This window comes from Cornus florida, unplaced genomic scaffold (genome assembly GCF_030987335.1).
Source record: "Cornus florida cultivar Cherokee Brave unplaced genomic scaffold, ASM3098733v1 CherokeeBrave_3.0.0_Hap2_Chr09, whole genome shotgun sequence".
Classification (NCBI taxonomy): Eukaryota; Viridiplantae; Streptophyta; class Magnoliopsida; order Cornales; family Cornaceae; genus Cornus; species Cornus florida.
Window position 1 is genome coordinate 84,787,608 of NW_026775579.1, and position 72,089 is coordinate 84,859,696.

The 72,089-nt window shown below is 33.4% G+C and overlaps 5 protein-coding genes and 1 pseudogene across 14 annotated transcripts in view; 3 read left to right on the forward strand and 3 right to left on the reverse strand.

The window, feature by feature from the left end:
• Positions 1–9,538: 9,538 nt before the first annotated feature.
• On the forward strand, positions 9,539–11,402 carry LOC132274809 (UDP-glucuronate 4-epimerase 6). The gene has a single exon (XM_059776143.1). It carries the CDS (start codon positions 9,670–9,672, stop codon positions 11,029–11,031), a length of 1,362 nt encoding a protein of 453 aa, XP_059632126.1. The 5' UTR covers positions 9,539–9,669; the 3' UTR covers positions 11,032–11,402.
• A 10,353-nt stretch (positions 11,403–21,755) lies between these two features.
• LOC132274811 (glycine-rich RNA-binding protein 4, mitochondrial-like) lies at positions 21,756–25,708 on the reverse strand. Of its 2 annotated transcripts, none has more exons than XM_059776145.1 (5): positions 25,559–25,708; positions 23,937–24,079; positions 23,766–23,834; positions 22,227–22,333; positions 21,756–22,146 (listed from the first exon to the last, which is right to left on the reverse strand). In XM_059776145.1, exons 2-5 carry the CDS (start codon positions 24,070–24,072, stop codon positions 22,006–22,008), a joined length of 453 nt encoding a protein of 150 aa, XP_059632128.1. In that variant the 5' UTR covers positions 24,073–24,079; positions 25,559–25,708; the 3' UTR covers positions 21,756–22,005. The 2 variants fall into 2 exon arrangements, with proteins under 2 accessions (XP_059632128.1, XP_059632127.1); XM_059776144.1 differs by having other exon boundaries at positions 23,937–24,082; positions 25,559–25,672.
• A 2,504-nt stretch (positions 25,709–28,212) lies between these two features.
• LOC132274810 (PTI1-like tyrosine-protein kinase 3) lies at positions 28,213–33,073 on the forward strand (annotated as a pseudogene).
• Positions 33,074–42,588: 9,515 nt separating this feature from the next.
• Positions 42,589–51,737, forward strand: LOC132274812 (uncharacterized). 3 transcript variants are annotated; one of them, XM_059776149.1, is made up of 4 exons: positions 42,589–43,013; positions 43,159–44,084; positions 49,315–50,404; positions 50,657–51,737. In XM_059776149.1, the coding sequence occupies exons 2-4, from the start codon at positions 44,007–44,009 to the stop codon at positions 51,151–51,153; spliced, it is 1,665 nt and encodes a 554-aa protein (XP_059632132.1). In that variant the 5' UTR covers positions 42,589–43,013; positions 43,159–44,006; the 3' UTR covers positions 51,154–51,737. The 3 variants fall into 3 exon arrangements, with proteins under 3 accessions (XP_059632132.1, XP_059632131.1, XP_059632130.1); XM_059776148.1 differs by having other exon boundaries at positions 42,589–42,869; XM_059776147.1 differs by having other exon boundaries at positions 42,589–44,084.
• Positions 51,738–54,157: 2,420 nt separating this feature from the next.
• Positions 54,158–56,961, reverse strand: LOC132274813 (chaperone protein dnaJ 20, chloroplastic-like). Its single transcript, XM_059776150.1, has 2 exons — positions 56,297–56,961; positions 54,158–54,540 (listed from the first exon to the last, which is right to left on the reverse strand). Exons 1-2 carry the CDS (start codon positions 56,768–56,770, stop codon positions 54,391–54,393), a joined length of 624 nt encoding a protein of 207 aa, XP_059632133.1. The 5' UTR covers positions 56,771–56,961; the 3' UTR covers positions 54,158–54,390.
• A 7,033-nt stretch (positions 56,962–63,994) lies between these two features.
• The window catches only part of LOC132274814 (uncharacterized), a 9,929-nt gene continuing 1,834 nt past the window's right edge, over positions 63,995–72,089 (reverse strand). For 3 of the 7 annotated variants that reach the window (XR_009470516.1, XR_009470521.1, XR_009470519.1), the window contains exons 3-7: positions 71,124–71,561; positions 69,783–70,302; positions 66,209–67,809; positions 65,918–66,004; positions 63,995–65,713 (exon numbers count right to left, since the gene is read on the reverse strand). Coding sequence is in view for 1 of the 7 variants with exons in the window: in XM_059776151.1 (XP_059632134.1) it covers positions 66,615–67,809; positions 69,783–70,302; positions 71,124–71,561 (2,153 nt within the window). In the remaining 6 variants the exon portion in view is untranslated. Of the gene's footprint in view, positions 65,714–65,917; positions 66,005–66,042; positions 67,810–69,782; positions 70,303–71,123; positions 71,562–72,089 lie in introns of those variants that run through there. The other 4 variants (XR_009470517.1, XR_009470518.1, XR_009470520.1 and 1 more) reach the window with 4 other exon arrangements.

Genomic DNA, 72,089 nt, shown 5'->3' on the forward strand with positions numbered 1-72,089 from the left:
TGAACGCGCTTCGACTCTCATGCTTTTCGCACGTTCTCGCTTCTGTTCTCATTCCGTATGACTTAAATTCTATCGTTTTCGTATGAATTCACTTTTGCTCTTACTCCCGTTTTATATAATTTTGCTCGTAACAAGAATGTGAGACATTCGAGTTTTGTAACGAGTTGTGTGTGAGTAATCATTTGTTTTTTTAATTTAAAAAAAAATAAATAAAAAAACTTATCATCATCGTTGTTGCATAGTCTTTGAAGGAGTTCACACCATGAAAACATGTGCCTTTTGTTTGCCTAAAACCCCATGCCTTTTATCCTAGGTTCATGCTCCTTCACCATCTGAATGTTATGGAATGATGCAGCTGATGAGCCACTCCATGTGCGTGGGCCAACCCTAACTCTAAGAAGTCTAATTCAATACTCTCACTCTCTCTCACACAGTCACACACACACACAAGAAGTGGAATTGAGTGGCTCATTTCAAGAAATATCTAGAGTAAAATAATCCATATGCTGTGTATTCTAGTGGAATAATACCACCCATTGACAAACCTGTGGTGGTTGATTGATTAAACACATTGAAATGAGCCATCGGACCAAACTAAATATTGAAATTAAACGCAACCCAAAGATTAAACACATTGACTGAAGTTGGTTTTAATTCATCTTGATAGTGAGTGATTAGTGACCTAAGTCAACGAAAAATTCCAAACTATGCTGACAAGACATGCATAGAAAAAAATTTGTTATTTAAAGTCGGTCAAGTGATTTTGAATAAACACTCGTACATGATATTTTTCTGACCAATCACAAGAGAGAGTGTCTATTTGCAATAGATAACAAACCCACAACGAAAAAAAAAAATAATTAGAGATTTGATTATTATAGTTTGACTCGAAGAAAAGCAAAACAATCAAGCAATGATTGAGCTTACATTTGAAAATATGATATTAATATATGAAAGTATAATAGTACAATATAGTACATAGGCTTAGACCATATGTACAACTTTATTGAACCTTGACTTCAGGTTGAGCTCAGTGTAGCCCTAGCTAGGCCCAGAATCCAGATAAGACTGAGATATTTAACCAAGCTAAGTTCAATTACACTTCCTGGGCTATTGCCTACCGGGCTTACTTAAGCTCATTTTTTAGGCCTCAATGTGATATTAGCCCACTAGGTTGTGAGAATTTTGCAGCCTGTTTAATGATGGGCTTAAAGACAAAGCCCGTTTAGGAGAAGATGGGCCAAACCAAATTGAAAGTTTGGACTTCATGAAGAAGGGTTTTTATTTTATTTTTATTTTATTTTATGAGTAACGATATATTAATGGGATGATTTTTGCTTGTGATTCCAATAAATAGTGTCTAACAAAGATTCTTTTCGGTATTAGATAAAAGTAGAATTTTCTCTTTTTATATTCATTAGACACATCAATGGATAGTAACAACTGACATTTTTATTATTTTTCTTATTTTCATTCATTACATACTTTTTGCAATAATTTTTGTTTGTGATTCCAATAAATAGTGTCTAACAAAGATTCTCATCCGTATTAGATAAAAGTAGAATTTTCTCTTTTTATATCGACTAGACATCAATGGATAATAACAACTGACACTTTTATTATATTTCTTATTTTCATTCATTACATATTTTTTGCGACTATTTTTCGTACCACATTTGATAGAAACAGATCATTTGTATTAAATAAAGTTCCAATTGAAAATGTTTCTTGGGATGGGTTAATTTTTGTTTGTGATTCCAATAAATAGTGTCTAACAAAGATTCTCGTCCGTAGTAAATAAAAGTATATCAATGGATAATAATAACGGACACTTTATTATTTTTCTTATTTTCATTCATTACATATTTTTTGCGATTATTTTTCGTACCACAGTTGATAGAAACAGATCATTTGTATTAAATAAAGTTCCAATTGAAAATGTTTCTTGCTTCCATTTCTTGATATTGATATTGAGATAATACCACTAGCCTAATCCAAACATAATTGGTGGTCTCTTATTCTTCGATAAAATAATTGTTGACCTCTTATTTTCTACAAAGTCTCGGTTGAGTTCACACAATAGGAAACACACACAAAGAGAGAGAGAGAGAGACAACAAGCCAACAAGGCACATGGTGAGCCCATATATTAAAGTTTGATTTGATTGAACATAATATGGATTATTAATTTAATATTAAATTGAAATGAAATCTTATGCATAAAGACGATTTTAATTTTTAAAGAAAAAAATGATTGGAGAGCCCGGTTCCTCTTCAACCCTTCGTGACATTATAGGTTTCCTCTCCAACCTTAAAATGTGGATTTGATTGAACATAATATGGATTCTCAATTTAATATTAAATTGAAATGGAATCTTATGCATAAAGATGATTTTAACTTTTAAAAAATATATATATGATTGGAGAACCTGGTTCCTCTCCAGCCCTTCGTGACATTATAGGGTTGGAGAGATCGAACCCGTCACTCCAATTAATTAATGTAATTTTTTTTTTCCTTGTAAAGCGACCATTCTCAAAATTTGAAAAGTAATTTTCAAATTAATTTTAATTAAGCAATAGCAACTCTTAGTAAAAAAAAATGCATTTCTAGACATGATTATCAATATCTTAATTAGATAGATATAACATTGATATATAATTTATATATAACCTTGATACGACAAAAAATTCCATAAAAAGATATGAAGAGACAAACTGTATAGGGTTAGATTAGATAAGCACAAAAGTTTAATTAGTTGATGGGGCATTAGTTAAATCAAGTGTTAAGATCATATATATATATATATATATATATATATCCTGTGTGTGTATATATGTGCGTGTGTGTGTGACCTATGAAATTAAATGGATATTGTCATTCCCATCTATGAAGTAACCGTATATATATATATATATCCTGTGTGCGTATATATGTGCGTGTGTGTGTGTGACCTATGAAATTAAATGGATATTGTCATTCCCATCTATTAAGTAACCGTGGGACTTACAAGTTGCAACTTGCAACCATCATTGTCTTATTTCTAATAAATCAGCCTCTCTTTAGTTTATAGTCAATGACAATAATACCCTCAATGTCTCTTAAAATTACATAAAATGCAGTCTGCCGACAATGTCTCCAGAGAAAGGGAGATGATTACAACTGACACCTGTCCTTTTCAACCTTTCACCGTCGGGAATCAACTTTTTACAGCGCGATGACGGCGTTCTAAAAAACCGTGCTTTGTTGTATGGCTTGTTTAATAAGATGATTAATCAAAACTAATGGGTTATTAATTAATTTTTTTGGTAATTTGGAAGAAATAAAAAATCATGATATTCAACTATTGCAATTATTTTACAAAAAGTATATGTAAATATTAAAATTTAAATCAATTCCGTAATAGAATTTTCTCAAATCCATAGCAAGTATTGTGATCTCATTGTTCACAAGCCAATTAAAGTAACACTATAGTTTTGTTCATAAATTTAAATGACTCCATCCATTTCTTTTATTCTCTTTCAGGAATTAGTATTTTTTTTTTTTCTCTTTTACGAATTAAAACCTCTAATTATAAGTACCTCTTTCTCTCTCTCTTCTTTAGAATTTCTTAATATGACAGTAAATTTTAATTTTAAAATTTTAGGCAAGTTTTTAATTGTTATTTACTTCTTTCTTATTATTTTCTATATATATCATGGTTCGTCGTATCGGTTGATACACAACTTATTGATGGGTTCGTAACATTTTTATAAGGATTCGATAACGTTACATATCTGTATAAATCGGTTAGTTCAATCGGTTTACACCGATATTTATCTGAGTCCATTACATGACTATCGCGACCGTAAACACTAATACAAATCGTGATATATAAAGACTTATATATATATATCTATATGTGTGCGTGCACGTATGATCCACAACAATGTTATCGATTGCGATGACCCGGGCAAGTTTCGGTGCCGACTTCCATCAGTAACATACCATGTTTAATCAACTAGCTAGTAAAGAAAAAAAAAGGTTAAAGATGTGACCACCACCAGCGACTTTGAGAACCATGCACAGCGACCAATTAACTACATTTATCCTATACGGGTGTTGCATGAAATTTATGCAAATTAAAGCAGTGTGTGACTGTGTGACACATTTGCCTAAATTAGTTAAAAACTAACCTTATGCTCCAATTAAGTCAAATCATATGAAATTAATTAACCATTCACACTACATTTGTACAATTTTTATTATTTTTATTATTTAAATTATGCATTTACTTTTCAAATGATACTTTTTCTTTTACCTTCGGTCAACAATTTAATAAAAAAGCAAAGTAATGTTGTGTTTGATAGGACGGAAAATAAAGATTATGCGTGATACATGTGTTTAAATTTAATTAATTAATTAATCCTGTGCTCAATCTAAAAAAGTAACACCACGTGTGTTTAAAATAAAGGTTATGCGTGATACTTTTTCTTTTATCTTCGGTCAACAATTTAATTACATGATTGAGGTTCGTTGTTTACACAATATTAGAACAATTTTTGTTTGTTTTATTTATCATTTATTATATTTTAAATGATTATTTTCATTTTGAGTTGTGCTATAGCCTATATAAAGCCTACAAAACTAGCCTATTCGGTCAGTCTTGTAGGCTTTTAAAATATTTTTCTTCCATTTTATCTTTCGTCAATAATTTGGTTACATTGACAGCAACGGTGAGAACATCTCCAATAATTTAGTAATGTTAGGGGACAAAAAATAACAAAGAAAAGAAAACCAAGACGAAAAGAGGATGTCATTATTAATTGGTGAAAATGAAGGGAAAGAGAAAGGAAAAGAAAAAGAAAGGGAACGGAAAGGAGTAGGAAGGAGATTTCTCTTCACCCATCAATTAATTTAATTATATCCAAATGTAAGTATAAAAAATAATAATAATAATAATATTTTTTAAAAAAAATAATAATAATAATAAATAAATAAAATATTGAGAAAATGTAAAGATGTACCTTCTTAGTACCATCCTTTAGTTCCGTAAGGAGCACTCCAAAAGTACAACAATGAAAGAGAGGAAAGTTAATTCTTTCAATTCAGTGTAGAGAGACAAACACGAGCCCACAAGCTTACCCAATTTGACAATTCTAATTTCCCAAACACTACCCTCAATCAATTCCTCCAAGTCACTTCTAATTTCATATCTGAATTCAATTTCACATGCATCAAAATCAAGGTGACATTAAAAATAAAAAAAAATAAATAGACATTCATTAATAACCCATTTTTGGGTCACATGAACAGGAGTATAATATATAATTGATATAGCAGTGGTTGCATTGTTCAATCTCAAATTAATTAAGCTTTCACATTACCATAAATTCTGATTCTCAATCACATATTATAAATACACATGGTTTTAATAGCTAGGACGAATTATCCCTTTCTCGGGCCCTCACATTTAAAGAATCTCTCTCTACTTTCTCTCTCTAACCTCCTCCCCCATCCCCCATGTGATAAAGAGAGAAGAGTCCCTAATTGGTAGGGTGCCCCAGGAACCTTCCTCTACTTTTTCCTACCCGCCATCTTTCCGTCAACAAAACCGACGGAAGACGACACAATCTTGGTCCCACCTTGGACCCTACCTAGATCAATCGTATCATGTGATTTTATTTTCTGTAAAATATATATATATATATCAATATACAACAACCCCTCGATCTATAGTCCCTTCACACAAATATACTTCATCTCATCTGTTTTAAAAAGGGTGTTTTTTTAAGAACCGTGACTCTATCCATTTTCCAATAAAAACACTTTTTTTTTTTTGTTTTGAAACTGAGAGAATATACACACACACATGTGTGTGTGTGTGTGTGAAGTGTGAACACAAATGATCGTAACGTTAAATTTTACTTTTATTTTCTGTGTCTACTAGAACTTACTCCCTCCGTCCCTTATTAGTAGTCCATTTTTTTCTTTTTACATGTTCCAAATTAAAGTCAAAGCATCTTTTCTTTATATTTTCATCATTATCTTTTATCTTTTTAAAATATATATTTAAATTAAAAAGAATAATTTAGTAATTTTAAAATGGGACAATGCATTAATTACATGTTTCCTTAAAAAGTTATAAAACCAAATATAGACAATTAATAAGGAACGGAGGTAATATACTCTTAAATAAGAGTTAAGAGAAACTACAATATTTTTTTTTTAAGTAGTAAAATAATAGAAAATGATATTTCAACCGAAGTATTTGACGCTTGTCCAGCTAGGCAATTTCTCTCACTAATCTCTCTTTGAAAATTTTTTATAGACTGTAAAGAACAATATAATCAAACAAATAAATACACATATTTTCCTTTCAAAAAAAAATTTACATATATGATACAATATATATAAATATATATGAATATGATATATGATATGAAGTTTAAAAATCAAAAGTTCTTTCTCTTTTTTTTTTGGGTAATTAAAAATTCTTTCTCCCTTCAAGTTAATAAATATTGTTTGAAGTGACGAAATGAAGAGGGAGAGATTTGATAACTATCAGAAGAGAATAACTTAGCTTAAAACTTAACAGTCTGGGAAAGATAAATTTGCGAACGTGTATATTGTTTCTTTTTTTATTTTTTTTCATTTTTTTAAGTGTTAAAGTTCATATGTATTTTGCCAAGCTAATCTGCAAAAATCATCGGCCCATCTATTACTACCCTAAAATAATATATATATATATATTTGAAAAACAAAAAATCCTTCTAAATAAACTTCAAATATGTGAAATTATCGACAAACACTCTTTATTTATTACGCAACCGTATAAGTTAAATAATTAAAAATATAATTCTATGAATTGTCAAAATTTTTGCTAGTACCATATATATATATATATATATATATATATAATATCAAGGGAACATGTTCATGAGGATGAGAATGAAAGTACCAAGTGTCTATTAATTGCACTACAAATTGTCAAATATTCAAACCTTACCCATATTTTTGTTCACACATACCCTGGAAAGACCGGAAATATATCTATAATTTGTACTATAATCTTGTAAAAAAATGACTACTAATATTCCAACTTACATTTTTGCTTTTTATAAAGCTATCTTCATCTTTTGATTTTGTCTACGTTAAATACTGCAAAAGTAAATTGACTATTCTGTGAAACTTTTGTCATCCCAAAATAGAACTTGCAATACATTGAACCTCTTTGTATATATTGTACTTTAGCATCCTCCAAATTGATAGATAAATTTGAGTCAATAAATCTCATTTTTATATCGCGTGAAATTGTTGGTAGAATCTGACATAAACCTAACTTAATTTAATTATTATTTGTACAAAGACACTAATTTATCTCATTAAGAAGATTCTATATGATTTTTATATTCGAAATGTAGCAAATACATGTTAAATACATTTTGCAAGTTTTTAATTTCTTTATAATGATGAATGATACATGAGTTATGGAGACGATTTATGATTTACGTGCTCTAAGAAAGATAAAATAATAATAATAAAATCATTTGAGCATTTGGTTATAGTAGTTGTCATTTGTTTGATTAGTTTTGTATCTTTAATTTATTCGCATATAAATAATACTTATTAAAAATAACTTGTTCATCTGTTATTGGTTCACATTAGCAAGTATGATAAAGTACATATTTATCAGTAAAAATCTAAGTATTATTCTTTTTATATATGTTCAAGGTTCTGATACCTTTACACATTTTTATAAACGGATTAATTTACACCGATATTCATCTGAATCCATTAACTATAAACCAAGATCATACATTATTTAATTATTTTGAACCCTTCAAAAGTAAAGAACAGTACAAAAGTTGAAAACATATATCATCATTGGATGTTTTTAGGTGAGACCCGTGTTAAGCCGAGTTAAAAGCATGCAACGGTACTGATACATTCGAATACAAATTTCTTCATTCGAATACAAATTCCGTAATTTCTATGTAGTCTGTACATTCTTGTACCGTTAATGATCGGTGTATTAAAAAATAGACCTAAATTAAACACTAATAAACGCCGTAAAACTAGCATACAGTTTCCATAGTATGTGAGGAACCTTAAATACCATGTCGGTGGCAAACGGTCACATACTGCTCACCTAGGACAAAAAGAAAACAGGCACCCCAATACTGAATAACAAACCTAAGACCACTTTGACCATAAATAAGAACAAAAAATAAATAAAATAAAAATCAGTGTATAAATTATACCCATGTGAATTTTTATCCATATTTTCCATATTTTGAACCTGAACTTCACGTTACAACCTTAAACAATTTGCAACATTAATTACTGTTCATTATCCACTATACAAGATTGGCTGACTCTTTACATACTTGCCAGGATGAGCATCTCGATATACTGCGTGTCTATATATATATATATATATTTATATGTACCTTAACATTAAACTTTGATAACTTGAGGTTTCAAATTGTTCAACTTTCACATTAAACTTTGATTGACTTGTGAAGCATAAAAACTATCATTATTAATATATAAATTGACTTGTCTAATAAATGATTTCATAGTTGAAGAATCAAGACAAAATCGTTTAGGTATCAGGATGCATGGGAACTATTAACCAATAATTTCGGTTCAGTGAAACCATATATTTAAGTGAATTGTCTAGTCGAGTAATATTTAATTGGCTACTTATAGTAAATAAAACTAAGTGAAGGGTTCGTTCAATTATTCATTAAAGATAAAAAAAAATAGGCTATGAACCATATAAGCTTCAAAAGTAAAAACAACATTATTTAAGTTAAAACCCTCTAAGAATTAACATGTTTAATTTATTCAAATTTTATATCATACATTGTTTTTCTACATTAACATATTGTATGTGGTAAATTAAAGTAAAATTACAGATTTCAATACTAGATGGTATAAAGGTTTTAAACTTCGACAGGATTGAAGTACTTCTCCTCTAATATTTTCTAAAAAAATTGGTAAAAATGCGAGAGAATTCGATGAACTAAAAATAAAATGTTATACTGCAGCCAGCCTGGCCCGCCATAGAATATATATATAGTTATTTTGTTTTTTTTAAGTATATATGAAAAATTATATATAATCCCTCTCTAAAATTTTAATTTCTAAAATTATTTTAACTTTTTTTTTCTTTTATTCTTTAAATTCCTTAAATTTTCTTTTAAAAAAAAATAAATTTTCCTTTTCGAATCATATATATATATATATATATTTCCTTTTATATTTATCTCAATTTTGTTTTCTTTGCTTTTTCCTTCTTTATGAATCCCATTGTTTAGAGGACATGGTGAACCCATAAACTACACGTGTGTCTCACATGGTTTTGAGCACACCGAATATGGCTGGCATTTTAGTAGTAACATCAATGAAAGGACAATTCCGTAATTAAGCTTCACATCAAGCCCATTGTCCTAGTTGTTGTTCCCTTTCACTTACACCGACCTGTCCATCTGTAAGCGAGTTAAAGAAGAAAGTGGTCTCCAACCAACGCCAACACCTCTCTTGGTCCACCTCTCTCTCTCCTTTATATCCTTCTAATCTACACTCTCACACTTCAGGGCTCAAAAACACAATCCTCTCAATTTGAGCTCCCTCCTCACTTCTCTCTCTATTTTTTCTCTCTAAGACCCCTCCACAATTCCTCCAATGGCGTCACCGCCGGACACGAGCAAGACCACTAAACTCGAGCGCTACAACAGTTACATCAGAAGAGTAAACAGCACCAAGCTATTGGCTGCTTCCTCCAAACTCCTCTTTCGCGCCACTCTGTTAGTCGCCCTGGTCTTGATTTTCTTCTTCACCATGAATTACCCGCCACTTTCTGACAACAACAACCACCAGCACCTCCACACCACCCACAATTTCCTATCCTCCGCCTTCTACGGCGGAGGCGCCAATTGGGAGAAGCAAGTTCGCCACTCCTCCACCCCGCGCCGCCCCAGCGGCTTCTCCGTCCTCGTTACCGGTGCCGCCGGCTTCGTCGGCACCCACTGCTCCATCGCCCTGAAAAAGCGCGGCGACGGCGTCCTCGGACTCGACAACTTCAACTCCTACTACGACCCGTCCCTGAAACGCGCTCGCCAGAAGGTTCTAGAAAAACACCAGATCTTCGTTGTGGAAGGCGACCTAAACGACGCCGAATTGCTCGGCAAGCTTTTCGACATTGTACCTTTCAGTCACATCCTTCACTTGGCTGCTCAGGCGGGTGTACGTTACGCTATGCAGAACCCCCAGTCCTACGTGAGCTCGAACATTGCTGGCTTCATTAACCTCCTCGAGGTCGCCAAATCGGCTGATCCTCAGCCGTCGATTGTGTGGGCCAGCTCGAGCTCCGTCTACGGACTCAATAAACAGAACCCGTTTTCCGAGCTCCACCGGACTGACCAACCCGCAAGTCTCTACGCAGCCACCAAGAAAGCTGGAGAGGAAATTGCCCATACTTACAATCATATTTACGGCCTTTCTCTCACGGGGCTCCGATTCTTCACGGTGTACGGCCCGTGGGGCAGACCCGACATGGCCTACTTTTTCTTCACCAAAGACATACTCCAAGGGAAGTCTATTAACATATACCAGACGCAGGACGATAAGGAGGTGGCGCGTGACTTCACGTACATTGACGACATCGTTAAAGGGTGTGTCGGGGCGCTGGACACGGCGGAGAAGAGCACTGGGAGTGGCGGGAAGAAGCGGGCGCCGGCACAGCTGAGGGTTTACAATCTGGGTAACACGTCGCCGGTGCCGGTGGGGAAGCTGGTGTCCATTTTGGAGAATTTGTTGAATGTGAAGGCGAAGAAGAACGTGATTCGGATGCCCCGAAACGGTGACGTTCCGTTCACGCACGCTAACGTGAGCCTGGCGTACAGAGACTTCGGGTACAAGCCCACCACCGACTTGGCAACCGGGTTGAGGAAGTTCGTGAAGTGGTACGTTAGTTATTATGGTATTGAATCGAGGGTAAAAAAGGAAATGGCTAGCACCAATAAACACTCCGATGATTCAGCATAATCACATCAACCACACATCACATGGGTATTTTTTATTTTTATTTTTATTTTTTCCACTAAAAAAAATTAAATTTCTGTTTTTAAGATATTATTATTATTATGTTGAATGGTCCTTTGTATTGTTGGATCAATTGCTGTTGTTGTAATATAGATATAGATTTTTATATACAACACATAAAAAGGGGAAGGAAGGAGGAAGGAGGAAGGAGGAAGGAGGAAGTGTAGATCTGTGAAGTTGGGATGTAATAATGTATTGTTGGGTGTAGAGGAACATGGTTGGATTTGCCAGAATGGATGCAGATCAACCGTTGGATTTGAAATAAATAAATAAATAAATAAAAAAAAAAACATTGTGACTGATTTGGACAACAATGATGACAGCAAGATTCTTCTCATTTTATGCCTTTCATTATTCATCAATTTATTTATTTTCTTGCTTTTTTGATTGGTCATAATCAGTTTTGCTTTATTGATTGATCACAAGTGGATGTGATGGAATTTTTTTCATTTGCTATTGAAGATGCCCTCATGAGTGAAGATGGGTAGGGCTGTCTCCAAACAGTGATTTTAGTAATCAAAACCTATAGAATTCAAAGTTGATCAGAGTTTGAAATAGGTAAAATTCATAAGCATATGCTACAAATAATTGATATTTAATAATTGTATAAGTGGACAAATAAAAGTTGAAAATAATATAAAAAGTAATCCAAAAGAAGTAATTAGATTGAAGAAGTAATTAGATTTAGGTTTTTCTCATTAAGATTTGGGAGGAAACTGAGGGTTTGTTTGGCTTGTAATTTTGAAAATAATTTTTTGTTTTTAGAGTAAATTAGATTTTTTTTAATTTTTTAAAAACTCAGTTATAAAAATTTTTGAAAACAATTTTATTATTATTATTATTTATTTTTTAGAGTAAATTCTGTTTTATTCAATTTTTTGAAAATTCAGTTATAAAAATACATGTTTTCAGAAAATAATTTATGCTTTCTAAATTTTGAAGAAGTGTTTTCAAAGTTATAAACCGAACCAGCCCTAAGAATTTGGATGTAATTATGTAAAATTCAAATAACTAATATCATCATCAATTTAATTTTTTAAAATTATTTCTAATTACTCTCTCTTGTAAGAGTGTCATCATGTTCTTTAAATAAAAATACCGGATTTATATATCAGTTATAAGCTTGTTTACTACTACGTAAATAAGTTTGAGTTCAAACAACTTGTAATCAAGAACTTGTTAACTCTTTTTTGTAATTTTATAAATTTTTAAACCTATTTATTCATAAACAAAATTATGAAGAAAATAGTTAAATACTAGGGAGTATGTGTTTTAGATACTATGGAATCATGAGATCAAATTAAGAACATAAATAAATGAATAAAATCACAAACAGTGAGAAACCCAAATTAATTATTAAATTAAAAATAATGAAGGAGAAATACAACTTGTAATAATGTGACAAAAGAATGAATGATTTAAAGTTTAACCAGAAGAGATTTGATTTAGGTATTCTAATCAATCTAATCACTAATTAACGACTTTAATAAGGAGAAGATATAAGGTGTGTTTGGCAGAGCACATGAATGATTTGACTATGTAGGGTCAAATCAAATTTGATTTGGAAAAAAATGTAGATTATTATTGCCATGACCAAACTGATAAGACATTGGAATTACCGAATTAGGCATGAATTTTAACCTTTATTTATTTAAATCATTTTTGTCAACTTCACAAGTCATCCTAGCAATTTTCTACCAATATAAAAAGAAAAGTATTGATTAGTATCTTCTATATAGAGAATTTGGAATTTCCCCCAAGTCAAAGGAGAGTTTTCAATTGATATAATTATATATAAAATTATTTTTCTATATATGTGCTGAAAATATGGCAAGCAACCGACAGAAATTTAGGACTAAATACCATAAGAATAACGCGTAAGAGAAAATTCAACAAACTTAGAAAAATAAAATAAAAAATATTATTAAATAATGTAAATAGAATGATCGATAAGTGTGTCTGAATTGTGTGATCAGCTACGACTTAAGGTTCTTGAATTTGCGAGGAATATATGGATGGTAGTATAAGTTTATTTTTTATTATTTATGTTTGGTTACATGAATATAAGTAATCTCTTTTAATTTTGTTTTTTAAAATTTTAAACAAATGAAGTAATTCCAATGACAAGTCAAATGATGGTTGGTGTGTTGTGAAAAGTTTAATGCATTTATAAGAATTCGATTCTGGAAATGAACTTAAATTCCTTTGTGATTTCTTAATTGATACATCCTCGTAATCTGGTATGATAGGACACTGTTTAATGAGCTTCTGTCTTGATTACTTGCATATTTTGAGTTTTGATCGTTCATTGGATTTAAAATTGAAAAATTTTAGTTTAGGAATTTAAGCATCTCGAATGTTTGTTTATATATGTGTGTGTGTGTGTGTCTATATATCTGTATTCAAATTTGATGTGCTATAGTAGCTAGATTTTTTTATAAAAAATTAGACTAATTATTTTTTGCTCCCGACCCCACATAATTTGTAGAGTTGATTACTTAACATATGGTTAATAAAATAAAAAAGACCAAGAGCCTCGTGGCCCAGTGACCGGCATTTCATCTACCTTTTAAAGTTAATGGTGAAGGTTTGAATTTCTAAATGAGCAAAGTTGATATAGATGAGAAAGATGGAGGTGAAAAAAATATATGCTGATGTGACTGTATAAAATGATTGTATTGGACTAAAAATACTACTTTCATTTAATAATAGGGTACGCAAAGTTGATATAGATGAGAAAGATGGAGGTGAAAAAAATATATGCTGATGTAACTGTATAAAATGATTGTATTGGACTAAAAATACTACTTTCATTTAATAATAGGGTACATTTCGAAGTTTAGTCGAGTTTATGTTTTCAGTACTGTTACTCTCGACTAGGTTTATTTGTTTTTTTTAATTTTTTTTGGCTATTGCAATCATCAATGTTTAACAAAAAGCTATTAATTAGTGATAGATAAAATATATTTCTCTTATTTCATAGTGTACACATTTATCTCATTTTAAAGTGTTCAAATCAACAACAGACACATAGTCGATATTAATACTAATTTAGAGTTTTTAAAAAAAAATCATTTTCGTTATGATTTAGACAATATTCATACACACAAGGACAAAAATTAATTAATTAATTAACTCTTTCAAAGTTGCTGCTACTCACCATTTTGGGGAAAAGTTGGACATAAATTGTAACAAATGGTGATGGCAAAGACAAAAGTATATGATACTGTGACAACAATTCTCATTAAAAAAAAAAAAAAAAAAAAAAAAAAAAAAAACCAATACTTTGAAATTTGTGGAATTTGAAAAATAATAATAATACAAATATTTCATTTTAGGCTACTCTTGAAAATCCAAGAAAGTGAAAGCATAGAGTTTATGTATATTTATCTAAATGGTTATATGGTGTGTTCGGTTGTATAAAATTAGAGATTTATAATTGAAATTTTTGAAATTTGAAAAAAAAATAAATAAGAAAATTGAACTAAATTTTTTTCAAATTCCATACATTTCAATTCTAAGACTCAAATTTCAAGACTCTAATTTCATACAGCCAAAAATACCTATAAAAAAATGCATTATATACAACGTCGAATTGCTATGCAGTTATAAGAGGCATGTGAAAGTTATAGACCAAACATGTCTAGAAGTTCAATTTTGCATATATAAAAAATTCATTATATACAGTATCTATTAGAATGTTCTGCTCTCTATGGCATGTGAAAGTTATAGACCAAACATGTCTAGAAGTTCAATTTTGCATGTACAAAAAATTCATTATATACAGTATCTATTAGAATGTTCTGCTCTCTATGGCATGTGAAAGTTATAGACCAAACATGTCTAGAAGTTCATTTTTACAAAAGCATGCATATAAAGATAAAGAGACAATTATGCATGAGAAGGAAAATATTGAAAATAAAATTAATTTTTATACTTCTTAATTTGTACAAAATAACTGATCTCCTACTTTAATAAATTACGGTTTAAAATAAAATCGACCCTAAATAATTGAGAAAAAAACTTGTTATCGTTGTTGTATCGTTTTCACTTTTAAAATGAAATATAAGCAATGCACTAAGCAATGACCCCAGTACATAACATGCCATAAAATGTGGTTAGAGCATCAGTACCTAGACATGATTCTTAGTTGATCGATATATATATATATATATATATATATGATGTCATTTTGATTCCCTTTGTGCATTTTTAGAAACATTACATGTTTAGAGGACATATATCTGTTTGTCCGTTATTAAACATTGAATAAAGGATGTTATATTCGTGTCTCTTCATGCTTTCTAATTTTCAAATCATGTAATGATATTGCTTACATGCATTACCTCCATTAATTATTAAAGTCCATGAAGACTATCTGTGTCCACTTCTTTTTATTTCATTTTTATTTTTTTATAAATTGTTGGACCCCATCTAATTACATTGGACTCATTCTAATTCTGATATATATATATATAACCAAATTGATCATTTTGTATATTTTTTTTCTTCTGAATTTTTCATGACCTTCTTGATATAAGATGTTGGATTTTTTTTTAGCCAATAGAGTAGAACATTCTTTCTACTTATTTATTTATTTTTTGTCTAAAGTCAATACTTTTAAGTATTTTTTTATCGAACATTCTGTCCACTTATTTATTTATTTGGTGCCTAAAGTCAATATTTTTATAGAACATTCTGCCCACTTATTTATAATTTTTTTTCCTAAATTTCAATCAATTAAATAATTTTTATTGTATTTTCTATGCTTATATATCATAATTAGGTAATGCATTTGGATGACCAGAAGGTCTTCATAAGGCCTTTTTTTTTTTTTTTTTTCATTTCAGTTTAATTGTGCTCTTATGTATGAATAATCTCTCCATTTATTTCATAATATATTTTTTAATTTATGTATGTTGTCAAATTGTCAATGCTAATTTAATATAGAGTCTTCATCATGCATATGTACAACTACAAATGTGATTATGCATTCATTTGAGTTCATATATTAATATTAAATTGAGTTCCTATTTACATTTTTGATAATACATATCATATGTATACATATATATATAATTATATAGTGATAAGGGCATGAGTCAGGAAAAAAAAATGGTGATAAGGGCATGATTGGAAGGCACATCCATGTGGCATTAATGTAATCTGACTATCCCATACAAATAAATATATATATATATATATATATATATATATATATATATATATATATCTCATCTTGTCTTTCTTATTCTTTTACTATTATTGTGGTTTTGCATCATTCTTTGGAACATGTCTTAGGAATATCATAAATTAGTCAATGTAGTATCTGTTTTTATATATTGGTATATGCAATATATGCATTCACTTTCTTCACCTTTCCCGAATCCCATATATAATAATTTAGTGAATTACATGTGTTGCACAAGATACAATTTCTTTTTTATTATTTTTATTTTTTCACCAAATACATGAATAATCCTCTCGTCTCACATGTATTAAATAATTACTGAAAATATACCGAATATGAAGTGAGAGTCTTGTCGTTAAACTATTTCGAGTTACATGATAGAACATTTTTAAAAAAAACCAAGTGCACTCATGTCTCCTGAATCCTGATCATATAACTATGCAAATATTTTCCCGTTCTCTATATTATATCGGTGTATCTGATTTTTTTTACACACACACATATATATTAGATATATATGGTAAATTCATGCAAGTGTGATGCTTACATATGTTTTACACGCCATCAATTATTAAATTCTTCAATGCCTATTGAACTAGTCCCTTTTTTCTATATATATATATATATATATATTTTTTTTTTTTACTTTTTGTTGTTCTTGCTTGTAAGCAAATTGCATTGGACTAGTTGTTGCTGACTTGGACTTTACTGTTCTCATTGGAAGCCAATTTGACAGAAATGTCCCAAGTTTTAAGCCATTAAAAGAATTTTTTTATTTTTTCTCATAAATCACCTCTTATTATTAAAATATCTGATCAGTTATTTGACCTTATTGTTCCAAAAGTGTTACTGTTTCTGGAGCAGAACAGAAAACTCTTGCCCACTGTTTTGAGCCTTCTGGAACAAATTGGATTTTTTAATAAAAATTTTATTTATTGTGATTTATTATATTTTATTACTGTATTAATAAAATATATGAAAATTCCCACAGTGGGCCCAAGTAGGGCTCTCAACAAATAGTCTATTTAGACTAGCACATTTCGCTGGATTGTTCTTTGTTTCTTTATTTGATTTCTAAATGTTCCATGCTAATTAATTTTTCTTTTGGGGTTTATTTGTTTCTTAATATACTTTTGTAATCACTATTATTTTATTATATAGTTAAATTCACTTTCCTACAAATGCCCACAATGTGTTCAAACTTTCATTTCTTTTGTGTTCTCTCGTGTGTATGAAAATTTCTAACTATGTCTATTTGTTTTTAGAATTGTGTACATCGAAATAAAATGTGCAAAATGAACAATATTAGAATGAGTGATAACAAATGATATTAAAGGAGATTCAATTTCTTGCCTCTAATTGTGTGTTCTCACCAATTCTCTCAGGTTGTGGAGGTTGTGGGGCTTTGGTTTCCTTGTTGCCTGTGGAGATGTCATAAGTTTCACTATGTGTGTGTATATATATAATTGTTATAATCATCCTTTCACATGAATGTCTACAATTATATATAAATTATTGGAGGTCTTTTCTTATCAATTCTTCTCATCTTAGTTTCAACCTGCCTCTTTGTTTTCTTACTTTTTAGCAACTCTTTCTTATCTCATTGCTATATCTACAAGTTCATGGATAATTTATATATATATATATATATATATATACTCATTTTGAGGAACATTCAAGATAAAATCTCATATTATATCTAGGAAGGGTCAATTCCAAGATTTCTCTTTTGGGTTTTTTTTACCAGAAAATTTATAATATAATATATATATATATATAACAAGACACTAAATTAGAGTATGTTAATCATTATGGACAGCTAATTTAGAGAAAAAACGAATATTACAAATGTTATCACTTTCATACTTCACCAAACTTCTACTATGTTTTATTTTGAGTAGAATCTGTGTGTCCGAAAGCGTACGGCTTCAAACACCCACCACCTCCACATTCTTCAAATCTTATGATTGGAATATTTCATTTGGTGTTAGGTGGTGCCCATTACTTTGACAAGGAATGTTAGTGACACATTCCTCCACTCTATAAGTCTATTTCTTATTATTATTATTATTGGTTAAATTTACAACACTCAATTATTAATCATTAAAAAAACTATCCCCATTCTAAAATAAATGTATACTTTGGGAACAGTTGCATCATTTTTTTAGTAATACGAAATTACCCTTCTCACACTATAATTTCAGTTTAATAAAATATTTTAATATACTATCAAGGACATTATGGCCATTTTGCAATAAGTTAATAGTTCGGAAAGTGGGCAACGTGATAGTTTTTGCTAATTCAGAGGGTTGGTTTATAATTGGGGGGTTATATAACGTTTTTGAAAATAAGGGGAGACTTTATGATTTTAGCCCTATCGAGAATGAATAAATATTATATCATGTGTAATAAATATATTTATAATAATAAATAAAAACCTTAACAATATAAGAAAAACTAAAAATAAGTCTAAAATCCAATTGTCCCTAAAAATTATGAGCAAATTTTTTTTCATTTTTACTTGGCAAGGAGGGGAGATGTGGTGAGTCAAACCTAAGCTTCCTGACGATTCAGGGAGGTGCATGTACCAACTAAACTACTTAGCTCATCCAAAAAATTATGAATAAATAAGATAATAAACCTAATTTTTAAAAACTATTAGATATAAAAAATAAGAACAATTAGAATACATCTAGACTTTTCTAACAAAAATATCAAAGTAATCAACAATTTTCAAAGCACTATTTCGAGATCCTAAATGATAGAATTCCGAAAACAACGTACCCAGCACCAAAAGCTACTAATTTATACGATTTAACCCTATTTCAATTGGGTATCAATATTTTATAACTAAAACAGGCTCATCAAAACTATCCTGAAAAATATGTCAAATCATCTGTTTGACCTTAGGGTGATTGACACAATTTCAATAATTTTCGACAATATTACTACTTTAATACATTTTAGTCTCTATGTGTCAATATAAGTGGGCACAAATAGATCCACGCCCACAACCGTACAAGTTCATATTTCAAACAAATCAGAGCATCGAACTCTCATAAGTTATCCAAATCAGCCCATAAACATTGGTGAAGTATCATCCTAAGCTCAACTAACCTCCAATAATTTAGAACCCTAGTCTTCATATTTGTCAATTCCAATTTTTACAACCCTTTTTAATCTTTCAAAATTTCGGCCCATGGAGGTGTTAAAAATGCAGGCCTTTCAAGGAAAACTAATAATTTGCAACTCAAATTTGCAAAATGTACGTGTGGGTCATGGAAGGGACAAAATGTACAAAGTGGCTTTGTTTTCTTCTGTAGGCACAACATGGATATATCTATATATATATATAACTATATCATGACTTTGTGAGATAGGGACATTGCAACAACCTATACGGACAACCATGCATGATATAGGTTATTTTTTTTCTCTATTATTATAAAGTAGTGGGTACCACTGCTTATATATATCAAGCATTATAGAATTGTCAAAATCTCTATATAAATGTCTTACTATTAATTATACAAAAATTATATATAAATCTATATGGACAACTCACCGACACTTAATTTTGGATGATTTTGAAATCTTCCAAATTCCCAATTAATGTCAAAGTTGATATTTGTTAAGGTTAAGGCTCCACCACCACTTTGTATTCAATCTCTCAAGCCAAAACAGATTAATGCCGAGAAGTGAAATGGGTTTGGGTCCATATCGAAATGTAAAAAACAAAAATGGTTTTGGGCACACAAAGCACACCCTAGTAACTTTTTTTATTATTATTTTGAAAGCTAGACCACGTACACCTGTTGGTTGGACCCAGTAACTCTAGGACTGGACTTGGGTCAAATCAAAATTCCCAAATGGTTCTTAACCCGAACCGATTCGTTTTTGCCACATGGGTGATTATGTGCAACGTGGGTTCAAATAATTGTGACATTTGTATAAGAAGCTAATTTGATGATGTTAACCATTAGGTTACAAGAAAATTGTTTAGAACGCGACCTTTTAAATCCTAAGTTCTTGATTATCCACACAGACAAACGCAACGCATTAAACATATTCGTTCTTGACTTTGGTTAAATGAATTTTCTTTATTTTTTATTACAAGTGATTTCTCTTGTAACATTTAACTTTTTAAAAATTAGTTTTAATAACTTTATTTCATGTTAATTTCGGTTGTCCTATTTCCCCTATCATAAATCCTCTTATTACTGGTGCATCCATACCACTTATGCTTTGTTTGGTTAGAGAGATGGAAAATTGGATAATGGCTCCCTCACTTTTTGTTTGATTGGATGGAATGGATAAAAGAAATAATAGATGGGATGACATATTTTTTTGTATGGTAGGAAAATATGGTATTTATATTATTTTTACTAATATATCCTTATTATTAAAAATTCTATATCTATTCCAAATTTTTAAGAATGTTAGTAATGAAAAATATATATTTATGTTAGTTATTACTCTTTTTTTACCTCAATCCCTCTCTCTCATCCATCCCACCCCAATCCCTCTCTCCAACCGAACAAAGCATTTTTTATTTTATTTTATTTTTTATCACAAAAATTATTTCAACGCATTTCTTATTCTTTTTTATCACCTACATTTTATTACTTTTGTATCATTGGGCCTAGAGATGATCCTTTGATTTTGAAAACCACTCAACTATAGCAGATAGCCCGTTTAAGTACTTGGGCCAGGCTAGTCGCTCATAACATGCAAATTAAGCTGAGACCACTTCCTTCTTGACACACATATCTAAGGATCCATTAGCCTTAAAGGCATGTTTGAACATCCCACAAATTTGAGTGACCCCAACTCCAACTTACCACATTTTAAGAAATTTACCATCTTGGAACTTTCAAGATTAGCAAAATTTCTGATTCTAAATGACTCATTGTTTTTGAGACTAACACACCCCATCGGGTTTCTTAAATCTTAGATTTGGGATTGAAAGAAATTTAGTTTAAAATTTATATTAAATTTTTTGCAAGCCAAAGTGTCCATTTGGTGCCACCAAACATGGCATAATACTACGAATATGTTTGGGAGCACCGAATCAACTAAAATTCCTCCGATCCCAAAATCCAAAACACCGATTCGGTGCCCCCTAACACAATATATGTGAAATCACATAAATTAAATTGGGAATCAGACAGGACCTTGAACTCTATAGTTGTGTATGGATGAGAAGCCCACTGGACTGTCTTCCATCCATAATGCTGAATTAGCCCAAGACAAGTCTCCTACAACCCAAAAATGCATACAAATTGTACACTATATATTTCACCATCTCACAACCATGCTCTGGTTGAAGGAACATGACCAAAGAGGTCATCACCAACCAAATCACCATAAATATAGTCCACGGCAGCACCGGTACGATCATCAGACAAACAATATCCCCACAATGGTAAATAATAGTGGTGTCATCCATGCACCATTTAATGCAACCAGACAGGAATAAAACTAAGATAACGATTCTTTTCTTCTGAAATAACAACACAAAAGAAACAGAATCTCTTACAGAATGTGCAAGACCAGTTTTCTGGGAAAATTTGTGTGTCGAAAAATGAAACAATTCATGCAAAGTAATGCATACTAAGGAAACAAGACTAGCAACATACCATATCGTTTCTGAGACTACACCACTAAATAAATTAGAATAGTCCATATGCCTATGGACAGCATAACTTGTTGACAACGGCAGCAGCTTAGTATCCACCATTTCCTCCACCGCCACGATAACCGCCACCGCCACCGCCACCGCCATAACCGCCACCGCCATAGCTGCCTCGAGGGGATGGTGCTCTGTCGGTGGCATAACTCACACGAACGTTCCGCCCATCTAAAGGCTGAAAAATAAAGCAAGTTATGAAACATTATGACTAAATTAGAAATCCAATGTAACTTTCCCATATATTCTAATTCCCACCTGTCCATCCATGGCTGTCATAGCCGAGCTTGCTTCTTCCTCACTGGAGAAGCTCACAAACCCAAATCCCCTAGACTTTCCAGTATCTCTGTCAGTAATAACCCTAGCTGTGTGCAACACCACCACAAAGAAGCTTGAATTTCGATATATTACCATGGACCAAAAACAATGGAAAAGAAAGATGATTCTTATCCACTAAATAATCCCAAAGGAAATCATAATCAACAGCCACTAGTAATGTATAACCATAAAAGTTCAAAATAGATGCACGGTTAAATTACTCTAGCTCCAACCACCAAACCAAGTAGAACAACACTATCCTATGAATTAAACAAATGAATAATGCCCACATGAAGAAACACTCCTTTTTTCCCCCAAAAGGTAAAAAATACTCAAAAACAGAAAGATAGATAATGACCAATTTTGATCTTTTGGATTATATCAGGAAACCATAACATTGAGACCTTGAACATCACACGAGGACCAAAAAAAGCAAGAGACTGAAGTTTACGGTACCCTGCTTGTGCATTGCACTGTTTGAATTCAGACTGTAGGCAGAAAAAGGCACAGAGGTTTATGGACTTGCTAGCCAAACTGACAACTGTCAGCAATAAATGCAGGCAATGTACAAATGGGAGCCATTAGCAAAAAAAATTGATCAGTCATATTACTTATATTAAGTTGATGCAAAATTGCAACTATTAACATCTTAGAGCTCGAAAGGAATCTCAACACCAACAGATAATGTTAGGAAAAAAAGGCATTTAGAAGTTGGCAATAAACATGGAATAGTACACTCAGCTAAAAGGAGTAAACCAAGCTTGACTACTATGCAGCACAAATAAAAACAATTATTCATGCTCAGCAATTAAAATTTGCTGCTTCCATCTCATAAATATGTTGCATATCGCAATCACTTGCCTTATATTCAGTAACAAGAGAATCCATCCACCTGATAACACTAATTATAAGAATAAATTGCAGGACATGGCACCAATATAGGCCAGCCACGCCTCGTCACAAATCAACACCAATAAGTTTGTGGAACTAGGTTGCACGCAAAAGGTCATGCCATGTATTAGAATTTCTCTAATTGAAGAGTTATTTGAACATGTGAAGCACCTGATCCCAGCATTTAAAGAGAAAGTTTGCAAAAAACCAATTTCACCTTCAACGGTAAGGACAACTCTGAAAAACCCAAGTGAAACTCAAACTATATATTACTATTAATATGGAATTGTAAATACTGCATCAATTATTTAACATTCTATACATACTTGTATATGCTCATACATATATATAATACATGTATGTGTAATATATATTATACTAGAGGAATGTAGAGTATTTAATTAGTACCATACCTATAAAATGCAGAAGAGCAGTTCCAAAAAATTATTATTCTACTAAAAGGCATTACAATCCTATACCATTTCAAATTTTAAGCTCACATGTCCTGCTTTAATGTTTATAGTTGATCATCTTTGGCCTACCGACGTGTATTACTAAATGCAGTTCAGAATAAAGTTTAAAACTCACCCTCAGTTACATCACCAAAGCCAGAAAATGCCGTTCTAAGAGACTCCTCATCAGTTCCATATGAAAGACCTGATTAATAAATTAAAATTTCAAGTTTTCAGAAAAAAGACATGGAAACAATATTTAGTTAAATAACATTTGGTTCACTGAATCACATTATTCAAGCCATACCTCCAATAAAAAGCTTTGAAGACGACATGCAACGAATAGCGTTAAGCATAGATGCCACTGGAACTTGCCCATTTGCTGCACCATTCTGTGAGATAGTTTGTCTGAGGAGGCTTCCAAATCTATTGCAGAATGCCATTTTGATTCTGCTGCATTTTTATAGAGGAATGAATGTTATAATATCTCACTTTTTATGCTTAATATTTCGAATAGTATATAATATAATATATTAAAGAAAATGGCAATCAAACTGGACTATATTCTTGCTTGCATTTGAGCAAAAACTAAAGCAGCAATTTCAGATACGAAAAATTTCCAGAGCAGTTCCATATATAGTATTCAAAGACACATTTTCATCAGCCTAAAATCAACACTCCAACATACATACCAAGAAATCTTTTGCCTTGCAATTACAATCAGCCTTGTAGACCAAAAAAAGATATGAAGACACATTCAGCATTACGAAAGATTTCCAGAGCAGTTCCATATATAGTATTCAAAGACACATTTTCATCAGCCTAAAATCAACACTCCGACATACATACCAAGAAATCTTTTGCCTTGCAATTACAATCAGCCTTGTAGACAAAATAAGATTTGAGAATCATTCCGCATTAATTCCGTTAAATAATTTGAAGTTCAGGAGTTCTTTGAAAAATCTTCCAAATACTTGAGAATAAAACCCGACAAAGAATTTCCAAACAAGAAAATGGATGCAAACGAAAGTACAAAAAATGTGTTGCCATTTTCCTTTTCTCAGATCAATTCGCAAAGTCCATAAAATTCATAATTAATTTGCAACATACAAGGATGACTAGGAATAGTACCATAACTGCTTAGTTATTTAGGATATACTCAGTTTATCTTCAAGTGAAGGAAAAAATAATGAAAAACTTTTGAATAATGCAAATACTTGTCACCGCCCTATCAACTAATTTAGAGCCTACAGCAACCAAAAGCACCGCCCTATCAACTAATTTAGAGCCTACAGCAACCAAAAGCACTAAAAACCACAATAATCGACAGACAAGAGGCCCATCTTAGAGAAAATGATCATATATCCTCCACACATAAAACATATTCCTGAACCCAGAAAAAACTCACTTATTGCCAACCAGAATTACCCTTTGCTGAACACCCCAACCAAAAACAAAGGGACTGACAACCAATAACAAAACCTCAACCAAAAATGCCTTTAGTCTCACAGAAAACATTACACATACGTAATAAATTGATTTGTTCCTAAAAATATATACATCAAATCGAAGTTCGCATACCCCCAACATACGACAAGCTTTTAATGCAAGATTTCACAAACCCACCATCACAAAACAGTACTTCAACTCAAGCACAAGAAAAATAACTAGAATCACATATAAACAGCAACAGATCAACAAAAACAGCAATACAAAACAAAAACAGAATAATACCCAATAAAGTATGATCAAACATTTAAATAAACAGCCCAAAATCGAAAGCGAAATGAAAAAAAAAAAATAATAATAATCGAAGCAGATTTCAGCTAGAATAAACGAAAATGAAAATGAAGATCGACTCTACAGTGATAAAACAGATAGCAGGAAAGCAGTGAGAAGAGGAATTTAGGGTTTGTAAAGCAAGTATACCTGCGGGCAGCCAATGGAGAGAGAGGGAGAGAGAGAGAGAGAGAGTTAGGGTTTATAGGGAGAGGAAATGTAGAAGGAAACGGCTAGGGGCAGTGGGGTTTAAGGGTACCACAAATACCTTCTCTATTTTATAGTGAAATCCGCCACTGGGTTCCGATTCTCTGCGCTCTTTTTTTCCTGCAATCTGTTACATTTAAATCAATTTAATATTTTATACCATACCTAGAACTGTTCACTTATTTACGGATGTAGAAAAATTTTATCCACCACCGTCTGATATCATCCGAAGCTAAAATATAAATCAAGGACTTTAGTCCACATAGAGCCTAGTGAACATCTCTCTATACCATATACACGCACACATATTACATATATCTATGCATATCATACGAACTTTTTCTTCAAGAATACCTTTAAAATACGTATAAAGCACAGCTATCGGGTTTTCCATCCTCATCCTCAATTTATCAACTTTATCCAGTTGTGTTTGGTAGCTTGTATTGTATCCAAATTGTTTCATTTGGTGCCTCGTATGACTTCTATTGATTTGGTGGAAATGGGGTTTCTATGACTTTTTGTAATGTGGCATTTGTCTCTTTGATAAATAAAACTTTTGTAATTTTTTGAGTTAATTACACTCACATCCTCTGAGGTTTAACGTATTGATACTCAGATGAAAGTTAGTTTTTTTTTGAACAATGATGCCCCTGTTACAGCCAAACAGTCCCTAAAAAGTTAAAAAAAGACTCTATTACCCTTCAATATTTAATTGATGTTAATTATAAAGTACCAAAATTTTGAAAGGACGTTTTTGCCCTTCATATATTGGCAACAGATCTCACCTCCCCCATTTTTTTCATCTCTCTCTTTAACCTTCTCAGAGAACTTCAGGAACACCGAGAATGCCACCAATATCACCAGAGCTCCAAAGATTAGACGGCTCATATATCTCCGCGATCGTACACACCATCAGCAACAAATCATCCACCTTACACAGCCACGTTTCCGGAATCTCAGCCCATTTTTTTTCCACAGCAACAGGTACTAGAGCAGCGATTAGCGGTGGCCGTTCATGTCATCCTCAGCGCAAACTCCGTTTACCACAAATTCTGATGATTTCTTTGCGTTGGCGGTGAAATCCGTCACGTGGCGGCGGTGGGTGCGGCTGGAAGTTGGCCGTCATTGACAGCGGAATTGATGGCGTCACCGGTTGACATTGCCGGAGGGAAAACAATAAAAGAATTGATAACTAATCAATAACAACATTGGGTCAAAATTGGGTGATAAATATGAATTCTCATTTCTTCAACACTGTGAGAGTGAATTTTGGTTTTGGTTGGTTTGGTTTAACTCTATGTTGTTTCTCTTTGGTGATGATCCTAGAGATGTCAAAGCAAGGTTGACTTTTGCTGTTGAAAATTTTCAAATTTAGATTTAAATTTTATAATTCTGTCATTTAATTAAAATCTTCATTTATTTATTGAATTTTTATTTTCATTTTATTTTTTATCTATGTCATACTCTATTTCTACATTTATCTCATGTATGTGCTATTGTAATGGGGTTCATGTTCATGATTTTGTCATGGATTCAATTCACAGTATTCACTTTTTTGAATTTAACTTGCCAATAATGATGTGATTGGAATTGGATACATGAGATTTATATAATTGCGTATGAAATTTATTTTCTAAATATGGAATAGGTTTGTGATTAATGGAGAATCTCTCGCTAAATACTCTCTTTCCATATATATATATTTGTGTGTGTATATATGATTTTGTATACTTTGTGGTGATGGGTACTGTGAATACAGTGAGATTAAAATTTGTCATTTTGGTACTTGGCATTAAAATTAGTTAGTGGGCATTCAAGTCATTTCATGATTTAAATATTTTTGTTGACAAATCAAAAGGTATTTAGGTCATTTTATTGAGTGTCAGGTTTAGAAAGGGTTGATTAGGTGGTTTTTGTTAACTTTACCAAATTTAAGGGGTGTTATTGTTAAAAAATGGGCTAACTTCCATCTGACTGTCAATAGATCAAACCTCAAGAAGTATGAATGTAATTAATCCTAATTTTTTTTTATATAAAGAAAGCAATTATAAAATTGGTATTTTCTCTAAAATTTAATAAATATTAATTTTTAGCAAAATGTACATAAAGAAAACAAAGATCACAAACTCTGATTTGCACAAAGTAAATCCATTTGTCATGTTTTAGAGTACCAACTATATAATTTAAAAGAGTAAAGGCATGTTTGGTTCACTTACTTAAAATAAATTAGTTGGATTTTTTTCTTCTTCTAAAAACTCTGAAAATATAAAATCGTTTCCAAATAATTATGAATAAAATAGGCTCCAAAAGGGGACTTAAACATCTCCAATGTTAAAAGTCATTTTCGAATATCAAATTTATATTTTGACATGGGTTATATTGTCGAGATGCTACATTTTAGCAATTTTGCTCCAATGATCCATTTCATGCAAAATGCTATTTTTTGACACAACCATCATTCTTTTTCAATTACCATTCCCACCATTCATATTTGCATGTGTAATATTAATATTAAGCACATTTTAAGTCAAGCTGTAGAAATTAGAATGAACTAAAACTAAACCTAATTAAAAAGAAACAAAAATTTAAAATATTTTGTCAAAAAAAAAAAAAAAAAAAAAAAAAAAAACAAATTTTTATAATTTTTTTACCAGTGAATTAATTTTTTTATATAATTTTTTTTCTTTTTTGGAAATTTATATGTATATTATATATATTTGATTATATTATTATTAAAAATATATATATTTTTAGGTCAAATCATTTCAGCCTCCCCAGTCGCCTCCTTCTCTATTCTCGTTCTCAACTCTGAGAACTTGCCCTCTCTCTCTCCCTCTCTCTCTGCAACTGCAAACTACTCCATCTCTATTCTCGTTCTCAACTCTGAGAACTTGCCCCCTCTCTCTCTCTGCAACTGCAAACTACAAAATCTACTTGCCCTCTCTCTCACTTTTTGCAACTGCAAACTACAAAATCTACAAGAATCAGAAATTCAAAACCCATATATTTCAGTTTATCTATCTGTCTGCAAGAATCCAAAGTTCAAAACCTATTACCTGATACCTATATCAAGACCCATATCATCTCTCTCTGCTTACTCTCTGTATATCAGATTTCATAACTTCCCTCTCTCACACACATTTGTGTGAAAAGCAGTCGTTGAATCTCTGAAGTTGGATTGTGAGTATTAGTGTTGTTTAAAAGCAGCGATGGGAAAGGGGAAGAGACAGAGGCAATTGGTGGCGTTTCCGATGTCGGAGCTTCCGGAGAATCTGTTCGAAGACATTCTCACCCGACTACCGGTGAAAGATCTGCTGCGTTCGAGGGCGAGAGAGAGACGGCAGGGCAACAAAAGGCAAATAGCTATTGCTATTTGTTTTGTTAGATCTGGCACAAAATATGGCAAAAGGCAAATTTTGGCAGTCCATATAGCAGTCCATTAGAGAGCCTAATTTTAACAGGTTTTTAGGTTCTATGGTTTATTTGCAAGTTTTTTATTTTCGTTTTTGTAACTCTGTTCTTTGATTTAGAAGCTTTATTCGATCTATTTTTTTTTGTTCAAATTACATGTATAACTTTGTAATTGCATAAATATCAGATTTCTGAGTGTATGGGTTCTAAACGTTTGTTTCGATTTAGAAAATTATTTCTGTTAATTCGATTTAGAGATGAGTGCATATGATTTTGTTGAAAAAAAATACTATCTTAGGATTGTATATATTCGTGTATTCTCTTAGGAGAGGGCCATAGTTTTGTCATTGTGCTCGATTACCATATTCTCCCCTGCTGTCAACACCATGTGAGCAAAGATGATTACGACTCTGTGCTGGCCTAAAGGTTTTCATTGCATCAGTGGTTTAGTGTTATGAATGAAGTACCATGAATAGGAAGATGCTTAGTTCTTATTTCACCTTTCGAATCTCATGATTGCAAAGGAGTGTTGTGTCTTTTCTTTCCTGTCTTTTGCCTTCCTTATTTTATTACACTATTTCTTTCCTTTTATGTGTCCTTAACTTCTTTTTTCTGCTTTTTGGTTCATTTTTGTACTGGACTTTGGGATGGGGGATCTCTTGAGCATCTTGGCTTCTATGGGCCAATCCAGCTTGTTAAGTCACTTTTTGATTTACAACAACAGAGTTTCAAATCCCCACTTCTGATATACACGTGTGTCAATCAACCTATAGTGTTTTTTTGTCCAGTTTTTTGTAATGTGTTAACAGATTTACGAATGTGTGTTCTTGTAAGCTTTCTTGGATTTTGTGGTAGTTTTTTGTAATGTGTTAATGGATTCTTGAACATGCATCTTCACGTGTATTTAAGTTCTTTTGTTTATGATTATAATATTTTTCTTTTTATTCTCTTGACGTTGCTAACTAGAATACCCAGCTAGAATTCAATGTATGATTTTGATACAGGCATGTTCTGAACTTTTTACAGGATGAGCACTTATTATTTTGGATCACACAGTGTTATATTTGTTCGAGGAGGAGTCTTCATTAGCAAAGAAAATGTCAATATCAAGATATCCCCAATTTTGGCATTTTGTGAAGGCGTAATTTTGGTTTCAGATTGGCATGGTAAGCATTTGTACCTGGTGTGCTAAAGGCATTGTTGGTGCCAACAAGTCCACTAGATAAACTCAGCAACCTATTGGAAAGAATTTTCGGGGTGATACATATTGGGGCGGATTATAGAATTGTTCAAATTGATGTGTTTGGTGGTGTACAAGTGTAACAGGTGGCAGAAAATTGACGTATATTCCCCACACAAGTACAGGTGAATAATTGTAGCCACCAAACACATCAATTTGAACAATTCTATAATCCGCCCCAATACGTATCACCCCAAAAATTCTTTCCAATAGGTTGTTGGGTTTATCCAGTGGACTTGTTGACACCAACAATGCATTTTCAAGTAAAGGGCACAGCAGGTACAAATGCTTACCATGCCCATCTGAAACCAAAATTATGTCTTAACAAAATGACAAAATTGGGGATATCTTGATATTGACATTTATTTTCTTTGCTAATAAAGATTCCTCCTCGAGCAAATATAAATTTTCTTCAAGCAGTGATTGTAGGTTTGACTCCCCTAGAGGTGCAAAAAACATGTCATATCCTGTCAAATCTCATGTTGCTATTGAAGTTCCTGCTCTGTCCTTGGATGAGCTGAATTCAAAAACTGATAATTTCGGATCAAAGTCTTTGATTGGTGAAGGATCCTATGGAAGGAATATTATTTAAACTTAAATGATGAAAAGGTTGTGGCTGTGAAAAAGCTTAATGCTTCATCTGATTCTGAGTCAATTGCTGAGTTTTTGACTCAGGTATGACCAATGATTTCACAAAATACCGTTAGTATCTGATCTCCTTTAGTCTCCTTATTTGTATTATTTTTTATGATTATATTGGTCCTTTTCAATTCAGGTTTCCGTCGTTTCAAGACTCAAGCTTGTGGAGTTGCTTGGTTATTGTGTAGAAGGAAATCTCTGTGTGTTGGCATACGAGTTTGCAACCATGGGATCTCTTCATGACTTTTTACATGGTAAATTAGAAGTCAGACTTAAAATGTTCTCTTATTTAAAAACAATTCCTTGAATTATATTTGCATTTATAGGAAAAAGTGGAGTCCAAGGGGCACAATCAGGTCCTGCACTTGACTGGATGCAATGGGTGAGAATTGCTATTGATGTGACTAGGGGACTGCAGTGTTTGCACGGGGAGGAACCATCTATAATACACGAGGATATTAGATCTAGCAATGTGCTTTTATTTGAATACTTTAAGGCCAAGATTGCAGATGTTAACCTTTCAAACATGACTGCTCTCCTTCATTCTACGCAATCTCTTTGAACCTTTGGCTATCATGCGCCAGAGTAATACATCCAACACCCGTCTCAGTTCTGAAATGTGTGTATAGTTAATTTTTGTTTGAATAATCTAGTGGCTTTATAATGTGTTTTTGTGATTTTACAGTCATTTCATTTATGGTACTAATACCAGCCCAATCTTTGTTTCTCCGTGATCAGTTTACAAGTATATTACTAAATTCCCCTCCTGGGGATCTTTCAGCAGCTCTCTTCACACATATTTGCACATAGAGGTGTAAAATTACAAATAGTTGGAAAAAGGTTTTGTTGGGAGTTGTGTGTCTTCCCCCTCTAGAGTGCATGATTAGTATTGCCCAAAATTTTGTGTTTAGATTTTTATTTTCTGCTCTTTCCGAAAGTTCCAAGTAAACGCATTCAGACTCACAATATTGCCCCTAATGGGACATGAAACTACGAGAAATGACTATGCTTCAAACACTGAGCTGCACCTATTAAGCTTCTCTGAACTATTTTCTGCATTTCTGAGGATTCAATGTCATTGCATATAACATCAAATTTCCCAGTATAGTGTGACTTTTTTTTACCTGTTTGATGTCCTCCATTTAAAACCCTTCTTTTATTGGCAAGATACACACCCTCTAGTGTCGTAATGAGAACTTGAACCCTCGAACTCCCATGTGGGAGGAGGAGATGCCACTTGGGTAAAGGCCCTTGGTACTGTTTCTATTAAACTAACTAAAGAATGCAACATACAATGTCTTTTCCATTACCAGTGAAGCATATCTTATGGTTTAGTTTGGTGTGAAAACCGACGTGCAGATATGCAGTGACTGGACAACTGACGCAGAAGAGTGATGTATTCAGCTTTGGGGTGGTTCTGCTGGAGCTTCTGACTGGGAGGAAACCTGTCAACCGAACTGTTCCTCTTGTACTGCAAAGTCTTGTTATTTGGGTAGTTATTATGCCTTCTCTCTCTCATTCCAAATTAGCATTACTTATCAAGTTAGATTATTGGCTGAAATAAATGCATTTTTTCCTTTCTAGGCCACTCCAAGACTCGATGAAGACGAAGTTAAACAATGCGTAGATCCAAATCTCAAGGGAGATTATCCTCCAAAAGGATTTGGCTAAGGTCTCTCTCCTCTCTCTCACACATACACAGGCACAGATTTGCACATGGAGGTATCAGCTGACAATGCAGTTTTCATTTGTGATGCAGCTCGTTGCTGTGGCAGCACTATGCCTGCAGCATGAGTCTGAGCTCAGGCCAAATATGAGCATTGTTGTCAAAACTCTCTAGGCACTTCTGAAGATTCCTGCCCCAGCTCCCGTGACCCAAGGCTAATAAATTCAATAGCCTCATGTTGGATTTCAAGCATTTTTCACAGAACTAGATACATGTATATATTTTCATTTTTTTTTTTTTTTTCCTTTGGCATTTGGCATCAGCGTATGACTGAATCGGGCCCTCTTGATGTCTCCTGTTTCCAATTTTTATAACTAGACAATAGGCCATTGGGATTTGGGGGTGATGAAACTAGTTTGTTGCAGATTGTTGAAGCACAAGCTTCTATTTTGGTTATTAATGAGGCTAATCTGGGGTGTTAAATCACACTGTTTCATCTTGTTACAGGTTCTGGTTATAGCAACAAAATGAAATTCAAAGTGGCTTTCATAGGATTTAATCCGAGTCTTGTCTAGGTAATTCAAAGTATTCCCTTTTAAAATGATTTATAGAGAATGAATGTTGATGTATTGGTACGATATTGATTATGGAAATTCTAATCTGACTCTTGTCATAGCACCTAGGTAATTCAAAGAAATCTTGTGTGTTTTTAACTGATTTATAATATATAACAAATGGAGATTTACTGGAATGACTGCTTTTCCATTTGGCATCTTGAAAGTTTATTGATGATAAGAGGCTCTTCAAGACATGTGGCCAATTTGCCCAGATACAACAATGATAAATAGCTAAAGAGTACGTTAGTTTCGAGAACTTGCCGCATGCACTCGATGACTGGTTCAATACGGGAATGATCTGAAAGAAAAATCAATTTACAGTTAACAATTTCCACCAAATTCTAACAAACCATTTATAACAGTTAATAAATAAGCTTTCGATTGAAAAAAAACCATTGGAAAAAAAAAACACGCACACACACGCAGAGTCAAGTTGAATGCATATGTGCAGTGAGATGGATGGATGTTTTCATGAGAGTGCATCATTTACTCTTTCTTTGGGTGCAATGGCAAAATCAATATCAAACATTTTTCGGATGTTGGTTCATCCAGTACCAAAGGCCTAAGGTGGGTGTTTTCTATTAAGTCACAACATTTTATACAGAAAAGTGGTCTCCTTCAAGTTATGCTTTGTTCTTTTAGATTCTTTCCTATGTCATCTGGTATATTCTGATTGTTGCAAGAATATGAAAGAAAGCATGAGTATAGTACACTATATATTACTTTTAAATGTGGCGCGGTATATGTAATTGTAACGACATATATATCGAAACAAAAACAAATTACAAAATACGACAGAAAAGTAAACACATCACACAAAGAACACAAAAATTTACGTGGCTCGGCACATCTCATACAAAGAACACAAAGTTTTTACCATGTGAAAATCAGGAAATTACAAGTTTCAGTGCTCAAACCCTAGTTCTTGCTCTCACTCTCTTTCTTGCGATTTCAATGTCTCACTTTATCCCACTCCAAACTTTAAACTCTCTATTTAGTTGTATTATTTTACATAAAGTGACGACTCTCAGACGCATGCCACCTTCTCAAAATTCGCAAGTCAAGCTTTAACCCATGCATATAATAATGGTCTCTTGAAATTAATTATATTATAATTAATTACACAATAACATATAACTTAATATATACCATGCAATGATGCAAGTTGAGCTTTATAAGATGACTCGTTTTCTACGTAAATTTTACCAAATAATCTCTTTTAACTCAATCATTTGCCTTCTGTAACTCTATGAAAACCATGTTTGAATCTGTTTGTTTACTTTTCAACGTTCCTCTATCACTTAGGGGTAGTAGGAAAAAAAAAACCCACTCGGGCTGGTCACCCCGGGTTGGGAGGTCAGCTGTCGTTGTTGGCATTTATGTGGGATGGATGTGATTTGGGGGTTAATTGAATTGATCGGAATTTTGAGGAGTTGTCACACTAAAATCCTCTCCACACCCTACAAACTCCCTAATATTTTAAAATCTTCCAACTTTATGTACATTCCACGATTTTCACATAAACATGTGGAAGACTCTATTACTTAACACTACCCTATCATAGAATTTATGTTTCAATTTTATCAACGATTAGGTTTTCATTTAAAGTCGCATTTTACAAGTCTTGGCCTATAAATAAAAAAAAATAAAAAAAATATGTTGTTAAGCAAGTCCTGACATCTACTAAACTCATGCACACATTCATTTTGTTCATTTGAAGACTCAAACCAACCCTTACTATCCACTTTGAAAGGTATAAGAGATATCATATAATGTTATCCACCTTGATAACATTTCTCTTTTTGGAGAGAAGAAAAGTTAAAAGAAATTATAAAATGGGGAAATGCGAAATGGATTTATGTATTGAGGGAAAAAAAAAAAAAAGAAAAAGAAAAAAAAGAGAAGGAGATACTTCTATACATTATGCCCATTCGATTGCTATCAAGGGAAGGCCCAAAGCGTGGTCTTCATATTTGATTCAAAGATCCTATAGTTTTTTTTGCTTATCAACTTGCAAGGTCAATGGGTTGCTCCAAAGCGTGGTCTTCTTATTTTTGAGTTAATATTCTTATTTTTGAGTTTTTATACTTGATTAATCGAGCTTGTATATATAAGATGCATGTTTTTTCAAATATTCATATAACAAAACATGTTAGTAGACTTCTAGTTCTTACTTGAATGAAGAAAAATACTAATAGGACAACATACAAGAAGATGGACAATAATAGCGTATATATATATATATATATATATATATATATATATAGGTTCAAAACGGTAAATAAATGGATGGAACTTTTGAACTGAACTCAAACTCTTTCTACCATCATCAATGCAATCAAACCAAAGGAAATTCCTGCATAACCAGTAAATTTGCATGCTTATTAAGAAGTGATAGAATAATTTAACTACTAAAAGAAAACATGTCAAAATGTTGTTGAATGGGATGGTACACACTAGTCAATGACAACAATTCAATTTTTGTCATATTAAGTTCATGAAAATAGAAGGTAGCAGTTTGATTAGGGCATGTATATGATACTTCGACCCAAAAAAAGAAAATAAAAAAAGACCATGCGTACTGACCAACTTTTGACAATTTAATCATACCAATTCGTTGCTCTCTCTCTCTCTGGCAAATATTAAAGACAAGAATAATAAGTTAATAAATAATAATTTATGTTACTTTTAGTGTCTAGGAATGTAACCGCTTATTCCAACTATCATTTTGTTTGGTATACAATTTAAAGTAGTAATGACCATTCCAACCTCAAATAATTTTTTTTTTAACCCAAAAACCCTCATATTTTACGTTCAAAAACCACCACAAACACCATTGCCTCCCCCATCTCCCCCATTTGCATTTCACCACCTGTACCTCCATTGCCTCCTACCACTACCACTATTATTGTCACCGCCACCATTGTTACCGCCTTCAACCGCCACACCATCGCCGTTCCCACTACCACCTCCACCACACACACATTCAAAATTGTAACAATTGAAATGCAACGACATTGAAATCTATCTGGAATATGTCTTAAAACAACTGTTACACGGTTGGTTTCACACAAAAATATAAAAGATGGTACTAGCAATTTTGTACGAGTCTAAATGGATCAGATTGAAACTGTTATTCAAACCGAACCAATTCAATTGGCGCTGATTGGTTTTGATTGGTTCGGTTTTAAAGGCAAATCTGATTAAGGGTTAAGTGCGGAAAATAGTATATTTATTGTGCGTAACACACTCCTCACCCATATAGAACATTCCTAAAGCATTGATTTGGTACAATTAAGTTCCTGAAATAATGCCCAAATTATTTCATCTATATTTTGCATATTTTTTTTTAAAAAAAATGTCATTTCGTGTATATTTTGTTCAATGCACACTATGATATGTAATGTACGTCTATTTTATTCGATTCTTGTTTGATTAATACATATATAAATTGATATATAAAGAGAGAAATAGAAAAATATATCTATCTATAGAGAGAGAGAAATCAAGTGGGTTAAATATATTTGATGTGCACATGACACCTTTCTACTATGAAATTGTATATATTACACACCCCGTTGCATTTTTGAAAGGCTAAAATGGTAAAACGGACATTAAAACATTACTTTATGTTACAAACTTGCAAAAATTAATTTGAGAGTATTTCTGCACATTTTTGAAAGATTAAGAGAGATAATAACATACATTTAAAATATGGGAAAAATGATATGTGGAGTATACTCTAGAGGTGTTTTTCGCATTTAACCTATCAATTTAACTATAAATTAGATTTTAGTGGAGCCAATCAAATCGGTCTGATTAATAAATTAAGAGTAAAAAATCCAATCCGTCGTTCATATAAATACACATCTGGCTTAGAGCCCTTTTGGATTGATTTTTAGAACGCTGCTTTCGGCTTTTAAGGCTTAAAAACTATTCTTCGATGTGGAAAAGCGTTGGACTAAAGCTGGAGGAGGGTATTGCCCCGTTTGGGGGAGCTTCTTGAAGCCTCAAAAAGTCCTTCCAAGTTTAAAAAGTCCATTTGAAAAAAATTGTAACATTTGGTTACACATATGTGAAAGACATTTTGAAAAAGCAAATGGTCAGGAAGCACATTTTAGAGAAGTAAGAAAATGTTACTTATGAAACATCCTTTTAAGAAGTCAATTTTTTTTTTTTTTTTTTTTCAAAAAGATAAATTTGTTATTTTATTATGTATTTTTCATAGATTTACAATATTGTCCTATATTCTTTTTTGGTTCTTCGTTCTACCACCACCTTCCATCACCGCCATCGTAACCTTTCAACACCACCACCACTGTCCACCTCCACCACCATCACCCTCCACTACCACTTTCTGCCACAAACCATTCCCATCTTTCGGCCACTACCACTTTCTGCCACCACATTCCACCACCGCTAGCGTGACCTTCCACCAACACCATCATTGCCATCACCACCATCCTCCACTGCCACCATCACCCTCCACTACCACTGTCACCAACCACCACGACCTTCTACCACCCAGGGCCGGGTCGAGCCTTAGGCGAGTTAGGCGGTTGCTTAAGGCCCCAGCCAATAAGAAGGCCCCATTATTTTTTATTGCTCTACATATTATAACTTTCTTAAAACAATTATAGTATTTTATTTAATTATTAAACTTTAAGGTATAGAGAAATTTGACAGTTAACCTAAAAGATTTCTATTCTTTATTTTTTTGAGGGCCCCCAAAATTTTTTTCCCTTTATACATTATAACTTACCTAAATATTTTATTTTCTTATATAATTAAACCTCAGCAAATACAAAATTTAATAGTGTGCGCAAAATATTTGTATCCTAGTATTATCTTCTTCTTTTTTTTTTTTTTTTTTTTTTTTTTTTTCCTCTCTTTCATCCTCGTTACATCAGCATATACACACACGCATTAAAATTAAATATTAAATATATATTTAAGTGAAAATTGGTGAAATTTTCTATATTTTTCTAAGACTCCTATTAATTTTTATTTTCTCTTTTTTATTTTATTCCTCATATATTTTTTCTTCTCTCTCATTGTAATTTTCTTTTTTTCATCTTCTCCACAGTTACAATTTACAATATCAGAATCTCACTCCAGAAGAAGATTTTGAATATACTTATATTCTATTAAAGAATTTATTGGAGCATTAGATGAAATTATTCGAAATAAGTTTTTATTATTCTATAACTTAAATTGGTTTATAGTTTTATTAATTTTTGTTATCATAAAATTATATATTTTGTTTATAATTTTTATTTGTATTGTTAAATATGACTATTAGAAAGTACATAACCAATTAATTAATGATAGAACTAGAGTTTGGAAGAATTTTAGTGATAGGTTTAAAAATCACTAAACAAATAATTAACTGGCATAAATATATGAATTGATTTAATTAAAAGGCTACTTTATTTTTTTCGCCTAAGGCTTCATATTGTATTGAGCTGCCCCTGTTACCACCGCTGCCACCGTGACCTTCTACCACCACCATCGTCATCGCCACCTTCCACCATTACCACCACCGCTGCCGCCACCCTCAACTGTGACCTTCTACCATTGCCGACATCGTCACATTCCACCACCACCACCCTCAACTGCCACCTTCCACCACCACCACTATCGCAATTGCCTTCAGTTAACACCACCACCAATATTGCCATCGCCTTTTACCATTGCTGCCTTCACACTTTTTATTGGAGGCTTGTAATAATTATTAAGGACAAAGAATATTAATGTCAAGAAAAAAATAATTTAAAAGTTAAAAAGTAATTTAGGAAATGCGCTTGTCAAATATCTTTTTCCGATTAATTCTTTCTAACAAAATTCTTTTCACGAATGACTTATTAATGAAAGACCTTTAATATGAGAAAGCTCCCACAAACGGGAATTAAAAATTTCCCAGAACACTCTTCCTGGATGATGCGGAGCTCCTTTTCACTCGTAAATGTCCCGTTTTAAACGGAAAAAACCCGCGATTTTTTCTATCAAAATTGTAGATATTTTGTTTGTTTGTTTTCAAGTGTCCTATCAATCTATCATCACCTTCAGGTTTATTAACCCTTTCTGCCTTTTCACACACAGTGCATTTTACAAATTTTTTGTGTGTTTGTTTCTATCTTTTATTAGTTTCTTCCTAACCCATTTTTTTTTTTGGTTAAGTTAATTAAATTAACCTCACCACCACAAAAGTATGGTACTTTATACTCCGTACATGAAAAATTCATGCAATAATTGCATGATGTTCCCTTCATACTAAGTGCATTTTGCCAAATTTATCTTCATGAAACTGTAAAGTCCCTTAAAATCTAGAAAATTTAACTTTTAAACCAACTATTTTATATACTGATGTATTATTTTACATTTCTTGGCAACTATCCCATTTATTCGCAATGTAGATTTGTTTCAACAAATATTTTGCAAAACTAACTGTTAAAAGTAATGAGAATGAATATTGTATTGATGTAATGTGTGTAATATACATGGGTTATGATATGTGTGAAGAACAAATAAACCTAAACCCTATATGGTAAATCTATACATGACAATAATATATTATACATTACAATAATATATTATACCATATATTCTAACAGCCCCTCAAAGTCAAGATAAGTTATATGAAGCCATCTTTAGTTTGAAGATAATCCTTTAGACCTGATGTAGCTGACGTGGCACCGATGCAAGGTGATTGATGACATGGCAATTGAGGCAGGTGACTTGGCACTATTGCTGGCGCCTCTGATGCGTGGCAATTGACATAGTAGGTGACGTGGCACAACTACTGGCACCGTTATAGAATGTGTTTGACGTTGCACCAATACTGACATGTCAGGTGACGCAGGGTGGATATGTGAAGATCTTGGAGGTAGGTGCGGAGCGTGAATAAGTTGATGTTGCCATCCCGGTGGTAACTACTATAAACTAATAGGTAATGAATTTGTGAAGATTCACCATGTTGAAGGCGCTTGTGAGCGCATGATGATCTGATCTGACACTTTAAAGGTGCGGGATTACTGCTGGTGAGCGTGAAAGCATATGGAAGAGTGGGATTACCACTTGAGGCTCATGGTAGCACGGTGATAGAGCGGATCCGACACATTGAGCATTTCTGAACGAAACATCTCATTAAACAACGAGGCTTCCCTATACGGGACATCTTTAGGCTAGGCTTCTCTAAATGAGGCATCTTGTTGGGTTCCCCGAAGGAAGATTTAGACAGCGAGCCTTGCACAGGGCATATAAAGACCTCGGAGTGCGGAAGCATGAGTTTGTTGGTTGACCGCCACCGGGGATGGGACTGATGTCATTCCGGCGGTGGCTTTAATACCATGTTAAATGTAAAGAGAATGAATATTGTATTGATGTAATGTATGTAATACATAGGGATTTATATATGAGACGACATGTGTGGTGTATTGATGTAATGTATGTAATACATAAGAATTTATATAGGAGACAACATGTGTGGAGAGCAAGTAAACTTAAACTATATATGATAAACCTAAACCCTATATGATAAACCTATACATGACAACAATATATTCTAGAATATATTCTAACACTAACATAAAAACTCTTTTGCAAATCTCTTTTAAAATACAGTTTTGAATCATTAACACATAATTGATAGTTTCTGCCCCTCTTTTTATTTTGCAAAAAGCATAAACAAAAATTGTCAAATGAGACTCATACCAAATTTCCATATGTAAGTATAAAACCTCAATTTTTTAGTTTAGTTGTCATTGCAAAGTTGAATTATAATGACAAATTGCGTTTAAAATGGTGCTAATGTTTATATAAATAATTGCAAATTGTATTTTTACTGGATGTAATTAGGAAAAATATCTAATTATTGGGTTGTTTAAAGAAGTTCAATTCACAAATCCAATTCGATTCAATCTAGTCTTGAACAGATTGGATTGGTTCGCTTCAAAAACCCTCATCAGTTTGGTTTGATTTCTTTTTTTATTAAAACGTTAGATATTGATTTTGATTCTATATGCATGCCTAAGCAATTTAATTCATGTGCACCCCTAGTTTCTTATACCAACTAAAAAGAAGTTTAAGACCAGTTCGTATGCCCCCTTATTTGTTGTACCAACCTAAAAAGTTTAAGATCAATTCATGTGCATCCTAAAATTCTTGTACCAACTCAAGAAGTTCAAGGCCAACCAATGTATAAAAGAAGTTTTAAGGTCAATCAATGCATAGCATACATGCCATCATAGTGACCAATACAAGTAAGTACTTTCGTAATTGTTTTGACGTCCAAGTGGATTGTCGAGACAGCCATTGTCAAGACAGTCTCTACATGCAACATAAGGTTTGGCACAACAATGATAACTTTGTTGATTGAACTAAACTATTTTATAATTTAATTAACATAATGCCCAGGTAATCAAATCAAATAATAAAACAATAGATATGCGAGTCATATATTTTCTCTAACATGATTAAAAAACATGTTCTAATAGTTTGATATATTATTATTTTTTAACTTTTAAATTAAAATATTATAATAGCCTAGAATTTTGGAAAAATAAAATAATATTTTTTAACTTTTAAATTAAAATATTATAATAGCCTAGAATTTTGGAAAAATAAAATAATAGTAAATAAATAACTGATAACAATCTTTTCTACAAGTGAGCCGTATAAATACAAGAGCTATCATATTATCTGCCTGAGTATTCTATAAAAATATACAAATCTCCTATAATCTACTAAAGTATTATAAAAACATACATATCTTCTAAAATGTCCTATATTATTTTAGAAAGATGTAATGTGTGCAATGATTTAGAGAAGATTGTGGTTGAGTAATGCTTGTCAAAATAAAGAGAATTTATATAATTCGACATTTCTTCAATAAGCAATATATGTTTAAAAAAAAAAAAAATGAATATGATATATAATTATGTTTGTTGACAAATGACATAATAATTTACTTTGAGACTTGAACTATAAGACCGTTGTGTTTGTTATATAAGGTACTTTTTATTATAAAGATGATATTGTAATTTTTATTCGTAGTGTAAAAATTATTCTTCTCAATTAAACACAAAATTGGATGATGAAGAACTAGCATGTGCGAATTTCATAAGAAAAGCTCCAATTGAAATATTTATTTTGTCATGTATATATTTTTTTTATCGGGCCTAAAAAACACTCTCAAATCTCCAATTTCTCCAACTTTTAATTTATATATATATACATATATATGTATATATATATATATATTTAATACGAGTACTACTGTTTCTAACTTTAATCACCCTCTCCACTTACATGAAAAGTTAACTCAAAACGAACGCAGTGAGCGCGTGGGATACATAGAAAGGAGGACACATCCTCTCTAAAAAATTCTCTCTCTCTCTCTCTCTAAAAATTTATATAGGCTCAATTCCTCAAATTTGCCCCTCATTCGCGTGTAACTTCCGAACAAAACCTACTGGAGAGGGTCTGAACAACATATTACAGAATACACAACAAATACACGCATAACCCAGAAAGAGAGAGAAGAACTAGAGAGACACAATCTCAGAGAACTAGAGAGAGAATCTCAGAGAACTAGAGAGAGACACAGTGATTGTGGAATCGATTATCATCTTCGCCTCTGAGATCTTGTCCTCCTACTATGTCCACTTTGTAGAGGACAAGGTATTTAACATTCAATAAATTCGTCACTCTCTCTCCTTTATCTCTATAAATTCATTTTTTGGTCCATTAACGCTACGAATCGAGCTTCAGAGCATTGGGATTCGCATTCGATTGGTATCTGTGTGAAGGAATAATTGGTGAAAAGTATTCCAATTTCGCTTTATTCCTTCTAATTTTTGAACTTTGATGAAACTTTTTTCTTTTCGATTTTTAAGGATTGAATTAGGGTTTTGTTTTTTGTTTTTTTGGAACTGAGAGATGTGCTTAGCATGTTTCTTTTGGAGTGTAGGGTTTTCGTCTGATCGATTACTGGGGAGGCCTCAAATTTCGCATTCTTGGAGTATTAGGGTTACAATTGAGGAACAGATTAGGGATTGCGGGTCAATTGAAGTGTACTCAGGATCGCTGTCTTCGTGTATCGTGAGTTAGAGGTCGTGGATTGGGTTGTTCTGGTGTTGTGTTTTTGGGCATTGAAATTGGTCATTGTTCTGTGAATGGAAGAGGATTGCACGTATATAATTGTTTAGAGGCTGATCAAGAAGTGGGAAGTTACTTGTTTGCAGGTTCTTGGATTTTGCTGCCTTTTGGAGTGTTTGATCTTGAGTTGGGGATGATTTTGGTATCTGATTCTAATCACAAGGTGGAGGTGATGGTTCTGTGTTGGCACAGCAGGCAAGATAGAAGATCAGGTTGTAGTAGTCCCTTTTCTTTCCTCAAAAAACCATTTGGGTTAACATAATTTGAGCAGAATTTGTGACCAAAGAACTTATTTTTGTGAATTTTGTGCCTCGGAATTGTGCACCCAGTGCTAGTGTAACATTGCAGTTGGTTTGGATCAATTAGGTGTGGTAGGGAGCTTTTGCTTCAAATTGAACTTTGAGTGAATTTGCTCAATCCCTGTGTAGATTTGGAGCCAGAGGTGAGTTAAGTTTTGTGGGTTTTGGAATCTGTGCTGCTTGAGAGACTAAAAAGTTCATGGAGAATTGTTGAATCTGGAAATGAATGTGGGGACATGGTGCATGGACGTGAGCACAGTAGCCGGTTGGTTCCCTTATTGGAACAGTTCTGCTGGAAATTAATTATATCAGTGTTTGTTTATCGGCAGTGCCCGTTTGTCTTATTCCAAGATTTTGTGCAATGTCTCGCTGCTATCCATTCCCACCACCAGGATATGAAAAGAAGGCTAGACCAGATGACACTGACTTACTGAAAAAGGTTTGTCTCTTTTCCCTCATATTACCTCCTTTTCTGCAATTGCCATAGCATCTATTGAGTAGGATTCCCATTGTTCACTTTAATTAGTTGGATGAATGCATGTTGGTTACTACTTGTTTAAACATTATTAATTTAATTATTTACTTCTTGATTTGCCTTTGCTTGATATTACCTCCAGACGCCATATGACATATTAACAATTGGTGTAACATATTGAACTGAGCATTCACAGAAATCTACATTAGAAAATGATTGGTGATGAGATTTACATACTTTTACATCTTAAAGTGACCAAGTCCTACTGTGTTCCTTATATATGACTATGAGACATTATAATTGTTCGTTTTATTTCACTGAATATATTAGTTACTTCCTCATTAGATCTTTTAACTGATTTTGGATAATTGGCAGTTTTGACAGGGGAATTGCCTTAGTTAAGCACCTCAAAGTACTGGAAGTTAATAAAAGAAATCTGCTACTCAATATCAAATTCTGTGATTGGTTTTATACTTATTTTGCTTTTACAAGATGTCCATATGCTGATAAGATGTGTGAATGTTGAAGAGAGGAACTTTTATTAAATGTCTATTATTAAAACTGGAGAAGTGAATAAAAACTGATGCTGTGAACTATGATTATTCTGTTCAGTGGAGCAATTTGTAATGTTGTGATAGATGATTATTTCATTTTTGGTTATTTTGGATGCTATGGAAAAGCAACTTTGAAGTGCCTTCCATTCTCCAATGAAGGTAAGGTATAAATTGTTGCTTATTGAAGTCCAAATGGGTATCTCATGTAGGGTTCTTAGAACTTCCTTTTTTATAGTTCTTTCAAGGGTGATTGTTTGTCACTGACTTCTGTATATGCTACATGATATACTGTAAAATAGTCTTCAGCTCTATTTGATTAAAAAATGGGTACACGCTTGGTTTTCTGCAAAACTTGTCATTACTCATTATAACTGCCCTTGGTATACTTTGTTTGTTAAGATCTATGAAGCTCTGATATTATTTAATGGGGAAATTTATTAAGACTTCAGAGAATGAGAATTCTATGCAGCTGGTGACTTTGGACTTATCGAGTATTTCGAAGGAGGTTCACCCTAGAGTAGGTCATTGCAAAATCTATAATTGCGCTGTACATGAATTTTGTCTGTCATTTAGGCAGTATAAAAATTATATTTATCAAAAAATAAAATAAAATAAAAATAAATAAGGCAGTTGAAATTGGTGGGAGTGCTTCTACTTGTAAGGGCAAAAGTTTCTGGCTTTCTTGGTAGAATTAGTCTCAGGAGTGGATCGTGGTTTCTTAAGCATGGATCGCGTGCCAGCAGTAAGCATATTGGTGTGTTATGATAACACTGCTGTCCTAGTTTTTGTAATTGTTTCGAATTTTCTTGCATGATCCAGCATTCTTCTGACATTGTTTCCTTAATTTTCATACACATATTGTAGAAGTGATGAAGCCAATCTTGTTAGTTTTGTATTTGCCTATGATCGTAGTTGCAACAATCTTTACTTAAGTGGCACCTTGGTTGCGCAAATGCGATTCATTTTTGCATAGAAGTTCTCAAGCTTGCTTGCACTTGTTATAGCATCACATTTCTAATCTGATAAAAGAATCTCAACCAGCTTGAGACAAATTTAATTATTAATAGCATCAAACATGATAGTCTGTGCATTATTTTATAGTTTCTGAACAGAAATAAATGGTTATAGAAAGAAATTGAATTCTAGATGCTTTAAATTGTTTTAGGTCATTCTTGTGTTGTTGTTTCAAGTCCCCGTGAATTTGGTGGCAAAATTCAGGGCCACTGGAGGCTTGCCTGGTCGTTAACTTCAGGGCCTCGTTGGATTAGTCGAGGTGTGAGCAAGCTGGCCCGGACACCCACGATTGTCAAAAAAAAAAAAAAAAAATTGAATTTGGTGGCAAAATAATAAAACCAATAGATTAAATATTAAGCAGTCTAAGATGCATACGTGGAAGTTCTATACATCCTTCTATAGGTAACAGAGTCTCTAAGACATGGATTGACCTTCATGATTAGATGACTTAGGTTAGGTTGGATATTATTTTTACCAAAGTTCTTAAATTGGCAGCACCTTACAGCTTCCAAATCATTACAATATGCTAGAATGATGTCAGATTAGCCTGCATTGTTTGAACATATCAATAGTCTATATTCAATTTAAGGAATGCAAGATACGTGGGAAATTGAACTCAAATTTTTAACGTTTAAGAGTTATTGATTTATCTCTTTATAATTGATGATAGGATCATAACCCTTAGCTGTCCACCCATTTAGTGCCAGCTGGTAGACTGACAGTTTAGGCTGATCTTGCTTGCTCATTTTTCGTTTTTGTTTCTTTTACCGCATGCCAAGTTATTGCCTTGTCCAAATGACTATGATGTCCTTTTTTTTACTAACATTTTCATTTTTATGGTCTTTGAGACTTCATAGCATCTCACAGTGATCTTAAGATCTTTCAAAGAGATTTTAAAATTGTGGGAATTGTCGGAAACGACTTACTTTGAAGCTCTTTAGAATTGATGCCTTAAAGTGCTGGTCCTCCAATCCATTAACTCCATGATCAGTACCTTTTTTAATACATAGAGGTGTTACAAAGAACAACGTGAAAATTATGATCATTTCAAGCTTGCAGCGGGTTCTGAAGTCAAAGTAGGAGTTTTCTCTAGAGACCAATCATTTTGCTTCTGGTTTTCAAAATTCTTTTGTACACCTAGAGTTGCAGAGGAGGTTTTAAGTATGCTGACCATGTCCAATAAATAGACAACTTTTATTATTATTATTAAGATTTAGGACTCTTAGGCGTGCAAGTTTCTGATTGTTCCAGAGAAATTGAAATTTTGTTGATTTTATGAGTTCACTCTCTTTCTCTTGTCCCTTTTTTTTTCTTCTTCCCCAATTAGATCCATATTATTTGAAACTAGATGAGTAATGTCTATATCTAATTAACGTAAATAGGCATGGTATAGCACTTGATTTTGATGCTACATTTAATTTTATATCATGTTTTTATTTGTAATAAATTAAAGTGTCTTTTTTTTCCTAGTTGGTACTCACACACACATGCCTTCATAGAGGCTTGAACCCTTGACCTCCCTTTGGAAAGTAAGGGTCTGATACCGCTAGGCCACTGGCCCGTTAGTAATAAAATAAATTAAAGTGTCAGATTTCTATTGTGGGGGAATAGAATTTAGAATTCACTTTAACTTTATTCAGTCAATGGTATTGGTGTATTAACACGGTCATTGTCGAATTAATTCTTGCTTATGAAATCTTGAATTTTGTTGTAGAATTCAGGGAAATCTGATTGATCTTTAGTTCGTGTTAATATATTTTCCTTGATTGATCATTTAGCTTAGTCTGGTTAAGTTTCTAGGTGATATTTTGCAGCTGTCTTACTATTAAAAGAAACCAGTTTCCACACTAGGCAGAGTTGGTGCCTTATGCTCACCATTCCCTTAACTTAATCAAGGTTGATAGAGTGTGGTTTCATGTTGTCGTACTTGCTATGTCAGATTTTGTAATCTTAGTCCCATTGAGGAAATAGATGAGCGACAAGGAAATTTAAGTGTCACATAGTACATTGAACTGGAGAAAGCAAATAATTGTGTAAGCTGACATAATTAAGCTCTTCTTTTTCCTTCTTCAGTGTATAAAAACTGTTAATTCTCAAAAAATTATAAGAGACATATGTTACATATTTAAGCTTTTTTTTTTCCCTTTTCCTTTTCTAAAAATTATATAATTAACGCGAATTCATTGGAAAGATGTTGCACTGAAGCATAAAATGAAACTTCAGTTATGTTTTCACTATAAAGAAAAAAAAATCCTTTATTTCCATTCTACAAAACTTTCTAGTTACTTGATATTGAATATCGTTCTGATATCTCAATTCAGATGTTGTCATCTTTGTCATTGGGTGGATCTGTGTTACATGGACTCTTCGATAGTAAGTGAAGTACCTGTGTCCAACGCACAACACTCAGGCGTGGGTGTGAGATATGTGTCCGAGTTTGACACTTTTTGTTGGACATGCATCTAGGAGGCATATCCAATGAATATCGATAATTCTCCATTCCTTATTGTTTATGTGTGGAAGTTTATGCTAATCGAGGATATTTTTTGAATCTAGGACTTCTTCTTGTGTAGGTTTGGTGAAATTGAGGCTTTTGTTTAGGGGAGGCTTCTCATGAGTACATACCCTTGTAAATTCTGCTTTTTGGTCCCTGCATACTAGAATTAGGAGGACTTGAACGGATTAAACCTGTTCATGTTGCTGAACCCATGTAATTGCTTTGATGAGGTTGTTTCATGGCAATCACGTTGGGGGCAGGGGCAAATCGCCGTGATGGTAGATTTTGAGGGATACTTTTTGAAGTCGTCTTTTGTTGTTCTTTCAACAGTTGTTTTCTTCCTATTCAAGAATTAACTGTAGAGGCTGGTTACTATGAATAGGTGTTCTTTGTGTTGTTCTGAAGAGGCTGACGGCCATTGCATATTGGATGCGGCAGATTGTGTTATCCTTATTTAGGGTTCCTGGATTTTTCTGCATTTCGGTGGTTTTGTTTCAATTGATGTATCAAGGCAGTTGAAATTAGTGGACACTTTGGGATCTGTCAACATTTACTAGTATTCTGGTTTATGAAAATAAAATAATGGGTCCTTGCAGGAGAGGATATCAGCTTTTGCAAGGTAGGAAAGAGATCCAAGTTTCTTTGATTTGGTTCACTTAGCTTCATAGAGGTTTTAGGGGAAGAGTTTGTATGTTTACTAGGAAAGTACACTCTTTTAACTAATTTTATTCATTTTCAAGGTAGGGGTTGGCAGAATTTTATCTTTTCCATGGACTGTTAACCTGCTCTTTTGATTGTTGTTTCTTGTCTATTCTTCCATCATATATTTATATTTTATTAATATGAAAATATGTTATCGGAATCAATATGGTGGAATTTAAGTTTTTGTACGCTAGAGCTTGGAATATTTTTGGTATGGACCATAATCTCAGGACTATATAATCAACCTGCCAGTATTGCCTGTAACATCCAATTCATGCAAATACCAATTCAGAGTAATTTCCTGTTCTTAATGCTGCTTTTGTGAGAAATACAGATGTTGGTCATTTGAGCAATTTGTTGTGGTTCTATGTTATGGCCCTTGTATGTTTCAAGTTGGAGGCACTTTAAGCCCTCGCAATTTTTTCAGGAGAAGCAGAGAGAGAAAAAACATAAAAAGGAGAAGAAGGACAAAGAGAAGGGAGAAGATAAAGAAAAAAGGGATAAAGATAGAAGTGATGGAAAACATAGGGACAAGAAGGACAAGCAAGAAAAGCACAGGGACAAAAAGAAACCCAAGGACAAGGACCGAGACAAAGATAAAGAGAAAGCCAGCACCTCAGGGGAGAAGAGAGTTGCAGGGCATTCTGAGAGTTACAATGGAGAGAAGCTTAATCATAAAGAGAAGAACCAGCACGAAGACAAAAGCAGTATCACATATGAGAAGAAACAAGATATACAGTTTCAGGCTCACAATGGAGAGAAGCCCATTCGAAACAGCCTTCCAGCTGAAGAGATGGATTCTAGATTTGTGCAGGAGTTGGGTAGGAGGATCAGAGATGAACAAAAGGGAGCAGGGTGCCAGTTGGTTGAGAGATTTACTGGTGCAGATGGAAAAAAGGAGGTCCGAATGGACAGAGTGGTGGCCAAGGATACTGGATGTATCGCTGAAGGGAAGGGAAAAAACAAAGATATACGAGTTGATAATAAAAAGATGGTGGCCAATGATACTGGAATTCTGGTTGAAGGGAAGGAAAAAAACAACGATATACGAGTTGATAATAAAAAGATGGATGGGCAGGGTATCAGGGACAAGGCAGGATTTAGTGGAAGTACGAGTACGATGGTCCATAATATTACTGGAATCGTCCAAAACAGAATTGAAGGGATGTTCAGACCAGCGGACAAAAACATTGAGAGAAGGATGGAAGGTAAAGAGAAGTCCAAAGAAAAGGAAGTTGATGATAAACGACGGGACAAAAAGGACAAATATATGGAGAAGAAAAAAACTTTGAAGGATACAGGCAGGGAAAAAGAGAGAAAGAAAGATGAGAAAGTGAAGGAGAAAAATGAATACAAGTTCACAGAGCAGGATAGATTTAAAGATAGCAATAAGAATAACCTTATTGGTACTCACAATATTAAAAACTCACACGATCCCATGGAGTGTGACAAGAGTGCTGCAGCTGAGGGAAATTCAAAAAAAAGAAAAGACTTTGGGACAAATGGATTTTTGCATGGTGAGTTCTTTAACATGTTGTATATTGATGGTGTTTATTGCTGTTTAGATGTGTTTGAAACAATTGGGAATTTGTTATTCCCCAACCAGGAGTAGTGTTAGGAAAAGTAGTTTGGCCCAGTGCCAGATCCTAATATTCTCCCAGCAATTGATCATCTGCATTTCCCAATACAGCATGTAGTAATGTTTCCAAGCATGTTACTGATTAACCTTTATCTGACTAGTGTTGCTTGCTTTGTGAATGGACTTACAGACAATGATGTGAGGCCTTCTAAAATGCCAAGGCCCATTTCTAATCCATTGACAGAAAATGGAAGGAAATTGGAACCTTGCAGAACTCCCATCATGTTTACCTCCAATATGCAAGGAGCTGCCAGTAATCTGTGCGCAGATGATAAGGAGCACAAGTTAAATGGTGTAGCAGGAATGCAGCCATCATTGTCCATCTCCTCAGTGAAGCCTTTGTCTGCAACGACACATGCAGATCAAATTGCTAAAGTATCAAAGGCTAAAGCATCAAAGAAGCCGCCCCATCCTGATTCCATGTATCTGAGCCAGGTACTTTCAGTTCCCAAAATGGAAGAATGGTTTGATTTTGATGACCAGGAGTGGCTGTTTAATAGCAACAGTCACTCATCTAATCCCAAGGTGGGTTCTGTTGGGACCAATGAGACACCACAGGTATGGGCCAAAGCCCAGCATATAGAGTCAGCTGATGTTTGTGCTCTGCCATATGTTATTCCTTACTAACTGTTAATTAAAAGGGAATGATCTGTTGCACTAAACCTTTCGGAGGATCAAGCTATTGCGAATTGATAGCAGCATCTGACCCAGATGGATTCCTGATTTTGCCACTGCATTCATTCGTTGTAATGCTCTCTGCCGCAATAAGGAACACCCACGAGTGATTACTCTGTCCAGGAATTGTTTTGAATGAATTGCCTTGCTCTGCGGTATGTTGGTGCATCTTTACTGGGTTAGGGTTAGAGAGAGATTTTTTGCCTCCACGTTGAACAACTAATTCATTCGAATGTCTCTGAGGCCCCAGAGGCGGAGGCAACCTGGGAGAGCGTTGCGTAGAGAGGGAGATTTACAAGCTTGTGCAATTTTATTTTATTTGCTTAAAGCTGAGATGCTCTTTCGAGTTGAGTGTAAGGAAAAACTAGCTGTGGTATCTGCTATTCACCACAATTTTGATTTGTAACATAGAGCTCTTATTTACAAGAAATGTAAGAAAGAGGGAAAAGAAACGTAGTCTCGTTCAATTTTTTTTTTTTAACGTCAGATGTAATTATAGTTCATATTCAATCTGTTTCCCGATTTGTGCTGTCTAATATCTTGGTTTTTTATTCCATTTTAGCCTTGCTGTTACCTGTGAATTTGTGTTCATTGACTTCTCAACTATTAAGTTGTATCGTGCTGCGTCTTATAATTTTACATTTGCGGTTCAACACAATGCTTTTTCGTTTATATATGGTTGCTCCTTTGAAGGATGTTCAGTTTGCCCTTCTTTCATTATCAGTTGAAGGATGTTCAGTTTGCAGTGTTACAAAAAGTTTTTTTTTTTTCTTTTTTTTTTTCTTTTTTTTTTTTTTTTTTAAGCAGTAGTCTCTAAGTATATAGGTAGTGCAGGCAGTCAGACACATTTGATTCGCATAAATGTAGTCAGATGTGTTATACGTTCGGCTATAAGCGGTCAAAATGTGTGTTCACGGTTTTTAAGCGGTGGTCTATAGATATTGTTTAGCTATATGTTCGGCTATCGGTGTGTTTGCATTTAGCTGTGTTGTACTGTTGTATCACATAAATATACTCAGATGTGTTTGTATTTAGCTGTGTTGTACTAAGACTTGTAAGTATTTGATTTATTTCTAATTAAATGTTTATTCCTAATTCATATGCTCAACTTAATAATAAGAGCCATCAATGGCATTTATGGATGGAACCACACCTTGTGGTGACGTATGATAGTAAATATGAATTTAAGCTCGGAGATTTCCAGTTTGTCAGACTGAAGAGTCAAAACATACATCATATGTATATGTGTGTGTGCGTGCGTGTATATGTATAGAATATAGATAATATATGGGAAAAGTCTTCAGACCATGCTGATGTTGGATGTAGAAAATGAATGGCTTATGTCATTGAGATACCTTACCATCATTGTTAGATAGACGAATCGAAGTTGGCATTGGCAACACAAAACAGGGACAAATCACATGCAGAGATTAATCCCCCACCCTTTCAAAAACAGAACTTGTTCAAATTTGGCATGCAGATCAATGATTAACATCCAATAACAAGAAGACTGACTAATCTCGCAATCTTATCCCAAAAGGATAGCAAGGACAAGAGGTGAAATGCTCAAAGCTAACTTTTTCTGATCATTGGAAAAACATGGTTTCCCACACTCAAAATCAGTTCACCATTTAGTTAGATCTGCCAAAGATAATGTCCACCATGAATTTCCGGCCTCTTACAATACTCAATAATCTACCATGGTTGGACCTGTCAATGGAGCGAATCCTGATCCGGATCCGATCCGATTAGTCGGATATGGATTGAACAAAAAAACCGATAATCCGTTTACGATCCGATAATCCGTTAGCTTAACAAATTGGATATGGATTATGCTGATCCGATCTGATAAAAATCCGATCCGATCCAATTGAAATTATATATATATAATTATTTATCAATAATTTTACACATATATATATCAATACTCAAAAGGTAACCCAAAAATCCAAAATAATAATAATGTTATATAAAAATATTGTGGTGTTGACGTTCACATGCTAATAAATCTCTTAATACACATACTAATAAAATCATATTCTTTATAATTATATATGTTAGTAAATATTAATTTAATCCGATTTCAAATTCGATCCAATCCGAGCCCGAGCTAAATAAGATATGGATGGAGACATTCAGTCCGAAAATCCGTTAGTGATCCGAATTCGATAATCCGTTTGCTTAACGAATAGGATATGAATTTGATCGATCCGATCCGAATCCGATCCATTGATAGGTCTAACCATGGTGGTCCGGCCTCTTACAATACTCCGTAATATACCGTGGGACACAAAGAGTACCCCCCGCCGTCTCACATGTCAACCTCCAAGATGTGAGGTAGTTCTGCAAATTGAGAAGACAGTACTACAATGAAGGCGTTCTCATAGCGTGCACGCACACTCATTCGTTGGATTGGGTGCCTGATGTCATTTGATACTCAATCTAAACAGATGGACGGGTGTCGGTGTGTGTTCATGTGAGAGCGCTCTGGTGATAGAATTTTCCAAATCTGAAATACCAGTCAGAACACAGTTGTGGCTCTCGTTAAAGATCAGACAACTACTAATCATCCAAAGAAGATCCTACAAGGCGATACGAAGATAAGGAGGAAAATTTTGAAGGGTATGGTTTTATCCACAAACAGGACCACAGAAAATGGTCTCTATAACCAATGAATAAGGTGGGGGAAGAAGGGTCATTTTTACCACAAACAGGACCCACTCAAAATGGTCTCTAGAACTAGCATTGAATACGATGGGAAAGAGGTCCGAAAGGTCATTTTTACCACAAACAGAACCACTGAAAATGGTCCATTGAATAGATATGGTGGTAAAGAAAGGTCAGTTTTCCATTCTCCTTCTCAACAGTTCCATAAAATCCACCAAGTTTTTCCTCAATCCAACTCAAACAAGTAATTAACATGATCAGAATGAAAATAAATAAAAAGTGACTGATATGGAGAATTAAAATGGTACGAGAAATGTTTATATATGTTTATTCTATGTACAATTTATCGCGTTACAGTTATGGTTGTTATTGCCCCAGCGAATATACATCAACAAGGGTCTTTGAATTTACAAGTGTTTTCCCTTGCTGTTGAAAGCCATACTAACCAGCTAGTACTTTAGTTCTCGCTTTCGAAAACCATGTAAAAAGGTCATAATATATACACAAATTTAACAAACTTATTCATGAAGCAGTAGATGATTCATTCCTTTGCATGCGCATTCGTGCTCCCCACGACATATTTTCACCGGTGTCCTTGCTCATGCTTCTTCTCTTTAGCTCCGAGAGCTGAGTCTGCCAGCGGTTCTTCCATTCGCTTCTATCCTCCATTTGCTGAATGCAAAGCAAGCCCCGATAAATACAGAGTGATATAAGAAAATAAATCCCAATCTAAAAATTAAAGGTACAGTTCTATAAACACAACTATAAGTGCATAATGAGAAAGATAAAAGAGAGGACCAAACTAGAGACAACAATCTATGAACAACTACAAAAATAAAATATAAAACCCACTTTCCATATTACTCGGTATATTAAATGAACCAAAAGAAAGTTGTTCCATGAAATTACAAATTATATAGAGAATTAATAAGTTAAATAAGAATACTAATTAGAGCGTCTGTCCCCTACGAAAGAAAATTTCCATTCAGACTGGGTCTTACATAACACAGAGAACTGATTTAATTTTCATTTGACTTCTATTCACACTATAAAGAACATTCACTGTAGCAGAGATATATTTTCAAATGAAATAAAAAAAAAATTAGCCAATTTTTAGAAAGACAGAAAAAAAGGTGAATCAAAAAATTGAGAACAAGTCATAAACGAGAGAAAACTCATACGCTGGTTAAATTAGTATTTGGGAGCACCGAATTGCCACCTTGGATTTGGAATTGGAGAAAATTAAGTTTAAATTTTGAACTAAATTTTTTCCGATTTCAAATCTAATCCGCCAATTCGTACTCTCAAACATAAGTTAAGTATATTTACAGACAAATATCATATGGTTTGTGGACAAGGACATATGTTTTATTCCAACACAGACCAGTACTTTCAGGCATAAAAAAACCCACCAAAGTAAACACAGATAGGCCTATCACCTATGTGACTGTACATGCTGGCTTCTAATTAAACACATTTATCAACATTTAGGTTTGTTATTCATGCAGAAGAACCAATCAAACAAGCATGAAAGTCCCTTGTACATAGAGTTACAGGAAACTTTAAGACAAAGATTATTATTATAATTATTATCGTTATTATTATTATTACTATATTTTGTACAAGTATTCAAAGGAGTGCCAGACACTGATACAATGTCCAGAAGTGTCCAAATGGACAACTCTACATGGGAAGAAATGTACTATATATGTGTTGAAAAATTCTAAGTTTTAATATTCCAATATTTCTAATTTCCAAAGTTAATATTGAAGATTAAACAAAAAACAGCAAATAAAAATAAAATCAGAAAGGTCAAATAATGATTGCCACGAAAATAATGAACTAAAAAACTTCATTAATTCTTCATGTCAACCCAGAAACCACCACCATGTTTAGTCATATCCAGATCAGGCACGTCAAGAAAATCAGAAGTCGGAACTTATAGAAAATAGTGAAGTTCTACAAACCCTCAAATTTTCAGAAAAGTAAACAAAGCCACTAAACATTATGGCAACCAAATCATAGCTGATTATTGAAGTTGCACATAAGCAAACAACTTCATATGAAAAATATGGCAATATTAGGTTATACAATTTCACCCATACACACATATTTATGTATATAGAAGCTTGCAATTCACCAACACCAAACAAATGTACCAAAAACATAACAAAAACCAAAATAAAAGCACACAGACACACACCAAATCACACCAAGACTAACTTACAAAAAAAGCCCAAATTGAACAGACGTACATGCAACACATATATGCACATACGTATAAGCCATTCTAACCAACAATAAAAGAGGAACTCTACTGAAAATTCCCAAATCCTCCAACCCCATATCAATTCCTATTAAATAACAGCAAAAACCAAATTCAAATCACACACACACACACACAAAAACCAAATAACCACCAAAATACCTCATCACTCTGATAACTTCTTCGAGCAGAGAACGCAAGATGAATACCCCTTGCCATGTCTCTGTCATACAAAGCCCGCATACTCGGATCTGACAACGTCTCATACGCCTCCTGAACCAGGATGAACCTCTGCGTGTACTCCTCGACTAACCCCGGCGGCGAGACATCCGGGTGGTATTTCCGGGCCAACTGCTTGTACGCTTGCTTGATGTCCAAGAGGGTTCCCGTCTCCGATATACCCAGAAGCTCGTAGAAGCTCATCATCTCCGCCGTCGTCGGCGACGGCGGCGGCGACGACGTGACAGGGCCGTCATTGATTGTTGCTCTGGTTTTGAGAGACGAGACCCGGGGTTTCGGGAGGTGCGTCGTGAAGGTGAGGCGAAGAAACGGGTCGGGCGTGCAGGTACGGATGGGTTGTTCTTGGAGGAGAGAGAAGCGAAGGTCGCTTCTTGAGATCACTCCATGGCTGCACATCTCGGTGTGTTTCTCTCTCTAAAATCTATATAAATGTTTCTCTCTCTGCATTTGCTCCGGTGCTTGTGGATCCGAATTTGTAGTTGGAATTGAAATCAGTTGGTGGTTTAAAGGGTAACGATTCTGAGAGGGGTGTCCTGGGAAAGGGTAATTTGGGAATGTCACATTAACTATACGTGTAAACTCAACCACTTGCCAAAAGTCACACGACTCGCACTAATATTTATACAAGTGAAGTGACAACTATCTAAGTTGAGGTCTTTCAATATTTAATATAATACTAATTTGATATTATTATTCAAAATATATGAAAAAGAAAAAAAACCGTCCCCACCCAATTTATAAGAGAGAGATGTGGATTTATACTGAAGCTCGTCGGTTTCGGTGAAGAGATGGTCACCCAAACCGAAGCTCACGAGGGTAAAATGAGAATTTGATAAATAAAAAATTGTAAATATCATCATTTTTCGTCAAAAATAATATTTTCCTTTAAAGAAGGGAAGTTTTATGTTATTTATTTCGAGAGAGATAAGTGTAATACGGCAAACAAGAGGAGAGGGTAGGTTGACGAAATTTTAAGAAAAGTCAGTGTAATTATCCTAAAAAAAAAAAAAATTTGGAGGCAGCCATAATTGTTTAAATGTGTGAATTTGTTGTGACTTGTTCTTATTATAGTAACAATAGAGAATGTTAATTCTAAAATTTGTAAATAAGAAGCCTCGTGACGTCAAAATCATATTTAAGAAAGTAACATCACCCAACTTGAATCCAAATTATTGCAACTTATTCTCTCTTTTTTAAAAAATAATTCTTGAAACAAAATAAGTCACATCAATTCAATAAATTTCAATGAGCTGAAAGCACAATTCTTTAATTTTTTATGAGTTCATAATACAAAAAAATGGAACCGATATTTCATATTGTGAAAGTGATTGGATTTTTTTTAAGGTCATGCTTGGTGGGTATGGAATTAGAAAAAAATAACTTTAAAAAATTGAAATAAATTTTTTTTTTAATTCTACGTAAATATTGTTGATGTTATTTAAACATATTTAAATATTGTTGACATTATTTAAATATAGTACTGTTAGTGAAACACAAGCTGCTATGTTTAAATAATGACAACAATATTTTGTAAAATAATAATTTAAAAAATAAAAAGCCCAAAAACATGCTTCGTAATTAAAAGATCGTGCAAATGTCTTTGAAAGCTGACATGTGGACATATTATCAAGAAAATTATTTAATTAAGCTACAATAATTGCCTAAATTTATATGCTTATCAGGCTAATATATATAGATCAAAAATCAAAATACATTAAATATACTTTATACAATAAGTGTTCAACTCTTTATCAACTATATATATATTAATATTATTATCTAGTTAACCTACTCGATCACACCAATATTTAACTAAGCCAGCTGTTGATTGAAAATAATGAGACAAATCACATAAATTGCAACCCTCAATGTTGTCAAAGGCCAAAATTAATCTAAACTTATTCAATTGTTTTTTTCGATATATTAAAACTTTTTCAATTGTTAATGGGATAACTATATCTATATATATATATATATATATATATTTTGATGTATACATATTATTTGGCTGCTGAAAGCAACCACATCAAAACATGCAACCTAAAAACCCTTCTCATTTTTATGTCATTTTTAAAAGATACATGTATTTCAAAACTATATATATCATTGTATATATGGAGGTGTATCTGACTAGGTGACCTACCAAATGAAAACTTCAGGCTTCTGTAATTATCATCTAAGTTCTAAAAAGCAGTTTTTACTTTGACTTTTGCTCGACCTTGTGCTTAAAGTCAAACGAGAATTTTCCCCTAGTCTGACTGAATTGTATCCAACCAATTTGCTTTCAGAAACAGTACTGGTTGTTTTACTTTTAACCTACTTTGTCTTATACTCTGTTTGGTTGAAGTGATGAAAAAAATGAAAGGAAATATGGATGAGGCATTTTAGGAAAAGAAGGCATCTCTCGCTCTTTATTTGGTTGAATAGAAGGCATAATAAATCATGAATGGGTGACAACTTCTTCATATTTTTTGAGCGGTATGAGTTTTTATATATTTTTACTAATATACTTTCATTATTTAAAATTATAAAAAAAAACAAGTGTTTTTTATTTTTTTTATTTTAAGGTAAATTAGTATGCTATATATTTATATAGTTATTCTCACTTTCCCTCTTATCTTCATCCAATTTTGAACATATAAAAAAACTTTAATGTCGATTTGATAGGAAAGAAGAAAGGGGTGGAAGGAAGACAGGAACGAATAAATAAACTTTTTTCGTTTGGTAGAGAGGAGGCAAGAAGAAAAGAAAAAAGATGATGGATGAACCATCCTTCTTCTTTCACAAATTTTTTTCCCTCCAAATATGGACGAAAGACACAGGGAAGAAAGACAATGCTATTATAAATATTCTTAAATTACAAAATTTTACTTATAATTAACACTTTCTCTTTCTTTTCCTCTTAACAAACAAAATAATGTATTATCACATTCTCTTCTTTTTCATTCAACCAGACAAAAAGATAGAAGTACACAATCTCTTCTTTAGGGAAATCTAATTCATCTCTTCTTCTCTCTTTTTTATCCAATTTTCTTCTATCAAACCAAACGGAGCATATATAAAGCATGAGGGATACTTCCTCTTTCTCTTCCATTCCTTCCCACCAAACATGAGAAGCCCGTATATCCCTCCTCTCGTCCATCATTTTGCAACCCATAATTTGATTAGCATCACAATGGCTTTGTAGCTAGTTCACAGGAGTACAATCAAGAGGAAAGCTAAGTGCTACATTGTAGAGAGTGGAATTTTCTTCTATTTTTGGGTAAGTCATAAAATGTCACCTATTGATTATATGAGTATATGGAAAGGTCTTGCCTACTTTCAGAATTTTCTTAGTTTTGAAATTGGAAAAGAAAAAAAATTAGTCTCAAAATTGGAAAATGTTTTTTTTGCATCCACCCTTACAAGTTTCAATAAAAAACGAGCACCAAATCACTATCAACCCCTTTGATGTATCTAAATAGAACTAACATGGATCCTACTTAAATGTATCAAAAGATTGACGATCGATCCCACTTAAAAGCATCAAAGGGTAGACAATGATTCCGTTCTTGATTTTTTATTAAAAGTTAATGTGCACCACTGTTTAGAATTTTAAAAGGAATATATTGGAAGAAATTACTCCGTATAATTTTAAAAAGAACGTTTATTATGTGATGATTGCTTAAATATTGATAAATGGTGTTATTTGTTCTTCACCTTTAATGATAAAGTATGTAATAAATTAACAAAACATATTGTATACCTAAATTAATTTAAATAAGACGACCGAAGTTTTAAATAGAATTCACTTTGGGTTTCAATGCTTTGTGAAATTTTTTTTTATATATATAATTTTATTTTAGGTGAATAGGAGGGTGGAATGTCTTACACGTTTGTGGAACATGAATATCAACCCTCTTTGTAAAATAATAACTTAAGAATAAAATGGACAAAAACATGCTTCATAATTAAATGATATATCATGCAAATGTCACTGAAAGCTGACCTGTGGACATGTTATTAATAAAATTATTTAATTTAAGTTTAAAAAATATTGTCTAAATTTACATGCCTATATAGACCCTGAAAAGGATGTTTTTAGAAAAAATAATGAAAATGCATAAATATACTTAATTAATTCAACAAGAGTACAACTCTTTGTCAACAATATATATAACATTATTATCTAGTTAACCTACCCATACCAATATTTAACTAATTAAACAAACCACATGTAAACACATATGATTTGGCTGCTGAAGCAACCACATCAAAACATGCACCCACAAATCCCTAGCTTATAATTTATGTCATTTTTTAATTAAAAGAAATACATGTATTTCGAAACAATGTATATTATTGTATGAGGTGTATCTGGTGACCTCAACTACACCAAATGAAAATTCAGGCTTCTGTAAATATCAGCTAAGTTTTTATCATTTTTTTTAAATTTTTTTTGAAAGAAGGCTAAATCATTAAGACGCAATTAATAAGACATATATGTAATCAAAAGCATGACATGATTCAGAAAAAAATGAGATATAAACGGAAAAACTTGTTAAATTGAGAAAATTAAGCTCGAGTGTACATAGCAGTATATCATTTTGGAACTTCTTTTGTTGTTTGAGCAAAAGTCGAGGAAAAATATGGGCATGTTTGGTAATTTTTTAAAATAGTTTTTTATTTTTAAGGAACTAAAAATAAAAAAATTGTACAAAAATTTATTTGGTTGCAGTTTTTTTGGATATTCAGTTAAAAATACAGATTGTTTTTAGAAAATTGTCATTTATAATTTTTTCAAAACTGTTTTCAGAAAACTAAATCAAGTAGCTCATTATTTTTAAAAACAAATGAGTTGGGTACAATTCAATAATATTATGGAAAAAATTGTCTGACTTAAAACATAAGTCAAAGCAGATATTGTTTTTTAAAAACAAATAATCTGAAAACAATTTGTGAGTTAATTATTAAATTAATGAAATGAGTTTTATATGTATTTCTTCAACCTCTCAAAATGGAGGTTGAAGGTTAAAGTCCCTTAAGAATCATAGTGAATTACTGTCAAAACAAGCATTAATAGAATGAGTTTCACTTTATTGAATCTGTGCTTGTCATGTAATTTCTATTTTAAAAGTGATAGTACTGTTCATATATATATATATATATCAGCGATACCAACAGTGCAAGCTATGGAATTCAGAAGTAATTTTGAATTTTCTTTTCAGCACCTTCCTCTTGAAAGTAGCATTACAGTAGCATTGTGGAGGGTGGATTTTTCTTCTTTGTTTGGAAAGTCATAAAATGGCACCTATTGATGAATACATGGAAACGTCTCAACTTCTTTCAAAAAAATTCTGCATTTGAAATAGAAAAAGTAAAATATATATATATATATATATATATATATATATAAATATATTATTGGAATTGAAAAATGCTTTATCGCACCGACCTTTTAAAGTTCGAAAACGAGCATCAAATCGCTATCGACTTAATATGAGTCTCCCTTCAATGCATCAAAGAACTGACAATAAATCACACTTAAAAGCAATGATTTAGTTCTTGTTTTTTATTTATTAAAAGTTAAGGTATGCATAAAAGAAACATGTTTATTTTGTGATGATTGCTTAAATGCTGATAATGGTGTTATTTGTAGGCTTAATATACATAAAATAGCTATGAAAGAGCACTGTTACAATTACCAACACTTTCAAAGGATCAAAATCCTCACCTACCGAAATAGTCTCCTCCACTTATTGATGTGCCTTAAGAAAATGTTGCGATGTAAGGTTGAACATTACATCATTTTTTTTCAATGTGCATCATTAACTAGAGGGACCGAACATTGTTCCACATGAGAGGATTTGAATCCGTCTTTCAAAGTCATGGAACCCATATGTACGGAAAAAAAACTTAAATATTATTACTGTAGTGATGACATGATATCATGCACTAATTAAATACCGACCTAAAGAGTAATAAGACCCATCAACATAGATGCATTCTTACTTACGTGGTGTTTAATTAGTGTGTGACACAATGTTTATAACAGAAGCGTTTAAGTTTTTCTCGTAGTGTACACCCTGACTTTGTGAGGCACCCAACAGTCGTGTCTTGTTTTCAATTGAAAAATTAGGTACACCTATTAGAACACTTTGAAATTTTAAAAACATGCCCCAAGAAATTAAAATTTAAAAGAACATTTTATTTTGGTATATTACTTCAATGTAAAAGTACCATTTTTTCTCATTGACCCTTTGAAATTTCAATCAAAAACTGCGCTCCTTGTTTTCGATTGAAAAGTTGGGTTATCTATCATCTTACATTGAAAGAAATTTCAAAAGGAATATGTTTCAAAAAGTTATAATTAAAATTTAAAGGAAAATTTATTTGTGACAATTGCTTAAACATTAAAGGATTTGTTACCACATGTTCAGATTTCAGCTCTGATACTTGCTGAGCACTTGAAGCCAAAAGTTGTTAAATTATTGCTTATTAAAAAATGACTTCGGATACTGAAGGTTTAAAATTTTCGCATGTTTTTGGTAGTACCGAAGACAACAATTCATTGACGTTGAGAGGCAACTACACTTAATCCAAAAAATCTTGATATCGTCATTAAATCCAGCCAACTTGTGTATGTTGTACAAACAAAACTTTGATCAAGGTTATAATAATCCGTTGTGAAAGTGCTAGCTTATAAACTTTATAGAACTCGAAAAGGACGTAATTTAGTTTAATGTAATAGCAGGTTAACCCAGGAATTAATTAATAATTAAAAAAAAATTAAAAATCTTCAATTTTCTAGTCGATGAAAGGGAAGAGATGAGTAATAAAAGGCTAAAACAAGTCTCGAGAAAAAGATTTAAGAGAATAAAATACAACGGATGAATGAAACATTCCTCCCACCCACTATTTTGCATCCCTCAATATTTGGATTCGGAGGGACGGAAGAGATGAAAGAAGAGAAGGATATATAAATTATATTATCTTAATCATTGTATAATGTATAAAAATAAATAAATAATCTAGCAATTCTATTACGTTAAAGGCACATTCAACAACACATTTCAAATTTTCAAAGCTAAACAAGACTTAAAAACACAGTACAAAGCCCCAAACAAACAATACCATAACGCCCCATCTTATTTTAAAACAGACGCTAAAAGGTTAATAATAAGAGCAGCCCCAATATGCATTGTTTCTTTTCAAGAGTCCCAGTATCCTATTTACACACACATACATATAGAGAGAGAGAGAGAGAGAATCAAGAACGCAAGGCCTGTATGATATAATTCAGAAAAAAGTTGCACCCATAAAAACAACATACCATTGCATAAGCAACACGAATTAAAATGGCATTTTCATGATGTTTATGAAACCCAGTTCAGTGCAAGCCAAAGCACAACAAATTTCTTCGGCTATTGACAACATTTTGACTTTTTAAAAGCAGTTAAATTACTCTTGTTTTTCACAAAATACGATAAAAACATAAGATCTATGACCTTTCGAAACACGTCGAAACAATATTCCTCCACAACTGATGCATATATCTAGCATAGCATCAAATATTTTGTCTAGAAATCATGGCAGTAGACCTATAAATTCAGACTAAGCTGCGATTGAGCAAAACACATAGAGATGAAGTTCTCAAAATAGTATTTACTGAGAGAAAGATAAAAGTTCTGAAAATAGCAGACTACGCCACAGTTAAGTCAAACCAAAAAGATCAAGTTCTAAAAATAGTGGTCAAGAAAACTACATGCGGATCTCCTCAGCTCGGTGCACATTTCCTTCATCTAGAGCTATCATCCTTGCACCAAAAAACAAACAAACCAAAAAAAAAAAAAAAGAAAAGAAAAGAAAAAGAAAGAAGAAAGAAAGGGGAAAGAAAAAGGATAAAAAGAAGATGGGGGAAGAGAGAAAAAGAAGAAAAAAAGGACAAAAAGATGGGGGAAGACAGAAAAAGAGAAGGAAAAAAAAGTAACATCAATGTCGCGCTAAATGCATTAAGCCCGGAGTTTGGAACCACAATTTCAGCCTTCAGTCCACATCCACAGCATATCCTACCAAGCAACAGAAACAGAGAGGAGGGGGGGATTGGGGAAGAAGAAATGCCAAGAGAGAGAAGAAAAATATATAGGTTTCAGACACATAACAAACCAAGCACAAACTAGTGTAAAGTTGGACAAACTTATCAAAGCCAAATTACAGTTTTCAGAAAAATATATAGGTTTCAGACACTGATGAAACCAAGCACAAACTAGAGTAAAATGGGACAAACTTATCAAAGACAAATTACAGTTTTCAGAACAAAATTAGACACAGCAGGATCATGACGAGAGCGATTTCTCTGCCGCTCCCCATCATGAATGTTAGTTACAAGAAGCAATCAACTGGAGCCTTGGGAACATGCATTAGTCACATTTGTAAATGTCATATATGATCTCTTATAGTTGAAACAAAACTAGATGTCTGGGCTACAGGTCCCCAAGAAAAAGAATGACTAGCCACAGACGATGAAAATTGTGGTCATGTCATAAGCAATAGAGACGATCACGATCTTTGTGGGGGTAGTGGAAATATATATATAAAGCATGCAGCAACATTGTACGTTTTTTATTCAACATAAAAATAAATAAAAAATTGTAGGTTTTTTCCGAGCCCCAAATAAGAAAGGTACACTAATAATTCCCAAGTAACATACAAGTTTTAATGTAGGACAAGTAATATAGATCAAAAAAACACCCAAATTTCATAAGGATCCGCATGGTCAATAGGCACACATCTAAGTGGCCAACACTAACTGAAGCTTCTACGAACGACATATTAAGTTTCATATCTGAATTCAACAATTTCACAAAAGAATTACCTGTTATAAAATATTTGAATTTCAGCATGAATTTAAGTATATTAGTCAGCCAATCTGCTCATACTCAACATGGTGCAACATTGACGCTAGTCATCTCAGCAACATCTGGTTGGAGTAGACTTTAAAAGTAGTTTACCTAACCAAACAATTCCCAAAGGAGGAAAAGAAAGAAAATGAAGAAAATGGAAAAGGGGAATAGAATAAGGGAGAAATAGAGGGGGGGAAAAGAGAAGATGAGGAAGTAAGGTACAAGATTTAAACAATATTCATAAAAATAAAAACTTAGACTTCATAAAGAAATCTTCACATCCCAAACAATATCCAGCTAAACTCCCAAATATAAAGAAATTCCTTGAAAGTTTAACAGCAAGAGCTCCTGTCATGAACTACCAAAATCCGCAACTGCATACCTTCATATGCAATCAGATAAAACAACCCTGCCAAATTGATCTGATAAAGCGCCAATAGAGACCAGCATCTAAAACCTGCATGTGTTTGGAATGCAGCAGGCCCACCACACCATTAAAGGTAAATAAAATGGAGCCTTACCGGCCACATAAGAAATGAAAAAAAAAAAATCATTCGAAGGGAATACACTTGTCACCTAACTCCTCACTGTAAGCAAATTTGAAAAAACAAAAAATGCACATCACAGACTCAAGGAATGAACATTTGGAAAGCAAACCTACAGTGCATGTTCGTCTTCTCAGTTTATAGAAGTATGGCCATCTTCGCCAAAGGGCATAAATGCAGCAACTTATTTAGATCAAGCAGGCCTGCAATTGTTTAAGATGTAAATCCCTACCCTACACTGTATCAAGGATATGACTCCACAAAGCATCGGAGTTCTTTAACAGATCATTAAAATATCAAAGGAAAAACAGACCATTAAGAGTCACAAAAATCCTCCAGATAAGACACTTAAATCACGAAATTCACAACCTAATGATAGAGATGAATACTTATATTGTCCAACGTACATCATGATGTTAAAGTTCTCTAAAAACATTGCACAGTCGATCCCAGAGGGGGAACAGAAAGCTTCTTCAAATTCTCTTACCATGATAAGATCAGCTCAGACAGTATAGCCGATCTGTAACCACTGAACCTGCAAAAGAAAACAAACACAGAATTTTATTGTATGAAGAGCCAAAAATCCACAGAAAAATTCTGAGCACCAAACGGAACACCAAGCGATCTTCTAAGAGACAGCCCTTCTTCCACTAAGCAGGACCTCTTTCCCCACTAGAAAAACTTGGATAAATTTTTCAATATGAATCTCAACTTGCTTTCTAAATCAGACCAAACTTTCCACTGTAGATGTAATGTCCAAAATCATCTCCCACTGAGGAAACTCTTCAAATTATAGTGTCTGCATTACTCAGTTCATATTTCTTCAGCATTATACTGATCCTCATTGGTAACCTCATTTTTCTCATGATAATTGCTCCCATTCCCTCTAGAACTGTTATGCTTATCTTCGTCACTTCTGCCTTCTGAGTTGTAGTCTTCCATAATCGAGGAGCTCTCTTTGTAAGCAGCTGCTAAAGAAACTGATATCCCTTCATCCTTCTCATCAGTCAAATCCTTTGAATGCAATGCAGGTTCCTCAATGGAATCATCAGATCTGACAGGTATTCTATCATGATGCTCTAAATTTTCATCTTTACTTTCTTCTATACTATTATCATTTGAACGACTCCTATTTTCAGACGATTTTGACCGTGAGCGCTTTCTATATTTTGACTTGTGTTCATCCAAATGTCTTGGGGATGTCCTGCTTCCTTTCTGACGCTTACCCTCTGCAGATATTGACCTGGACCGCCTCCTGTCATGTTTTGATTTCTCATCTCTGCTTCTTTTCTTTTTATTATCGGAGTGATGCTTATCTTCTGGAGATTTTGACATGGACCGCCTTCTGTGCTTTGATCTGCTTTCATCCAAAATTCTTGGGGATAACCTACTTCCTCTGTGATGCTTACCTTCCTCTGATACTGACCTCGACCGTCTTCTACTCCGATGCTTTGTTTTTTCTTCTCTGCTGTCATCTAATTTATCCTTGGATTGATGCTTAACTTCAGCAGATTTTGACCTGGAACGCCTTCTGTGTTTTGATTTAATTAAATCATCACTTCTCGGGGACGCCCTACTTCCTCTATGCCCTGGTGACTTTGAACTAGCACGCGATGGTTTCCTCGTCCTGTGTGTTGAACTATCTCGACGATGTTTTGGTGAGTCTGAATCACCCCGATATGACTTCCTCGTTCGAGGGCTCATACTCCTACTCCTATTTCTCCTTGAAACAGAAGAATGGTGGTCATGTGATCTACCTGAATCCCTTCTTCTACCTCTGCCACCGTCATCCCTAATGTCCCTATAAGACCGTCGTCCATTTTCATAGCTGGAGTAATGGCGAGATCTTAATGGTGATCTTGATCTATGATCTCTTGATTGACGGTATCGAGGCGAGTAAGAACGAGATCTCCGCCTTCGCCGATAATTGATAGGAGATCTCGACTTGGATCTTGACCTTCCACGAGTGATTGATGGTGACCTAGCACGGGTGGTGGGGGATGGTGACCTGTGAACATTAGCATTGACCCATTTATCAGTCAAGATCAAAGTATCCCAGGAATTACAAAAGCCCAATAAAAAAATTAAAAATCCAATAACATAGTATATTGTCATTATATCAAACACGATACCACAAATGACAAATGACTACTTGAAAAAAAAAAAAATCAAATTTTACAACTGTGTCAGCTCTACATTAAATTCTTTTATGTACAACTAATCGCGTCAATAAGAAAATTCTTGGGGCCACCAAATCAAGTGGCCAACCCATCAGTGAAACTCTCACCTCCACTTTATCAGAAGAACAACATATCCATACATGTTCAACTCCAGTTTGGGGTACACCTTGCATCCTTTACACTGGGGGAAAACTTAGCGTCAAAGTTTGTGAAACATTTTACCCTACATTTTAGTAGAAATTTCTTGGGGAAAAAAGTATACTAAGAATGTAGAAATACATAAGACCAAATTATGACAGGAGATATAGTCCTTGAAGGTTTGATGCATAAAATTGCCTAAACCAAAAAATTTCTACATCAAACAAGGCGTATATCCTTCAACTGTTTCATTGACCAAGGTCATCAAACCATCCACTGTACCTCTCATCAAGTGTAAGGCACCTAAAAAAGATGGTTGTATCACCATGATTCTTTAGTGAAAATGAAAATGCCCCTGGGCAAAAGGATGGGCCCACAATATATAGCAATGCCAAGTTGTAGGTTCAAACAAGAAAGCCATAATAGAATGAGGAAAAAAGAAGAGAGATGGTCAATCACAGCGATCTCTCAAAAAGTTGTACCAAGGGTATCAAGAGTTCCTCATAGTATTATTCCTAAGTTCAGACAATTATGAAGTAATTCTTAAAAAACAAATATTATAGGGATAAACGAAGTCCACAACCCAGTACCAAGCGATGTTTGAAAACACTTGGTAAGCTTTGCAACGTTCCTTGAGATCTTCCACAGCTCCAGGATCACAAGAGACTACTACAAGCAATTGAGAACCAAACAGAACTATCCAAGATGTTCAAGTCTAACTAAAAATGAAGGGGAAAATGATGATTCACAAACAATTCACAGTTCTAGAATCCCAATGGGTAATAATATTTGGGACAAGCAAAAGGATATCTATATTACAAGGATCATAGAAAACACTTACGATCATAAAGACCATTAACATCAATTAGGGACGAAGTGAAATCGTTTCAGACGTTTAACACTAACTAAGAAGCAAAAGGAGTTGATGGTTTCCATAATCAATATTTTAAAGGATTAGAATAAGTAAACTTAAAAAGTACATGAATTTAACCAATGGGAAAAACATTGCAACAAGTTTTTGGTCAAGAGTACTTGACATTAGATGAATATTTGATCAATAGCATTATGGATGAATAATATGTCAGCTTGGGAATACATGAACACTACAAAAGTATAGAGCATAGGGATTGTTATCTCTTTTTCTTGTAAGTATATGCACTTCTATCCCAGGCAATCCTAAATTTAAATTCAAAGACAAATTAGTTAGTTGTATAAAAAGATATCATAAATTTTTTTTTTTTTTTTGATAAATATAAAAAGATATCATAACTTATTCACAAGTGTACTCAAACAGAACTCATGATTGTCCACCTAAAACTATTTTCAACCACAAATTAATTTTCTTCAGAACCTCAAAACACCAAAATCTTCATTGTCTTCATCCAAGCAATGACAACAGTGTAAAAAAGGTTCTAGCTGAAAACTATGCGTAACACCTATACATTTAACCATGGTAGACCCATCTGCTTGATGAAATCATTTCCCAAGTTTGTCAGCCCACATTTTGTTAAGTTTGGCATCATTCAAATTCAACTAATGCAAACGAAATATTTTCTTGATTCATAATAAAGCCACTCCTCCATTTGAAGGTTTCAATGTTCAAAAAAGCAATTTATAGAAAACATGACTAGAGGATCTTCTCATTATAGAACCATTAACATACCTAGATTTTCGATTTGTTTCCTCATCATTATTTCCAAATCCATCGGCTTTCAGCTTCTTGCTTATTTCTGCAGCTCTAGCTGCTGCTAGTTCTGTTGCAGTCTTCATGGTAGCAGCTCGGTTAGCTGCCTGCTGTGCTGTCATTGTTTGTTGCATTAACAGGGCCTGCTGAAATTGCATCTGTTGCATGGCCACAGCTTGTTGCATCACCATGGGCAAAGAAGATGAAGAAAGAGGTGAGTTCAAAAGAGCTGGTTTTTGTGGAAGTGATTTTGCCATTTCAACATTCAATGGACGACCCCCAACATCCATATTGTTCAATGCCAAAGCAGCAGTTGCTTCTTCAGGTTTTGAGTATTCTATGTAGGCAAAATGCTTCGAATCAGTGATACTACATTCAACAATTGTCCCACAAAAACTGAAAAGTTGTTTCAACTGATCCACTGTGAGAAGTGGACTGAGATTGCTAACTTGTAGAGTCCTCTTCAAGGAATCAGCCTTCCCCTCTTTGTCAGCTGATCCTGAAAAGAAGAAAACGAGAATGTTAAGGAACTCTGCCCCAAATAATCAAGCGAAATCAGAAACACGGCATAAAAAATAATAATAATAAAATTAAAAATAATAATAATAAAATTAAAAATAATAATAATAATAAAATTAAAAAATCTAAATTAAATTAAAAAACAACAATATATAGAAGCAAATACAAGAACGCCAAAATGATAGGTAATTGAAGAGTCAACAATCTTGTCAGGTGAGTACTTGTAAGAATGCAAAACCTATCAACTGCATTAACTAATAATGAATAAGATATGTTATCTAGAAAAATAAAACAAGCAAATACTGTCGTTTTCAGTTCTCGGTAACTAATTAACAATGATGACCAAACCTTGTTTTTCAGCATAGTTATTAAACGAAACACCCCTGGGTACAATCCTCACCCAGCGTGGGTTGCACCAAACAACTGTGTGCGCTTATATATTTTAAATAATAATAATAATAATTTAAAAAATAAAGGAATTTTAAGGTGGCAGCCTGCGCGTGAAGAATTGAGCACTTCACCTCTGATTTGAGACTGGGAAGACAAAATCGACTAGTAAAAAATATGTTCTTCGTTCAATCTTGAAACATTTTAATAATAAACCTTCTCTACACTGCTCTAGTCAGCCAATTAAGGTGATGGTTAAACGGGTGAATGGTGAACCAGCCATCAAAACGGGTCAATCGGCCAGTCCAATTATGATAAATGTGATTTTCATGGAATAAGGACGGTAGAAAATAGCTATATAAGCCAGCAAGCGTATGTCATTTAAATTAAAAGCATAAAAAGCTAAAAAAATACCAGAAGAGTCCCTGGCAGACTGAGCTTGTGCTTGTGCATGAGCATGGGCTTGAAGGGCTTGAGCAGCAACAATTGCCTGAGCAGCAGCCATTGCAGCTGCAGATGGTGCCATGGGCACTTGACTGACATTCCCCATGCTGGTCGTGGCGGCCAAAGCAGTCATCAGGAGATTGTGAGGAGGGTGATTGAACTTGCAATCTGTTTTTGCACACCGACCATTAAGATATTCTCGGCAAACTTCTCCAAGAGATGCTCCAACTCCAGGCAAAAGCACTCCTCCTGAAGCACCAGGAATAATGCCTGGAATCATTCCAAGCAAACCAGGGAATGCCCCCGATACGGAACCCGAATAATTTGGCATATTGGGCATGGTCTGGTTAACTAAATTTGGAAATGAGGCCGCCGGAGCCAAACCCAGGAGTCCTCCAGTAGTAGTACCTGCACAGTACATGTTCAAGATCCAAAATTATTCACTAACTAAAATAATTTGAGATATAGGAAAGAAACAAAAATCGACAATGAATATATCATCATGAAAAGCTTAGAATTGAATTTGGTTGGCTTTAGCAGTGCACTTCAAGGAGAAAATGACAACAAAGCATTTTGTTCCATATCAAGCAAATAAAAATTATGCATTTCACATACAATTCAAAAATCGTTCAAAGTACTCCCAACATTAACAAAATTTCCCATATTAAATAAACTAACAAAAAAATTGTGCAGCATGCATTCATTAATTACATTATACATACAACACAAACCAGGTTATGTTAATCAGTACGCAAAAGAGCATCGAGATATTCGATGTCTTCAGCAATATGTTGAGCATCTATAGTTCTTATTATTTATATGCTGTCCATTTCAATTAAGCAACTTCTCCAAGGAGATCTTGACATGTTGATTATCTCAAATGGAGATCTCATTTTGCTTGATGTTTTATGCACAATACATGTTCAAGATCTCGTT

Bases quoted from the DNA above. Each gene is read 5' to 3' on its own strand.
- LOC132274811 (XM_059776145.1), bottom strand. From the start codon at position 24,072: ATGGCATTCTGCAATAGATTTGGAAGCCTCCTCAGACAAACTATCTCA. The intron at 23,835-23,936 runs GTATGGCTTGAA...TTTATTAATCAG, and splicing joins TTCAAAGCTTTTTATTGGAG to GTCTTTCATATGGAACTGAT. The intron at 22,334-23,765 runs GTGAGTTTTAAA...TGTTGCACACAG, and splicing joins CTTTGGTGATGTAACTGAGG to CTAGGGTTATTACTGACAGA.
- LOC132274809 (XM_059776143.1), top strand. From the start codon at position 9,670: ATGGCGTCACCGCCGGACACGAGCAAGACCACTAAACTCGAGCGCTAC.
- LOC132274812 (XM_059776147.1), top strand. From the start codon at position 44,007: ATGTCTCGCTGCTATCCATTCCCACCACCAGGATATGAAAAGAAGGCT. The intron at 44,085-49,314 runs GTTTGTCTCTTT...CAATTTTTTCAG, and splicing joins ACACTGACTTACTGAAAAAG to GAGAAGCAGAGAGAGAAAAA. The intron at 50,405-50,656 runs GTGAGTTCTTTA...ATGGACTTACAG, and splicing joins GACAAATGGATTTTTGCATG to ACAATGATGTGAGGCCTTCT.
- LOC132274813 (XM_059776150.1), bottom strand. From the start codon at position 56,770: ATGTGCAGCCATGGAGTGATCTCAAGAAGCGACCTTCGCTTCTCTCTC. The intron at 54,541-56,296 runs GTATTTTGGTGG...CTTTGCATTCAG, and splicing joins GAAGTTATCAGAGTGATGAG to CAAATGGAGGATAGAAGCGA.